This window comes from Arvicola amphibius, chromosome 11 (assembly GCF_903992535.2).
Source record: "Arvicola amphibius chromosome 11, mArvAmp1.2, whole genome shotgun sequence".
In the NCBI taxonomy this organism is placed as follows: domain Eukaryota; kingdom Metazoa; phylum Chordata; class Mammalia; order Rodentia; family Cricetidae; genus Arvicola; species Arvicola amphibius.
This window is the reverse complement of record NC_052057.2, coordinates 67,831,757-67,897,812: the sequence shown is the minus strand read 5'-3', so window position 1 is coordinate 67,897,812 and position 66,056 is coordinate 67,831,757. Positions and strand designations below refer to the sequence as shown.

The window sequence follows — 66,056 nt, the reverse complement described above, 5'->3', positions numbered from 1 at the left end:
AAAACCAAAACAAACAAACAAAAACAAAAACCATTACCAGAGATACCCAATTTTTCCCAGCAGAATTGAAATTTAGAGTGAATTTTCTATTAAAAAAAAAGGAGGGAGGCTGTTAGTGAATTACTAACATGAATAGTTATTCTTTGGGAGACTGGGAAATTAGGTTATTATGAAGGAATTAATCTCAAAACCAGGGCTTCTTGAATTAGTATGCTGTACTTGGGGGTAAATATAATTGTTTGCTTTGGACCGTTGAAAAAGAACAGTTTCTTAACCGCAAAGCAGAATTCACCATTCTTATTCTTCAGTTACTGTGCTTTTGCTTTCTAGGTGACAGGAGAACCTCTGTGCATTTCCAGAGGAAGGTGGCGGTCCTGGCACCTAGCACCCAAGAACTCTCACTGGTGCCTGTATACCAGGGACCTTTTCCTGTCTGTTTTGAAACCGTCCCAAATTATTGACTGTTACAGCTGGTATGAAGTCAGTCACTTGACTGTTACATGCTCTACAAGTTTTACTGATAAGACAGGAAGCTGAGAATTGCTGGTCAAAGATGCATTATGTAGACTGTTGTCAAATTTGGTGTTTATTGGAGAAACCTGGAGGTAGCTAAAGCACACATTGCTGGGTCTTGCTCCCAGAGATTAAGGCTCATTAAAATAACACATTCATTCCCAGGTAGTGATGAACAGCTCGTCAGAGGGACTGCTCTTTGAGAACTACTATGAGAAACTAACTATGTAGATCAGTCTACACGGAACACTTGAGTTCTTCATGAAATCAATATATTTAATAAGCTGTGTATTGTCTTACTCAGCTAATACTTAAGCAACTATAAAAGCAGATTCTCAAAAATTAAAAATCTCTTATGTACATAGACAATTAGAATTGGCTCCACTTTCTCTTGATGGTGGCAATATTAATATTAACTGGATACCCAAGTACTGGTTGCCTGCTCTACTTTAACCCATGCCAGTAATTTAGTCCATGTGAGTTATGTGAGATTTGTTACTGGGGGTCTCCAAACGATTTCCTCTGAACTTTTTCCCCTTCAAGAGCAAATACTATTCACTCCCCATTACAGTTTACTAGTTCAAGAGGCCCTAGTTTAAAGTTACTGTTGATACTTGTCATGATCTAATTAATTTTGTTATCCAGAAATGACTAATAATGTTAATATTAAACAAAATTCTTTATATTTTAGTAGAGATAGTAGAGTTTTGTAGACTGTCTAGTTGCGTTCTTCTTTTTTCCCAGGGCTATGCTCAGTGAACCTTTGTCCCCACTTGTTTAACTTCTACCTGTTGGTCACAGAATCCCTTTGGTATAGAGTAGCTTTGTCATGGCACTAACCCTTGGTTACTTTGTCCACAGTGTGTCTTTGGTCAGATCATGCCTTTAGCACATGGTACTTGGTTGTGCCTATGTCAATGTGAATGAATGCTCCCCTTGTTTTTATATGTGTACTTCACTTAAGAAAGCCTTCTCGGCCCCCGTGGTCTAAGTTCCTGACATGGCAACACAATGCCTGGGTGCCTGTTGTTTATAAGTGGTGCTGCCCTAAGAGAAAGTGGAAAGAATCTTATTTTCCTACATGTACAAAACAAGTTTTTTTTTTTTAATTTGGAAAATCTGCCTTTAATATTGTTTAATTAATTAAATATATTCTGTGGAAAATATCACTGTATCTGTTTTCTAATTTGGCCAGAAAGAAAAATAGCAAGGAATGTTGTTTTCTTAAAAGCTAGAGACCTCTTGTGGTCATTCATAATAGTACTTTAAAAACAGAATCATTCACTTTTGTCAGATTTCCAAATTTCTGGTTTAGGTAACATCCATTTAAAAATAGAGGTATTACCTAAAGCCTGCCAAAATACACCCCATCAGCAATAGTATTCTACACTCAGTAATGTATATGTGTGTATATATATATATATATATATATATATATATATATATATGTGTATATGTGGGGGTACACGCATATACTTGCTTATATACATATGTGTGAATGAAATATATAGATATTTCATTTGGTGAGAGGAATACTACCTAACAAATTATCAATTCACCAAACATAGGAAAGTGTAGAAATATATAGATATTTCAGTGAGAGGAATACTACCTAACAAATTATCAATTCATCAAACATAGGATGGTGTAGAAATATATAGATATTTCGGTTAGAGGAATACACCACCTAACAAATTATCGATTCATCAAACATAGGATGGTGTTGAAGTATTGACTTTTGTTAAGAACTTTTCCAAATCTGGTAATTTTTATTCTAATTTATATATTAGGTGACAAAAGCTCCAAGAAATTGTGTGATGTACATATTTACAATATCAAATACATCAGGACTTCACTCACTATGGATTACTTAAGTGGCTGGGAATTATAGACATAATTCACAAGAGACTGCCAAATTGCAGGATTACCATTCTTAATTCACTTTTAAAAATATTCAATTTTTCTGTATTTTTTATTATTTGTGATATTCATAATGCATGTAATTGTTTTATTTGTTTGTTTGGTTTTGTTGTTGTTGTTCTGACGTTTGAGACAGGGTCTTGCCACATAAGCCTAGCTGGCCGGGAAATTGCTCTGTAGACCAGGCTGGCCTCAAATTCATTGAGATCTTCCTACGTCTGCCTACCTGTGCACCACAACCACTTTTTTGTTTTAGATTTAATATTCCTCTACTTTGTCTGCAAGCCATGATCATGTCTCTTGCATTTGATCTGTTCTACTGATTTCCCTGGATCTGGCCTCTCTCCTCCGGCCACCACAGTAATGCAATGACGTGCACAGGTATGAAGGATGCTGATGGTTAATAAAACTCTGAATAAACATGTAGATGGAAAAGAGGTTTTGTTACTCTTAACAGGCCTTTATTGGTCTGGAGAAATGAAAGGAATTTTAGATCATAGAATTTAGAAACAGCAGTTCCTCCATGCCTGTTATGATTTAAAAAAAAAAAAACCAGGACAAAGCTCACCATTTTTCTTATCAGTTAATGATATTCTTGCGCTGTTTACATTTTAAGAGGTAAAAACAACATTCATGATAGGATATTCAGTATATCAAATGTTTAAAGAAGTAAGCAGGAGCTGAATGTGGTGGTGGATTAAACACTTGGGATTAAAGGTAGAGACAGTTAGATCCCCATGAGTTAAGGCCAGCCTGGTTGACATAGTGATTTCCAGGTCAGCCAAGGCTCCATAAACTAAAACACTGAAGGGAGGGGAGGGAGAGAAGGATAGAAGGAGAAAGGAAGGGAGGGAGGGAAGGAGAGGGAGAGAGGAGAGAGAGAGAGAGAGAGAGAGAGAGACAGAGACACAGAGACAGAGACAGACAGAGAGAGACAGAGACAGACAGACAGACAGAGACACAGACAGAGACAGACAGACAGAGACAGAGACAGAGATAGAGACAGAGACAGAGACAGATAGACAGACAGAGAGACAGAGACAGACAGACAGAGAGACAGAGACAGACAGACAGACAGACAGACAGACAGACAGACAGACAGAGAGACAGAGAAGCTATATTGTACATGCTTGATATGTAAGCGAGGACAGATAACACGACAGCATCTAGAAACACCAAATAAGCCTGCCTTAAAGACAGTGGTAGTCTGTTGTTGTTGTTGTTGTTGTTGGTAAGTAAAACTATGGTGGTTTAGGTCTGGAGAGTTGACTTGTCAGTTAAGAGCACTGACTGCTCTTCTAGAACATGGGTAGCTCACAACCATCTATAACTCAAGTTCCACAGGACAGCCCCGGGCATGGTCCTTTTCCTGAGTATATAAGTCAGCATCCTCTCCCAGGAGCAAGCCAACTAGGCAATGTCCCAGGTGCGTTAAGTATTTTATCTCATTAAATTTCCATACCACTTAGCGTAGGTGTGGTGGTTTGAAAGAAAATGGCCCCCAATGGGAGTGGCACTGTTAGGAGGTATGATCTTGTTGGAGTAAATGCAGCCTTGTTGGAGGAAGTGTGTCACTGTGGGTGGGATCTGAGGCCTCTTTTCTCAAGCTTCACTCAGTGTGACAGTCAGTTGACTTCCTGTTGCCTGCAAGCTGTAGCACTCTCAGCTCCAGCACCCCATCTGCCTGCACACCACCGTGCTCCCTGCCATGATGATAAGGGACTGAACCTCCGAATCTGTAAGCCAGTCACTCCAATTAAGTGCTATCTTTCTAAGAGTTGCCATGGTCATGGCGTCTCTTCACAGCACTAGGAAGCCCTATCTGAGACCGTAGGCTTATATTCTTACCATCTATATTTTAGCTACATAAAAGTAACGGCTGTAGAGGGCCCAAATTAGGAGTGGAGCTAGAATTTAACTCCACTCTACCTGATTTTAGAGTCTGGTTTCCTTTTCACTCTGCCAATGAGCTGATGGGAGGAATGAATGGCTCCACCCACTCAAATGACTAGATTAAAAAACTGTCAAGAAGCTCAGTTCTGCTATTTAAAGACATAAAATATGCTTAAAAACATTCAAATCATAGAAGAACTATGAGGAACAACAAAGGAAGAACTCTATATGGGAGAAGAAACTCTCTAAGCTTTTGGTTCCTTTGAGGGACCTTCTTACCGGGACTGCTGCCTGCCATGCTTTCCTTGTTCATAATTCCATGCCTTGGCCCCAAAACTACTCCTGTTTCTTGTGGCTGTTTATTCTGTTACATCTGCCGCCAGACTTCTCTCTGTGTGCCAGGCACTAGATCTTACCTAGCAAATCTTTGTAGTTCCAGGATGCAGCAGAAATGCCTAGAACAGAGCACTCGAGTATTATTTGGTAGTGAATCATACAGGAACGTATTTCATGGCAATATTTGTATAAATTTTCTGAAAGAGAAACTTTATTAGTCTGCTGTGATTATAGATTTTAAGAGCTATGCAGTTATAAGTAGAATTAGAATGTAGAGTCTGTAGGTATCTTGGCCATGGTTATAAAGAGAGTGTTTTAAGGAAACTGAGTTTGTGACTAGTATTGCTGTTGATTGGACTGTCTGATATATGTACTCAGTTTTCACAGAAACCTTATGAGTGGAATAAAATGATCTCTGTTTCAAAAATGGAAAAAGCAGGCCACAGTCCCAAGTTTTTCTGCTATAAATGTGCATACCTAACCAAAGGCAGTTTTACATTGCCGCTATTGATTTATTCATGTGATACAGACTCTGTGATTCCATAGTAATATCTTCATCGATTTTTAATCCAATTGCTTTGCCCACTAGAACTTTTTCACCAAAGTAAAAGCCCTGAATATCTTGAGAAATTGGCACTTTTATGCCCAAGTAATGTTCAAAGCCTATGAATAATTTGCTATCATAATTTTTCCTTGACCTCCAAACAAGACAGTCATATTTTAGAAATTTTACCTTCCTAAAAAAATTATTCCATTACATCTCACAGGTTAGTAACCTCTCAGACCAGGCTCTCAGATTCCTTGGGGCAAAACTACATTTCCCAGAAGCCATTTCGTCTGCGGAGAGCGTCCTTCCCGCACAGGGGGTCTTGGGAAACCAGAGGACGCCGCAGAGAGCTTCCTGGCAAGAGCGCCCACGGACGAGACTGCCTGATCCGTGCACCCCGAAATGGCTCGGAGGCAGGAAGAGGCGCGGGTGGGCGCGCCCCTAAGGGCGGAAGGCCGGCCGGACGCAGAGGTCAGGCTCATTCTGTACCACTGGACCCACTCCTTCAGCTCTCAAAAGGTAACGGCCCCAAGCCGCGGGCCGCGCTCGGGTTCAGCACCGGGACAGCTCCCTCGGCGTGGCGCGGGCCCTGACCCTGGGTGCCTGCACTGCTGGGGTGCCCTAAGTGTGGATCTGCAGAAGGATGAAGGCAGTGACGCAGGCACTATCATTCAGGAAGCGCCACTAAGAAGCATCACATTCAGCCTAGAGGTTTTGCCCTCTTGAGCTTTGGACCCTGGAGAGAGAGGCAGGAAAAAGTACCTCCCTGCAACCCTTTGATAAATAAATATTGTATATACATATATATATATATCATATATGATATACTGTATATCATAATATAATATTACACACACACACAGAGAAAGAGAGAGAGAATGAGTGTGTTTTTGAGACAGGATCTCTTGAACAACCTGGAACTTTTTATGTAGACCAAGATGTCTTCGAATCTGTGGCAATCTTTCACCTTGGCTCCTCTACTGTTGGGATTGCAGGGTTTTTTTTTTTTTTAATATTTTTTATTTTGTATTTTTTGGTTTTGGTTTTGATTTTTTCAAGACAGGGTTTCTCTGTGTAGCTTTGGAGCCTGTCCTGGAGCTGGCTTTAGTAGACCAGGCTGGCCTCGAACTCACAGAAATCTTCCAGCCTCTTCCTCCCGAGTGCTGGGATTAAAGGTGTGTACCACCACCGCCAGGCAGGGATTGCAGTCTTGAATTACCATGCTATCTCTTTGCTTACAAAAAATTTCAGAAATTAGGTATTTAGCTCAGAGACAGAATCCTTGCCTATCAAGCTCAAGGCCCTGGTTTGTCAGTCTTTAGCATCAGAAGAGAGAAAACAACAAAATCATGTAAAGACACTGCTCCACTCCGAGGGAATGAAACTGCTTTGATTTTCCCATGCTTGCATTCTTTAACAAAGGTCCAAACATATGTTTGTACTTAAGGTGGTCCTTTATGGTTTCCCGTGCGCTGGAGTTAAAGGCCCTTGCCAACCAGCCAACGTGGGTGCTAGGAATCAAATTTGGGTTATCTGCAAGATCCATACATGCCTGGCCATCTCTCCAGCCCTCTATTTCAAGGCTTTTGTCTGGGGAGGATACACAGTTTGGTTTAAGGCACAGGACCACTGTGGTGATGGAGAGAGAGTGGTTGTAAGGAAGACAGAGTCATTTTTCTTCCCCCTTCTGTAACCTATAGCAGTAAGCTGCCAAGGTGCTGCTCATCTTCCTTCCAGCAACAGGCGGCACTAAATGAACCTCTGAAATGCTGCTAGCTCGGGAAGCCAGCCGAGGTGGTGTAGCTGAATCCAGAGAAGACGTTTTAACTGAGAGCAGTAGTAACCCCTGTGAACTCTTCCAGGTGCGCTTGGTAATTGCTGAAAAGGCACTGAAGTGCGAGGAACACGATGTAAGTCTGCCCCTGAGTGAACACAATGAGCCTTGGTTTATGCGTTTGAACTCAACTGGAGAAGTGCCTGTCCTTATCCACGGGGAAAACATAATTTGTGAGGCCACTCAGATCATTGATTATCTTGAACAGACTTTCCTGGATGGTAATGTTAAGGCTCTTTGTGATTTCTTAGCTTTGTTTTCAACATACGCCCTTTCCTGTCTCCCTTCTCTCTTCCTCCCTCTCCCTCTCTTTTATGGTGGTGGTTTAGTGACTTAAAACCCTTTTCCATTTCCATAAGCACACAAATATATGCCTGTACCAATTTCAGAGAAGCCAGTGCAAATGTTAATGGCAAAACTTTCAAATTCACTTGCAGAAAACTGCAGGTGTGTGGTTCTGGTAATGATAATTTATTAGCCTTAAAGTCAAGTAAAATTTGTAATGTTGATTCTTAGTATTTATTGTGAAAATCAATTTAACTTTAAAAATAAGAGAAAAAAGGACTAAATAGTAGAGAGGGAATGGATTGTCACTACGCTAGGTTCTTTGTTCTAGTTACTTCTGCGTTGTTTGAATTTTTATCATTTCTAAGGAATTATAGGGCTTAAATATGTGTAATGTTTTAATAATGATCACTTATGATTGCTTTCATGTCAGGCAGTTTATATTTCAGTTTTAGTCAGTTGTCAAGAGAGCGCCTCAGAAACAGATGCAGAATCCGAAAGAAGTGTAGAGACAAGTCATTCCCATTTTGCATGTGAGGAAAGAGAAATAGAGGGCTTGCCTAAGGAAATGTAACCATTTTTTATGGCAGGGTCTTTGTTCTTCAAAGTCTTCAGCTGGCACTATTTCCTGGTTCCTTTGCCATATACAAATATTTCTGCTTGTTTCTAAGGACAGCCATTTCAGGTCGCTTGTTTCTAAGGGCAGCCATTTCAGGTCAACTGTAGTGTAATGTCAAGGCTATGCTGGCCGCAGACATGGCTGACCATGGGCAGAGCTGAGAGCAGAGCCTAAGGCTTCAGACTTCCCCTTCCGTTCTGTTCCAGACCAATCTCCGGGCAATCCAGCTGCTTGCTTGCTGCTCTGCTGATGCTAACTGAGCAGTTAAGGTCAGCATATGACCCTGAATTAAGAAAGGAAATTAATGAACCCAAAGCTGTCTAAGGTACCTAGAAGGAAAATGCTATTAGACCTAATAGGGGAACTAGATTAGAAACTCATAATCTTACCTGAGTGTAGTAGTGCCATCATTCTTAATGTAAGTGCTAATTACCCAGGACTCTATCAGAGGTTTTAACTAAAGGTGGCCTTGGCCTAAACCAAATGGTAGAAAGAACTATTTGCCTTTCACCATTACTGGCTATCCCTATATGTTTAGATGCTGGGCACTGTGCTGAAAATGGAGAATAATTGATTTAAGAAACATTTTCACATCCTTGAGCTTTTTGGAAATGGATAAGAGTATTAATAATATGTTTTTCTTAAAGAACTGACTAGAACAATAGAAAAAAACAAAAATAGTTGTGTAAGAATTCTATTTTAAATGACCAAAACTTTAAAAAGGTATCTTATTTTTCATTTATTTATATATGCAATATATAAAACTGTAAGTTACATGTATTATATAACAATATTATATATATATATATATATCACCTATATTATATAACACATGACCGTGCTTGAACTAATGCAATTTGTGTCATCATTATTTCAGTTCTTTCTTCACATTTGCCTATTCTTTTCCTTACCTCATTTGAAATAATGCCTTACAGTAAATGTTAATTATCGTTGGTTTCTTAAAATTTTCTTTAGTTTTGCTTTTTATATACTAGTAAAGCTGAAATATATTCTGACTTTTGCTAAGTTACATAAATCACAGCCAAATAGATTTTGTTGGCTTGTTTTTGAAGTAGACTTTAAGCTCAGGTTGGTCTCAGATTTGGTATGTGGAAGTAACTATTTCTTTTAACAACTTTGTTGACTTAGATAAAGCACTGACTTAATGGTAGGGTGGAAGGGTGGAAAGCATGGGATTTAATTCTGGTTGAGCTTCTCTGGTGAGGAAGCCATCAACGGCCTCACTGCGGGCCTGATGCTATTAACTTGTTGAATGTTTCTTTGTAACTTTTGGATGAGATGATGCACTTCTGTCTTTGTAAGACAAGACCAACCCAACTGACTCTTCATGTTCTTCTTTCCTAGGAGAGTAGTCACCCAACTGGGGAAGATTAGAAAAGACTAAGACTCCTATAGTTGAAGCAGATATGATGACAGCCAGACCAGTTTGCAGGTCAAGATAGAAGAATTTACCTCAGGAAATAGAGATTTAAATCAACAGCAGCCATAAGCATTGCTGCAGTTACCATCCAGACAGTTAGCATTCATCACTAAGAACTCAGGGGAACAGGAAAGGAGCCATCCCATTCTTCAAAGAACAGGACAGAGAACAGCCAGCCTTATCAAAGTCTGTTCCATCATCACCAGCAACATTGGCATCATCTGATAGGTTATTTACAGTGCAGAGTTTTAGACCTTCTAGCAAAGCTAGTGAGTTAGAATCTTGTTTGACCAGCACCCCAAGTGAATTATATGTGCATTAAGGCTTTAGACTAATGTTATAAATTACTGTGTTATGCTCAAAGCAGTCTACAAATTACTCTATCTGGCAAACTTTTAGAATGGATTTCCAACTTATTTTCTTTTTCATACTTTCCAATTTGCAAAACTAATTTCCTTGGAAGGAGGAAAGGGTGAAATAAGAGTTGGCTAGTCCTGTTTATCTCTGCCAGTGATAGCATTGCTGCAGTTTAAAAAAAACCTTTAAATTTTCGGATTTTATGTCTGTCAATAGAAGGAACTAATTTAAGTCTTACAATGTTGGAAAATGTTAGAAATATCTGTTAAAATGTGCCTGGAGTGTTCAAACCATGGCTTGAAATAGAATGTATCTTAATTCAAGTAGAGCATTTGAGATTGTATAATGTTTCTATGGAATAAAGACACAAATATGACTAGAGAATGGCAAATAAGACATGTCTGTAGATGAATTAATTACCACACAGAAGAATAATGATGCACAGATTTATTACACCAAATTGACCCTCCAGCTCTTATTTTACTTGTTAATATTTGGATTACGTTTAAATCACTGTAAGAGCCGTGAGGTCAGAAACTGTCTTATTAAGACCTGTGCCCTTATGCTTTCTGCAAGTAGATACTCTATAACAGATATTTAATAAATAATATTGAATGGATAAAATGAATGAGTTATCAAAATACCTATAGCCTGGATAGGGCTTTCTAGTAGTGTGTTATTGATTGATGGAAGTCCTAGGGATCAACTCATGGCTTTGTGCCTGCCAGGCAAGTGTTCTGTCACTAAGCTATGCTGTCAGTCCCCAGTGGTGTTTCTTTAAGTCTGACTTTCTTGATTTGAGTTTAATATACAAATGAATAAAGACATTAAAGAAATGGTATCATATTTATGAATGATGGAAGAGCTAAGATCGTTAGAATAATACCTATCTTATGAAATGCTTCTTGTGTAATAGGAATAAACCAGAAACTAAGATAAAGTTTAATAAGACAAATGTAACACATGAATTTTGGTTTTAAAATTTAGCTACAATTAGAATGGTTAGTAAGTTGCCAGGCTAGAGTGGTCTCAGGTTGTTTTTAAAAGTGTTGGTTCTATCCAGATGCACAAACTGCAGTGCTCTTCATCCAAAGGTGGTCTTAATATTTGCTATTTTATCGCTCTACAGATGGAATTTAGAGGAATGGTAGATGATAATTCTATGGAGTGTATAATAGGATCCCTTTAGGTATAGTTATTAACTAACGTCCAGGCTAGTGAACTGGTGTCTTAGCTGTTAGTTGCTATCCTTTGTTAGCCAGTCATTGAGGGTTATCCTCAAAACAGCATTTTGCTCAATCATTTTGTATCCATACTCAGATATTTGCATTCTGTGCCTTTGAGATATCTATTAAATAATTGGCAGTAGTACAGGAGAATTTGAGTCAGGGAACTTTTTAAAAGTCTTAATCTAAAATAGTGATTCTCTAAGCTGGATAATAGTAGATTTGGCTATTATTTCTATTATTACTTTTGAAAGCAGGCTCATGGAGATATGAGTGATATTCCCAAGGGCAAGACTTTGGTTAAGGAGGAATTTCTCTGTTATAATTGCTTATCTTAGGACTGGCTGAGAGCACTCTCTCGCAGGACCATTTAGCAGGCATTAATTGGGTGCAACTCTTGGGATATTCAGAGATAGTTCAGAGACCTCAAGTCTTTAGAAACTTGTTAGTCTCCAAAGATATTTTCTATCTATCAGTTTAACAAGAATCTGTCCTTAGCATATACATATACTGTTACTATTTAATTTCATAGAATGTTTTGTGTACATGATGCATTTTTCAATCAGGTGTATAATGGAGAAAATTATATTACAGGAACCTATTAATTAAGCTAGGTGAGATTTGGCAGTGAGCAAGTACAGGAATGGGGGATAGGACAAGGTGAATGAACATACTAATGTTTAAATTGAACTATTTCTTGTAATAACCTAAATCTTTCAGTAAAATTTAATTTGTCTACTAGGTAAAAACCAAATGAGAAGACAAAAAACCAAAAATGTCATTAAATAAGTAGAAAATACTAGAATATATGATATTTATTATTGCTAATTATCTCAGTGGTAACCCAGAATCCTGGGTGTTATATGGTATTTTAATAATTTGATACATAACAGTTATTTGAAAGTCATGTCTTGTGTCTTATGTCTATCATTTAACATATTGTTAAAAAGTAGGATTTGGGCCAGGTGATGCTGGCACACACCTTTAATCCCAACACTTGGAAGGCAGGGACAGGCAGATCTTTGTGAGTTTGAGGCCAGCTTGGTCTACAAAGCGAGTTTCAGGACAGGCTCCAAAAAGCTACAGAGAAACCCTGCCTCAAGAAATAAAAAAAAAGTAGGCTTTGCTTTGAAATTAAAGTGCAACATTAAAAGAATATCAACTTGAAGTCATCAATTTATTCTATCTAGTAGCATTTTATAGATTTATTTCTTTTATTTTTTATGTGTATTTTATATGTTTGAATGTTTCAGGTACTTGTGGTTTGATCCAGGGCCTGGTAAATGACTAGTATAAATTCTAATGGAGCCAATACCTCCAGCTCCTACTCACTGCTTGTCAAGTCACCAAACTTGGCTTTCCTTATTGCAACCGTATTTCTAATGCTTGCACCTCACCTGCTTTTAAAAACTCCCCTGGCTGCCTTTGCTGATCCATGTGCTTTATATTATATTCACACTCTTGATGGAGGCAGAACACCAAGAAAAAACATTTTTAAAATATCCTTATCATGACACTCTATGGGAGAGTTAGGAAGTAAAGTAAGATGAGATTGCAAGTGAGGATGTACATAATTCAAGAGAAAAGCAATTGTCTTGTGCATCTCTGAGTACTCACTATGTAGCCCACACTGGCCTAGAACTCACGGTCCTCCTGGATTAGCCTTCTAAGTGCTGGGAATGCAGGCATGTGCTACTTGCTGGACTTGATTGTCTTGAAAAAGTTTCCAGAGGTGGTGAACACTGTATGCCTTGGAGGTGGCCTATGCGACACTGGCCAGGGCACCCGTGAAGTACTTAGGAAAAGGGAGCTGGGAAGAGGATATGGGTGCAGCGGGCATCTTCTTTTGTGCCCGACAAAGAACTTCAGCAGAGAGCGGTATCAGTGGGGCACTGGATAGAACAGAAGAATGCTCATGCAGCAAGCATTTGTTCTCCTTTGAAGAAGTCAGCTTGAGCCAGATGGATCATACCCAGAAAAATTCCATGTTACCATTCTTCCTCTCGTTCACCTTTCTGGGAAGGACGTGCTATGTTCTTTTGGAGACAGCTCTACGCCCTGGCACTAAAAAGAAGCCTGACCCGGGAGCCAGTATCCCAAACTGGTCATTTGGGAAGCATTCAAAAATGCACTGTTTATGGTTATAACCTGAGGCTCCTGGACTGCCAAGGCAGTGAGTGCTGCTTCGGGCGTCCGGGTCCCTTTGTCTCTTTTTTTGGGCAGTTTTTTAAATTTTTAAAATTCATTTTACATACCAACATACAGTTCCCCTCCCTACCCTCCTCCTGCTCCCCCCACATCCCCCAGCCTCAGAAAGGGCAAGACTTCCCATGGGGAGTCAACAAAGCCTTTTAAGTTGAGGCAGGACCAAGCCCCTCTTGCCTGTATCAAGGCCTAGCAAGGCATTCACCATAGGGCATGGGCTCCAAAAAGCTAGAGCTTTGGTTTATGTGGGTCAATATTTACTATTTAGAGATGAGCCAGGGAAGTTTAAAGTCCTAGAACACTCGAGTGTCAGGATTACCACCATTCCAGCAGTTCAGCGGCAGAGCCCGTGGGTTTGTGTGGCTTCTGGAAAGCTCTGTGGCTACTGCAGAGGTAACTGAGTGAGAAGCCATCAGCAACATGGTGTTGCTGTAGAAAGTCTGGAGTTAGTGCATCCCCTAAAGTGTCTTTGGGCAGCCTATAGAGCATCAATCCACACGTTAAGAACTAAGTCTTTGGATCCATGAGTAGAGAGGGAAATGAGATCTTAGATGGGTGTAAAAATGTCATTAACTTTGCTTACTTCTTTTTCTGTGTTCATTAGAAATAATTTATTTTATAAAATTTATTTTAATTTTTTAAAAAAGAGAACCAACTATCTTTTTTCATTTTACATACCAATCCCAGTTCCCACTTCCTTCCCTCCTCCCATTTCCTTTTCCTACCCCCACCCCATCCCCCATACACTTCTCAGAGAGGGTAAGGCACAATGCTTTGGGGAAGCTCCAAGGCCCTCCCTACTATATCTAGAGCAAGGTATTCATCCAAAGAGAATAGGTTCCCCCAAAAACCCAGTACCAGCTTTTTCCATGATGTGGAAATGACTCAGTGTGGCATCTCCATCTATGAACCAGAAGGTAGTCTCTCTTCAGATTCTAGACTCACTGACAGCCTGATCTTAGATTGTCAGCCTCCCTCCAGATTTGTGAAAAGCACATTTCTGTTGTTTATGTGGCACATAGTGTACGGCTGCCAGAGACCCCACAGTCTGCCCCAGTCATACAACTGTCACCCACATCCAGAGGGTCTAGTTTGAACCCATGCTGCTTCCTTCATGTCTTGCTGGAGTAGTCTATTATTCTTTTATTATCAATGCAGATAATCCAAAACAGTCAGAAATGCAGTGACTTTGTCAGCAATAGAAATTGCAGATATGTTCCTAGCATATTAAATTATTATAGATATCTTCATACTTTTAAATTATGAAAGTTATCAGAGCTGATGCTGAATGTTAATAATGTTAAAGTATATATGTTAGTGTTTTACAAATTAGTATTATTTTGTTCATCTTATATTTTATGCACCTGAGGACATTATTATTTTGAGACAAGGGCAGTGGCACATACAAGGGTGAGAGTACCTCAGTATTTCAAAGCTTCTGGTTTGTCCTCATGGAATTGGATTTGTCGGAGAACTGGTAATATTGCTGAGATTCTGAAAAGTCTGGGAAAGGAGATAATTAAGGCACCTAGTGTGGAGAGGCTGGATGTGGTATAGGCCGATTCCTTGTCTTGTCTTCACATGGGGTCTACAATGAAGTGTGTGCTTGTCTGCGTCTGTAGAGGGAAATGTGATTCATCTTTGCCATTATTCCAAGGCAGCCTTTAACATTGTACTGTCTCTCTGTACATCAATCATTTGCCTGCATGCTGTTTTCTTAGAGTCAGAAATTGCCGTCTGGAACCCGAGCTAAGAAATGAGTGGATAAAGAATATCCAGGCTCTCCCTTGCACTAGTGGTAATAAGCTAGTTGGCATTTTTCAGAACTGTTTAAGAGCCAGATTAGGAAATAATTCTGAAGGGATTTAGCCCTGATTTTTGTGTTTTATTCTTCAGTTTTTTTCTTTGCGGATACTCTTTGAAATACAATTTCCTAGAAGATGTGATGTTGCAATAAGATATGAGCATTGTCTTAGTGGCCAGGAGACATTGTTTTTCTTTTGCCTTTAATAGCTGTGGGATCCTGGGCTAACTTTCCAGTATCCATATCCTTGTGTCTGTGATACCTACCACAGAATTTCCCCAGTACAACTGTTCAGAGTAATTGGGAACTTGGGGTGCGATTACTATAATTAATCATGCACTGACAATGTGCCAAGTATGTATTAGGCTTTAGGGGTTTGTCAGAGAATATGTGATCCCAGATCATACGAGGTTTACAATCTAGATTTTCACCAGCAAGTGAAGATTAGGCAGAATACATTTGCCAGGAGTAAATTGATAACAATTTAGGGAAAGCGAAAATTTTTTTTTAAAAATATTTTTATTTATTTATTATGTATACAATATTCTGTCTGTGTGTATGTCTTCAGGACAGAAGAGGGCACCAGACCTCATTACAGATGGTTGTGAGCCACCATGTGGTTGCTGGGAATTGAACTCAGGACCTTTGGAAGAGCAGGCAATGCTCTTAACCACTGAGCAATCTCTCCAGCCTGAAAATGGGGTTTTTGAGCAAAAGCCTTTCTACTTTATATAGATTGTTATTTCATAGCCATTTAGTACCAGTGGTGCCACTTTGGGTGTTGACACTAACTTCTAGGAAAGAGTGGTCCCTGGTTACTTTCTTGTAATAAACAGGAATTCACTCACACTTTACTGAATTCTTAAGCTTCTACAATTTAAGACATATACCATAATTCCTTGTCCTGAAGATATTCATAAAGTGAAAGGATACAATTATATAAAAAGTGGTAGGGGATATGCCAGAGTACATTCCGTGTTTGGGTGTCAGAGGTCAGGGCATGCTTCATGAGGAAGTATGCACTTGAGGGTTGATCAGGAGCTTAGAAGGTGGAGACATGAGAGGATGCTATCCGGCCACGGTTTGGAATCTGACCTGGTGCCCCAGGCTCTTTCAGATGTTGACTATCTGGGCTGGAAAGACCTCATTTTGAGAATGTGTAGCCACAGTGAGATGCTAATGAGAAGGCATTAGGACTCTTGCTTTTGGATGAAGTGTCTTATTTGTAGCGTTCCCTCCAGTGTTTGCATTTATATTTTTGATGTGTATTTTAGAAAGAACACCCAGGTTAATGCCTGATAAAGGAAGCATGTATTACCCACGGGTGCAGCATTACCGAGAACTTCTTGACTCCTTGCCAATGGATGCTTACACACATGGCTGCATTTTACATCCTGAACTCACTGTGGATTCCATGATCCCAGCTTATGCAACCACAAGGATTCGCAGTATGTAAAAAAATCTTATAAGCTGGGGGTTGATTCTGCCTGAAGTTTCTTATCATTTTGAGACTTGACATATCTTCTAGTCACTGAGAGAAGATTGGGAAATTGGGTGGTTGAGTTTGTTTCATGGACATGCAGGGGTATGCATCAATTCACTAACCTGCCAGACTAATCTGTTCCCCAGCCACCTCACTAGATATAGCATCTATAAGGCCTAATTTGTTGGTGTTTGGAAAAAATCTTAGAAAAGTGATTGATAGAAAGGTAGAGAATGTTCTCAACATGTTCTCAAACAGATTGACTGGTTGGCTTGCACCTTCTTGGGTGTATGGGCAACTGGGCTCACATTTCTGGTCCTTAATTGTCTTCTTGTGGGAGAAAGCTAGATTAGAAGCCATCTAGCCAGATTTTTTGAGATTGAGAAATCCTTCCTACTTCCTGTCAGGGGGATCTTTGGGGTCAGTGTGTTAGATGTGAAGCAGAAGAAAGTGTGCTCTGCAGTATAGTTGGCTATGGTTAGATAGGACAGAGGTTGCACTGGTCATAATCACGAGGTTTAGAGACACTCAAACCCAAATCTAAACCCAGAATCCATGGTTTTCTCTTACGTGATGTCACCTTGTTATTTTATTACCTTTTCCTCCTGTTTTTGGTTACCCTTTCTTCTCCTCTCTTTCCTTTCCTTTGTCTTCTTTTGTCTCTTCTCCCCTCCCCTATTCCCTCCCTTCTTTTTTCACCTGCCATCTCCCCTCTCCTCTCTTGCCTTGTGTTTTTTCTCTTCCTAAGTATTTATAATGTGGTTTGAAACACAGCCTCTGACTGCAGCCTTATCGCTTTAGCTAACATTATTTTCACAACAAGGCTTCCCCTTCCTTTCATCAGAGAAACTGGAAGAACTGGAAAGGTAAGGCAGTCCAGCGGCATCGTGCACAAAAGTGTCCAGCCTTGCTGTAGCTGCCCACAGAAGATCCTCAGACTGTGTGTTAGGTATCTTCTAGCTACATTTTAAATGGGGAAACAGAGGCACACAAAGTATGTCCAAGATAGCAGCAGGCTACCAGTCACAAAGCTCATACTCTCATCAAGGTGTGTCCCCACTCCTCCCCATGTCTGTGAGAGGATGGGGAAAGGCTTTTTCATTTCAAACATGTTTTTATTATCAGGCCAGATTGGTAACACAGAGTCTGAACTGAAGAAACTTGCTGAAGAAAACCCTGACTTACAAGAGGCATACATTGCCAAACAGAAGCGACTTAAGGTAAGTGACTAGGCTGGCTATATTGCACACCAGTGTATTCTCTCTGGGAAAAAAGCGTGTTGTTTCTAGACTATCTGTTTACTACTGTAGATCGTTGGTGCCTGTGATACCTTTGGCCTGTGCTCTGCTTTGGGAAGACTTCTGAATCAATTGTAACAGCACATGAGCCCTGAGGATCAATGAGTTCCAAGCCAGCCTGGGCTACAAAGTGAGATACTTCCAAACAAAAGCAAACTACCAAGGAAGGAAAAGAAGAATTTTTTATTATATATTTAATATTCAGACCTGGTGGTAGTTATCTGACCAGCAGATACTGAGCAAGCTGGTTGCTATGGACGGTGACGAATTAGTGTAAGTTCTAGTTAACATAATATAGGAATCTCTCATAACAGGAAGTTAGCCGCTTTCAGGCCTCCATGTGTTAGCTGACTTGGGCTAATCATCATAAGGAACATCAGCAATAGCCTTTCACATTCTGTTGGTTCTTTGCACATGCCCAGACAACACATGTTATCACATATGTAGCAAATGATACTTCCAACTCTTCTCAACTTCCTTCCTTTATCCTCTCTTAGCTGAGTAGTCTCAGAGTACATGATTCCATAGTTACTTTTCTTACCTTCCAAAATCACATTTAGACTTCTCTTATACTCTTCCTTTACCCTTTTGGTGTGTGTGTGTGTGTGTGTGTGTATACACATGTGCGTGCATGTATGTGTGTATGCATTTCTGCATGTAGAGGCTGGAGGGGAGCATTAGGACCCTCTCGCCATTATTTTTGAGACAAGATCTCCTACTGACTTGGGACTCACTGATTAGGCTAGGCAAACTGGACAGTAAGGTCCAGGGATGTGTCTGCCTCTGTCTTCCCAAGATGGGGTTAAAAATGTGTGCCACCACTCCTAGCTAAATTCTGGAACTCGAATCTGGTCATCACGCTTTCAAGACAAGCGGTTTATAGGCTGAGCTACCTCCTGCTCTTTTCTTGACTCGCTCACTAGTCCCCTAAGATTTACCAACTTCTGTTCTCGAGTTGAGTGCTAGAGGAGGATCTCCGTGTTTCCCATGTTGTTTGTTCTTACTTGTTAGCTAGAGTTGCCAGTCCGAGCTGGGTCTGCTCCTGAGATGACCTCACAGCTGTAGCAGTTCCTCAATTTGCTCTGGCTCTACAAAGTTATCCTATATCTCCCCATGGTCTAAAATGAACAGGTTTTAATTCTAAAAGTATACACACACACACACACACACACACACACACAAATCTACTTTGTGCTATATGGTTTTTTTTGCTGTTACTAGTAGGCATAAATAGTTTCTTTTTTTTGTTTGTTAATTAGTCGAAGCTGCTTGATCATGACAATGTCAAGTACTTGAAGAAAATTCTTGATGAACTGGAAAAGGTCTTGGACCAGGTGGAAACTGAGTTACAAAGGAGAAATGAAGAAACTCCGGGTAGGTTCTCATTGGCTTTGTTTTTACTGAAACACTAGAGGCATTTGTAGGAACATTCTTAAACCGCAGTAAACATGTTCTGTAATCTGTTCCTGTGGTTGTTGCTTCTCACAGGCGGGTTTAAATATGTTATTTCACTCAGAACTCTAGTGTCTAAATGTAATCCAGTCTATCAACGAGAACTATGACTCTGGAATGGTTTCTGCACCCTTTGAAGGATGTTTGGAGGGTGCCTACTTACCCAGCTCCACAATCAGCAATTATAGTAGTCTGGTTGGATAACCTGAGGAACTGCTTGACTGCCCACTCTGGGTTTTCCTTCAGTTAGGGAAATAGCTTGAATCTGAGGAGTGAAGGAGGAGTGAGCAAGTGAGTATCTAATGAGCTACTGAACATCGATAGATTGCATCTGTGCGCTTCAGCAGTCAGCCATTTTCCATGCTTATACGGGGCCATTTGTGCATTTTACCTGGACTGTTGAAGACGCTGTTACCTGAAACTTCTTTCACAACAGGGACACAGCTGGGTTTGATGGCTCCTCACCTTTCATCCCAGGATTTATGAGGCTGAGGCAGAGGCATTGCTAGCAGTTTAAGGCCTTCAAGGGCTAGAGAGTAATCCCTTGTCTCAAACAAATCAAAATAGCAAAATGAAAAACCAAACAAGAAACAACAACAAAAAATAAGTAAAAAGGAAGAATGACTCCTTTCTACTTCAAGGAAATGTGTCTATCCTTTTGTCTCTGCGAAGCTTGATTGGTTTCAGGAGCCACTGAGGATACCATAGTACGTGGATGGTCATGTCTTTTATATAAAATGACTTGGTATTTGCATGTTCTATATACTTGAAGTTATTCCTGATTACTTTTAATATGTAATATAATGTGAAGGGCATGCAAATAGCTTTTATATTGTGTTGTATAAGGGATAATAACAAGAAAGAAAGCTTGCTCAGTAAAATGTAGCGTTCTTAAGCATTTTTGATCCCGTGGATGCAGTTATTGGCATGGAAGGTGTATTGTAGACAGGAGTAGTGGCCTCTTAGTGAGGTTTTAAATATAACTTTATGAATCGTTCTAAAGCACTCTGGTTGATTTCCTAAGCCAGAGGGGAATAGCAGTCTGTCGATTCCTCTAGATTGCAGGCACTTACCATCTGAGCGCTATATAAAATGAAAGAAAGTCCTCAAGCTTGAGTAGTCCAAATTTACTGAGGGACTTTTCTGACTGATAGATGTCAAACAAGGTTCTGTTAGTTTGGGATAAATTTGCATGACTGTGATGGTCAAGACAACATGTGGTCATCTTTTCCCTTAGGGCTAAACCTGCAAATGGGAGCTGAGGTCTGTGGGTGTGGTGCTTGTCCCTAATCCTTAATTCCGTTTCTCTGATTAGAAGAGGGTCACCAGCCTTGGCTCTGTGGAGAATCCTTTACCCTGGCAGATGTCTCGCTGGCTGTCACATTGCATCGACTGAAGTTCCTGGGGTTTGCAAGGAGAAACTGGGGAAATGGAAAGAGACCGAACTTGGAAACCTATTATGAGCGTGTCTTGAAAAGAAAAACATTTAACAAGGTTTTAGGACATGTCAACAATATATTAATCTCTGCCGTGCTGCCAACAGCATTCCGGGTGGCCAAGAAAAGGGCCCCAAAAGTTCTTGGCACCACCCTTGTGGTTGGTTTGCTTGCAGGAATGGGATATTTTGCATTTATGCTTTTCAGAAGGAGACTTGGCAGCATGATATTAGCTCTTAGACCCAGACCAAATTATTTCTAGGTTTGCTGGGCTCTGGGGGAGCAACCCATCCAACCATTCCACTAGACCCTCATCCACTCTTCCAGACCCAGGGAAGGCTTATCCTGGGCAACCAGTAGAAAGCATCCTTTCCACCACTCTTCAGTGAGTTCCTGTGGGGAAAGGAGCTCATGGTGTGGTAAAGTCTTCCTTCCTCCCCTGCTTCCTTCCTTCCTTTCCTTTTTCTTTTATGAGATGATCTATTACTAATCTATCCATAAAGCAAGCACGTGAAAGGTCAAAATATGTAAACGCTAACAGGTGGGGAGCAGACCTTTAATGGAAATTGCCAGTTCATGCCCTTAGCTATTTTTTGAGTGGTTGTAATTAATAACAGACAATAATAGTAACCACTGACATAAGTTCATAGTGCTTCACCTGAGATTGGCCACTGTTCTGAGAGTTGAGCAGTTACAAGGTCCTCCCCTGGAACTCAAAAGTCGTCTGTGCTACACTGGACAGGGTTCAGACCTCAACATAGTACTCTTTCATCTTCCAGTACCAACTTCAAGCATAAATTAGGGAGAAAATGGGAAAGGGAAGAAAGAAAACGAGAGAATGAATTACATCTAAGATGGAGCAGTAGATTGTGACTTCCACTGGCCTCCATTGCTGCTCATGGCTGCCTGTCTCCTTGGTAAACTTCGTGTATAACTTCTTGTGTCCGTGCCCACTCCTTAACTGAAGACCCTTAGGAGGAGAGGTCTGGGAAGTTATTGGGGATAGTATACTGGGAAGAACCCTACACATTACATACAAAACACCTCGCTTGACCTTAATTATGAGCCACATATCTTGATTTGGTAAGATTAAGTAATTATGCACTTGACGATGGGATGCCCATTGAAACATATATGTTTAGCATATATATGAATAGCTAAAGGCATAGTAAGGTGGTCCTCATGGTTCCCATGATCTTGTGAGGTATGGTCCTGTGGACCTCTATGTTCACTCCTGGGAGCCTTGGCCTCGAAAGCCCTCTTTATACATGTAAGTAAGATGTAGATGAATGTCTCAGGTAAAAATCATGGCTTATCACTAGTGGTGAATAATTTAATGAGAGCCAAATATGACCATTTTTATTTGGGATACACAAATTTTTGGTCAGGCATTGTGTTTTTAAAATTCTATTAACAAAGCCTTAAAGAAAAAGAGGAAAGTCTAGCATTAGATGTTGTCAGTTGATCTGAGGGAGATTAAGTATACGGCTAGTGATGCCCATCCACACCCATCATGTATGTTCAAGTACTTGGGGCGTATCCCATTCCGTTTGGAGGAAGCAGTTCTAGTACGACCTAGGAGCAGCCATGCTACTATAAGGAATGATTAGTGCTCAGGAAAAGCCTCCTATTGAGACAAGGAGGCAGTTTGTGTGGAGCTGACTGTCAAGGCCTTAGAAGCAGCCTTAGAAGTCTGACGGGAAGCTTGTCCAGCGACGGTGAGCTCAGATTCCAGTGAGTAATGAAAGCCTGTTTCGATGGCCTCAGGTAGGCTATGCATACGACCAAAGAATGTACTGACTTTTTCACTAATAGAAAAATGTCTATTGAACAGTGACTTTCTGGTGGTAAAAACAATTCTGTAATTCCATTCTGATTCTATAATTCATTTTGTAATCTAGATGTACTAGGAAAATAGAAAACCCTCACAAACTGGTTGTCCCCTGTTTATGAAAGCACCTATAACCTTCCAGTGTGAATTAAAATAAATGGTGATGATTATGCTGGCAGCACGTTTTTTGTGCTGTTTCAGTTTGCCCATGTTGTTTGGAACTTGCTTGTTGTAGGGCAATGACGTCATTGTATTTGTAAAAGAGCCGTAGAATTAATTGAGCAGTAATTCAGAATTTCTTATGTCATTCTGCAGAAATAAAAAAATGAGGCACAAAGAAGGAACAATGGAAATTTTGTAAAAAACAGAAACAAATCTGCAGAAGGAATTTGCCTGTAAATAGTTTGTTAAAGACAGGCATTTCTTTTAGAACATATCATTATGGAATCAGGAAATCACTGGGAAACCTTTATAATTTTCTTATACAATCTATCTGGAGGAGGCAGATGTGTACCAATGTTAAGGGTGAAGCATCCCTTCAGTATTTTCTGGGTAGGTGTTCCTGACTCAATTGCTTTAAAAACACTCGTCTAGCGATAGCAGCATGGCCACTAGATGTCACTGTTTACCCAGCAGTCTAAGATTGTGTTCCACTAGGCTCTGCATGGCTTAGGTTTCAAGAGAAGATAAACATTAATGACCTTAGTTTCTGAAGTGAGGGCATCTTCATCAAGATTATTCATCTGTGAAAAAGCTTGAGGCAAATGTAGTATTGATTTCTTATGCTTTGTGAGTGATGGCAGCACGGTATGATGTCAAACTAAGGAGGTGTACAGCCGCTGATAGCCAGAGAGGCAACTTTAATGCATCTTCTTTTTCCGAGTCTTTGGTAACTGGCCAATGTGCTTCTCGTGTGAATGCCACACTTAGGAAGTGCCAGAGGCACTAAAGAATCATCTATTTCTGTCTTAACACACATGCATACTATTTTATTGTTACTGCCATTATATGCCTTTCAATTCTCAAAACTTGTGAACTGCTTGCTCAAGTTTTAATAATTATTGCTGTTGATGTCAAAGTTGTAGATGGTGTTGTTGACTGTCATGGGAAAATAAAGATGTTATTCTGTCTGTAAGATCAATAAAACAATTAGAAAATAAATGTTTTCTGAGACACAAAGAACTAATTAAAATACTTTAAAATTACATATTTTCACTTAAAAATGAAAACATCTGGACTGGGGATGTTGCTTGGGGTGGAGCACTTGTCAACATTTCCCAGAACTGAAAAAGAAAGAAAAAAAAAACCATTAAATAATTAGGTAATTAGAAGAAAATAAGCAGTGCAGTTTTGAAGACATAGTTATGGCATGCTTTTCTTCTAAGTCACTAGTCCATTTAATACACAGAATATGTCTAAACTGAGTGGCAGCCTGGAGAGTCATTAATCTTGGTTGTTAAAGTAGATCTTTTGCAGCTGGGAACTTAGATCACATCCATGATGAACATGGAGTCTTTAGTAGGTTTCGTGTATTGCTCTCAGGGTAATTTCGGTTTTTGACATAGCTACTTCTTTTCCTTTAATTGGGTATGGATTATGAATATACAAACTGGCACCTGCATTTCTAACTTCAGTAAGCCTAGTTATTGTTGTAAATACCAACTAGAAGTTGAATGTAGTGTTAGTGTTACCCTGACCTAAGCAAATCAAGCAGAGATCTCATTGTTCTCATCTTCCTTGAGTTCACAGACAAAGCAAAAGTCAATATCCAAGGAAAGCCGAGTGAACGTGTAACTCATCTCAGAGAAAAGAAGGGCACCGCCATAAAACACAAAAGGCTAATTAATGCAATACATATAGTGTTTAGACTTCAGCTGCATATTATCTGTATCAAATGCTGGCTCATTTATTTTATCTGCACTAACATCAGAATGTCTTGTTTCCCAAATTCTTCCAAACAGTGGTTTTAACAGGTAAGGCAGTGGATTTTAAAGCATTGAGAAAACGGAACCGAGTTCAAGGGTAGTAGTTTGTTTTAGTTGTTTGTTACGTCACAAAAATGAAAGAGGACGGAGGGCTGGGAAGGCAGCACGCCCAGGAACGATGTCTGCTTTGCCGCTGACATGAGCTGAAGCCGGATGCTGAGGATGGAGGACTGAAGAACAGCTAGGAAGGTAAAGGGGCTGAAGGAGATCAGACTCCTGCTAAGAGATGGCAAAGCCATGCGGGGCTGAGACAAAACACACGTGACGGGCAGTGATGGACCCCTGTGCAGTAGAGGGGTCGTCTCATCCACAGGTGCCTCGTCAGAAACCACATCGGAGAGCGTGTGCTTCGTCTTTAGACTTCTACTCATCCCTCATACCTCGGCTCCTCAATTTCAGCATTAGAGCGTTAATAAACATACGACATTTGCAGACACTCTGCATTTGTTGATTTTAACTCATAAAACATTTTTATGAAGATGACTAAACACTGCACTGTAAAAATGGCCTCAAAGTCTGTCATTGACATACTTCCTCCAGCAGTGCCACCTCCTGAGCCTACCTGACAGTGTTACCAACTGGGGACCCAGTCCCTGGATACCCGACAACACGGGATATCTCCCTTAGACCAGTGGGTCAGATTGCGGGCCTCCTCCTTGCTGGCCAGGCACACTACTGACTGGATTCTCCTCCAGCCCCTGCTACACGTTCTAGTTCCCATATTCCTTAGGATTTCTTCCCCTCTCAGGATCAATTTTCTAGTTCCGTGACCTAAAATCACATATATAAAAGTCACAAACCCCCAGTTTTTAACTTAGACTTTGATGTGTGACTTATTTAACAATTTTCAGTTGTATCCATTAAGAAATGTAATTGATAGTAATATTTTTTAGTAGTCAGTCATTGAGGATCTCTCCATATATTAAGTAATAAGTAATCAAAGCTCTACACATACTTTTCAGAAAACAGAATGGAAGGTCTCCAAAATTATTTTCTAAGACCATTGTAACCCTGGTGTCATAATCTAAGAGAGATGAAGAAGAGAAAAAAATAAGACCCTAAATATCCTTTACGAACTTTTTTTTGGGGGGGGAGCACTGACAGAAAGTAGTAGATAGCACTGAGAAAAAGAAAAGCCCACCACAAGAGGGGAGACAATATTTATAACATATGAATCCAGTCATAACTGTAGTTATAACATACACACTAACAATAAAAATGGATTCAAAACTTAAGACACTTTACAAAACATAGAAAGATGCTTGACCTTAATTCAGCAAACAAATGAGATAATTGGATCCAACTGGAAATCACGTGTATCAAAATCATACCAACATAGTAACTACTAATATGGCACTACAAGCCAAGTTCTGTTGTCATACAAAAGGGTTAAATTTGGATTCCAGTAATACTGATTATTGGCAAGGATACTGAACAACTGGAACTTATAGAATATTGGATGGAAGACAAAATTTACATCAATCTTGGAAAAGTTTTGCAGGTCCTTAGAAGGGTAAAGTATTCTTGATCTGACCTAAAAGCTTTACTCTTACTATTATTTATCCCACGGGAATGATATCTCTGTTTATAGCTAATAATTAGAAACCATTCAAATACACATCATAGATGAACAAATTGTTCTATTTATACAATGGGCCAATATCCTTCAGCAAAAATAAACTACTGATGTATGTATACATTACTATTGCTGAATTTAAATACAGTGTGTGAAAGAGGCAATGGGCTCACATGTGATACTTAAATCCAAGGGTAACCATTAGTGTTTCAGAATTCTGAACTCCGTTCTGTGTCTGATGAGTGAGAGTAATTCCCAGTAAGTATATCAACAATACCATTTTAGCAAACTGCTAAATGATGGTGAAAATTTGGGCTTGTCAGTGGGACAGAATTGACTGCCTAGCCATTTCCCTGGGAGACGTACCCACGGGAGTCCAGGGCATTCCCACAGGTGCAGCTTCTGGAGTTCCTACGGGCACCTGTTGGATCTACAGGAAAGCTCTGGAACTAGAGAATATCCAAAGTCAAAAACAAGGCCAGGGCCCATGCAGCTCTTGATCTGAGCTAAGGGCTCTCTCTGGATGCCATTACTGGCCCTGGCCAGTTCTAGTGCATGAGACAGAATTTTTTGAATACATTCTAAAATCCAGTGTCCTAGTTAGGGTTACTATGCTAAAACGCCATGACTAAAGCTACTTGGGGAAGGAAGGGCTCATTTGGTTTACACCCCCACAGCACTGTTCACCATCAAAGGAACTCAGGACAAGAATCTCACGCAGGGCAGGAGCTGATGCAGAGGCCACGGAGAAATGCTTCTTACTGGCGTGCTCCTTATGATTGCTCAGCCTGCTTTCTTATGGGACTCAGGACCACCAGTTCATATGACCCCTCCCCACAATGGGCTGGGCCCTCCCACATCAATCACTAAAAAATGCTTTACAGGATTGCCTCCAGCTATATCTTCTGGAGACATTTTCTAAATTCTGGTTCTCCGCCCCCAGGTGACTTTAGCTTGTGTCGGGTTAACAGAAAACCATCCAGCACAACCTACAAACCCTCTCCTTTCAGGAAAGACACCTTGCTTGCTTTCTTGGGTCCAAAACAATATCTGTAAAGGAAGGGTTGAGAAGTGTATATTCTGTTACGCCAGGTTCAACAGTGAAAGATACTGTTATCAAACTAGTGCTGGTATTATCATATTAGTATCAGTTCCAAAAGAGTCTGGACTCCATTTAGGCCAGGTGGCAACATTTCACTGATGGAAGAAAGCTGTAGATAATTAATAACATGAAGAGAAATGCAGGGATCCCGAAGTGTAACAGCTAATATATATCATGTGTTTTGGACGAGCAGTGTATATTGGTAGTCTGTCAGGGTATCTCGTGTAAACCTGGACAAAGAAAACCCAGAAAGCCAGAGCCCATAAGGAGAAACTGATAACAGCTATTATAATGGGAAATTATGATCTTCCATTTAATCTCTAGATTAAACACATTCTGAGACCAAGATTAAGTTACCTGAAGGAAGTCTATGTCTTTTAGAAAAACACAAAATTAAAACCCCAAACAAAACCAGCAAGCTCCTTGCAGTTTCAACACAAGGGTCTGTGACACATTTCTTCTTTTGTTTTCTCCAATGATTCCATGGGTAGGTCTACCCCTTACTTTACAATACTTGAGGTAAATATACAAATGGACACCCTGGCCTGGAGCTACCCTCCTTTTTCACATGGGGGCCTCAAAACTTCTGTGCATACACCTCAATGTGCCAGTCCAAACTCTGAACACATTGGTATAGCCAACTTCCTCTTGGATACTTTTGGATTTTAAGGCATGCACACTAGCAGCGTGCTCCACTCGGGAAAAGAAAGACTGGAAAGAATCATACAGGTTCTAGAACTGGGCTTAGGGCTAACAGTGTAGAGAATCACATACTTGTGCTACTTGGGTTATGGATTTGAAGTGGTAGCTTGGGTCCATGTCCTCCTCTCGGTTCTAGTGCCATGCACAGAGGTTGTGATTGGAAACCAGAGTGAGATTCCATTAAATTGAGGTTTCAAAGGGTTCCAAAGACAAGGGTGCCATTTGTCTCCCAGGGTAATAGTGTACATTGGAAAAAGAGTACTGATCAGAATTTTTGAGAAACAAAATTGCATCTCATGGTTTATGGTATAAGGGCCATTGTGTTATCGATGGCCAAGTAGAAGACACTGAAGTGGCTAAGGTGTCTCCCATGTCAGCGCCCAATTGGTAAGTTAGAAACCGTTTGCATCCTCAGAGGACTTTGAAAGATTAGTGTTCTCAAAACTGTGACAAACACAGAGGTGATGGTTCCCTGTTCACTTCACCTGTTGAGACTTTGCGAAAGTTGGTGGTTTGTGTAGACACTAACTGTAGTATTATGCCAAATTTAGCCATGTGACAGGCTAATCGTGCCTCTTATGCAAGTTGCAAGTTAGTGTCTTACTTGTCTCACTGTTGCTTCCAAATTTCTGACAAAAAGTAACTCAGGGAAAGGGAATGCTGGTTTTGCTTTATGTTTTCCAGGTATAGTCTGACCAGGGAGATGGCTCAGTGAACGAAGACACCTGCTTCCAGGCCTTATAATCTGAACCAGACCCTTGGTTTTCACCTAGCTTCCCCTACAAAATAAATACGTGCATTTAAAAAAGATGTACATTTGTTACAGAGGAGAGGCCCTGGGGTGTTTGCAGCAGGAGGGGCCTGCAGCTAGGACTCCTCTCATGTTTACAGGATTTAAACAATGCTGTTACTAATCAGGCCTTCTTTTCTCCCTTTTATTCAGTTCAGGTGGTTAACCCATGGGACACTGCCACCCACAATAGGGTGGGTCTCTCATCCTTAATTCAACCTCTTTAAACACTCTCAGAGGTATGTCTCCTAGGTGATTCAAAATCCAGTCAAGCTGCCAGCGAGGATTCTACAGCAAAAAGTATAGCATCTTGATTGAAACATATAAGAGCTTCTGGCATTTCAAATGCAGCCAATAACTTTTAACCATAATTAATCCATAATTAAAAATGATTGCCAGCAGTTTGTATTATTTTTATACAGAAAAGAAATTGCCTTAGGACTGTCTTAACATAGCAAGGACCTTGGTTAGTTTAACATTCTGTTGAATGCGTTTGTTATTTTGGTGACAGGCTAATTGGACCTGGAGAGAGAGAAGTGACATGTACTCACCTGAGAAGAGAAGATATGTCAGAGGAGAAGGTAGATTCTAAAGAGAAGTAGAGTTGCCTCAGTGGTAGGTTTAATGGTCAGGTGAAACAGATTATGACGGGCAACACCTCCAAAAGAATGGGCTGGTTGCTATGTCTTAGAACATTTATTTAAGAGGAGCCGGGTCTTCAGTGGCCAGTTTGGACTTTGAAGCTTGGAAGAGTGTTCAGATTTACCTGTGGTTGATGATCAATTTTGAATGGAGCCAGAGCAATAGTGAGAGCTTTGGGAGGATTGGACTTTGGTGGGAAAGGCCTTGCTGCAGATCTTGAAGACCTTGTTTGTGAGGCGAGGACATACATATTTTTTATATGTTATAAAACAAATGTAGGGTTACCTGAGGCAAAAGCCAACAAAGACACCAGCAGTTAGGTTAGATATTTTCCGAGAGCTCCATTTCATTTTCCAATCTTATTTTACAGATAGTTTGATGGTAATTCTTCATTAATATGATTGGGTTAAGAAACACCTAGAGCATTAGTGGTGCACCTTTAGGTCTATCAGCAAGGGTCTGGTTTCAGCAGGGAGTACTGAGTGGGTAAGATCCACCCTGAATGTGGATGTCATCAACTCGTAAGTTGGGATCTGTGATGATGAATAAAAAGGAAGGAAGAAATCCAGGTGAGTATGAGCACTCATGTGGCTTCGCTCCCCAACTGCAGATGCCATGTGATCGACTGCTCCGTTTGCCTTCCTCCGCACCTTTCCCTCGTGATGGACCCTGTCCCCTCAAACTTCGAGCAAAAGTAAACCCTTCTTTCCTTAAGTTCATTTTGTCCAGTGTTTTGTTATAGGCACAAGAAAGTAACTGATACTGACTATTATCTAAATCTACAGGTAAAGCAAAAAGCATGAGGAAACGATAAGACTTTCCTTTTCATTATATTCCTGTTTAAAACTATGAATTTTGCTGTTCATGAAAGAAATATTTTATGTTAATAGTTGTAAAACTGGATACCAAGTGGAGCTAATGGAAGAAAATGGAAAGGTAGTTTGACACTGAGCTCACTGCTGCTGGGAGGAGAAACTAAAACCATGCTCTCCGAGTTCTTGATAACATTGCTGCAAGCTTTATCTAGAAGGATTTACAATTATTCTTGTTTTCACATTTAAAGACATCATTTACCCTATAGTTATTTTATGAAAAGGTTTATATATAGTGCTTTTCCACTTTAAAATTCAACTTTAAAATATACAAAATAAGCTTCTACTTAGGAAAGTTGTTTAGGAGCAATTCTAAGAAAATATCTAGAAATCTTTCTGAACAAAATAACCATTTTTCTGGAATTAACATAATGTGAAAATAATTTGGTATATTTGCTTATTTCGGTAGTACAAGAAGGAAATCTGAGGACATTGTAAGCCATTTAAAAGACAAAAACACAAATGAGTTTTCATCCAGTATATTTAAGTCTCTAGCACTGAAATATTATAGTTAGACTAAGATAGAGATATATCTTATTTACTCAAGGTAAAATACACACTGTATCTCATTTACTCAAGGTAAAATACGCACTATATGGTACAGGATTCTGGAGCCCTTAGTGTGTGTGTGTGTGTGTTGTTATTGTTGTTGTTGTTAACATGGACACAGCTGTATCAAGGACCCCAAAGCCTCAGGTCCTTAGGAAAATGGCAAAGCCTACAATCACGTATAGAACAAGAGAACTTATGGTGTGCTGCCTGGTCCTTGCATGGCCTCAGGGATGGGCTTGACTGGGGAGGCGAGGAAATGAAGGAAAGACAAACACATGGATGCACAGACACATAAGGAAGCTGAAATCAGGTGGACTGGGCTCTCTGATGGAGAAAGACCAACACCCCAGAAGCTCAGTGCCTACTGCATGCATACAGCTGGACAAGGAGGCAGGGTTAGCTGATTTCTGTAGGTGCCGTGTCTGTAGAAGGAGTGGTTTGGAGGCTGTGAATATCCAGGAGAAAGCAATAGTGGGCATTTCTGTAGACACTGTTTCCATGTACCTATGAACCAAAGAATGCCTTTGCCATCCCCCCCCCCAGGCCCCCGCAGACCCCTCCCCAGGGGCGGAGGGATGGGCTTTGCCGTTTTCCAGGGTCCTGAGGTTATACTTTTTATGTAGTGTAACTTTTTTTGGTTGTTCTTTTGAGGTGTAGTCTTTCCAGGTAAGAAGCTGCAGTCTCAGGAATATTTTTCATGAAGACTGGGACTTCACATCTTTGAATGTAGTCATAAGGAAGGATAGAGGCTGGGGAGAAAGCTCGCTGGTAGAGTGTCTACTTAGCATGATTAGCCTCCAATCCCCAGCACTTCAAGGAGAGGGGGAGGGGAAGAGCATGAATGGGGTTGGGAGAGAAAGTTGTGGGCATGGTGACACACATCTATAATCCCATGAATCCCGGCATTCCGGAGGCTGAAGCAGGTACACTGGAAGTTCAAGACCAGCCCACGCTACATAGTTTTACATTTTTTTTTGAGAAAGATAGAGTGTATTTTCTTGGTAACACACTTGGATATTTTAGGTATAAAAAGAATATAGAAAATATTTTCACTCTTCTTTGGTAAATTTATAATTTTCATTAGAGTTTATTCTTTATGTAAGGACAAGAGTGAAATGTATTGAATCAATCCCTAAGTCTTTTGTTCCTACTGGCAGATGCTATAATATTTCTGAATTCTATGTTTTGTGCTGGATTCAGATGACTACACTGAGTAAATGATTCAGGAAAACAATGAGTGAGGCGTAGAGGGCAGGCTGGGGCTTCTGTTGTCCTCTATAACCTAGGGAACTTTGCAAGTTTCTTTTCTGGAATTTTGTTCCCTTTTCATGAGTTTCGATTATTCAAGAGGAGAATTTTTGAACAATTCTGTCTACCTTTTACTTCAGTTCTTCTCTGTTTGGAATCTTCTCAGGTGCTGTGAGCTTCTCACCCTTGCTAATTGAATTAACACCAGAGAGTTCATGGACTTGGAGCGACATTTTAAACTAAAAACAAAGCACAACAAACTTCTTCCTTAATTTACTTATGAATCAATCAGTTTGAAAAGGTTTGTGAACATTTCCCAACCCTTTTTATAGATGTGGGTCAAGTCTGGAACATTCAAGTTAACCTAAGTTCCAGGAAACATGACATTTTGTTTCCCTGAGTGTTTGCACAGAAATGTACTCAAAGAATTTCAAATGGAGAACAGCCTTTCAGGTCCTTGGCTGCCCCTCCAAACAGGGCTGGGGCATCTTAAAGAGCAGATTAAATTAGCTGGCTTCACTAAGGTTCACCTGCTGTCAGGATTTGTATGGCTTCCACCTCAACCTTTAACTCAGTCCATTTGTATTTGAAAACCAGATGCACTCGCTGGCTGTAGAACGCAGCTGGGCTGGCTCCAAATGCATCCTGTGGAACTGTGGCCCTCGTTAATCTAAAACTCATCTTTAGAAATGTCGTGTTTTCCACTCTGTCTCTTGCGAGAGAGGAATCTGGCTGTATTTTAGGTAGTAGGACTTATTTCAAAAGTTTAAGATTTAGTAATCTGTTTTTGAAGTTTTACACATATTTCTATCCTAAGCTTAAAAATCTATTTCTCTAGGAGGGAGAGGATATCCAAGTCTATACATAAGCCACGATGGAAATCTCATTTCTGAATCATTCTCTTTGTCCTTCCCCAGTCTGGTGTTTAACCACCTCATTAGCTGCATCCACCAGTACTCATAGCCCCACCTCTTTTCCATACTCTTAGTAGGACTGCAAGGTTTTTCCTTCTAATTTGCCAGTTAACACTTGTTTTAAAATTTGTACTTCTTTGAGATTTACTTCTTCCACGAAATATTCCAATCAAAATTTATGAAATGCCAGGAAGGAAAAACATAAGCTCAAACTAGAACCATCAGAGTCTCTTCATCCATGTGAATCAGCTCAGCTCGCAGTAGTCAAAGATGTCCGAGGGAAGACGGACTCTGGGTCTCACACTGCTGAATAGCATTCTCGGGTTCAGCTTTAATAGCTCATTGCACACTTGCTGCTTGTGAGCTGACAGAACTCTGATTATGTCACCTGTCTCACAGGAACGCTATACAAGGAATGTGCTCAGCCGAGTTTCCACAATGTTCTGATCACCAACTGCTTACGTTCGTAAGACATTCTGTGTTTGTTTTAAAAAATAAAGTTTGAATTCAGCCCAAAAACATATGATGGAGGTTAACATTTTCTTTCCCGCAAAGACTGCTTCCACTCTTCTCTATATTCTGATAGTTCTCTTCACAAGAGAGTGACAACCAGTCCTAAGATCCCATGTTCACAGTTTCTTCAGATTCTTCTCAGATGACTTCTTGGCCAGTGAATTTGGGTCCTAGAGCCCATGTATGAACCATTTTTGTATTTTTCCAAAGTAAAATTGTTTTCTTCAAGGGTTTTCCCCCCTCTTTCCATCAGCAAATCATGTTTTTCCTGTGAATGGAACTTAAACCCCAATTGTTCAGTTCTAAATTCAAAACCCACAGAGCTGGTCTAAAGTAAACAAAGCACGTTTATTCTCTTGTTCCTAATTGCTTGAAATTCTATCTAGGTTTTCTAAAGCTGATTGAATCATACCAACATTTTCTATGAACCACACATGGACTTGGAGTTTATAGAGAAACCTCAAGCCTCTAGAAATACACCCCACATCAAGAAAGCTTCATTTGGTCTTAGGTTTCACTACAAAAAAGTCAATATAACTTTGTTAAAAACTACTGAGTAACCCTGGAGAAAGATGGTGTGTTGCCAATAAAATGTCATGTCTGTATGCCACTGTAAAGCCATCCTAATCTGCACTTTGAGGTCTCAAATGTTTTACAGTCAGTAGAATTATGCATTTTAGTGTATAAGGTTCTAACTCTCAGGCTGGAGAGATGGCTTAGTTTTTAAAGTGCTTTCCTTGCATACCCAAGGACCTGAGTTGATTTCCACAGTCCAGATTAAAAAAATCATGGTCTGCTGGTGCCCACTCATGATTCCAGTTTAAGGGAGCCAGAGACAGGTGGGTCCCCGGGGCTCATTTGGAGCCAGACCAGCCTCATCAGTGATCTCTAGGCTAAGTGAGAGACCCTGTTCCAAAACATAAGGTGGATGGCTCCTGAAGAATCCCTGAAGACTGGTCTCTGACCTCCACATTTTTCCTGCTCGGACACACATGCCCGCCGACACACAGTGAACCCCTACAGTTCCTGCCCAGTACTGACTTTACGTCTGGAGAGCCCACATAATAGTGTACAAAGGAACACTGTTCTACAGATGTGAATCTATGTTAAGTCACAAGTGAATAACACAGCATTGAAAGGAGCAGCAGGAAGAGTTTAATGTACTTATCAGTGCCTTAGAGTTACACCCTACGAGGGTACAAGAAAGGATGTGGATGAGGCGCAGGCAAACACTGCTAATTTCTACCACACCTAGAATTACAGAACTTGAAGGGGATTTTAAGGGACTGTTTTTACTCTGATACTTCTGCATTAGAAATGGAAGAAATTTAAAGGCAGGTAGGCAAATAAGGAGCACTTGTTTTTAACCTGGACTTCTTTGTATCTGAGCTGCTGTTGGAAGATAAGAACCACTCTTGAGCAGAGTCTTCTTGGAATGCCCACAGAGCCTTGCCCAGACACATGCCTCTTAGTGGCTTCTAGGTCCAATCGAATTGACAATCAGGTTAATCATCACCCATCCATCCTATGTCATCTTGACCCCAATCACATTTTCTTATATCATGTTTCATTTCAAAATTAAAACAATAGCAAGGTCGTAGTTGTGTTTAACATGATATAACTTTCCATGTACAACTGAAAACATTCTATTTTTCTAGAAGAAATGGCAAAGTTCCTTGAGGAAGGTTTAATCTTTCAATATCCCATAACTTAAAAATGATCATATATATTTGTAACATTTAACACATACATTACCTCAATTGTTGTTATGTTACATGTTAAAGAAGTAGAGGAAAGAAATCAAATATCTGTTTAATATATGTGGATATTTATTTGAAAAAATTCTCTTTTTTCTTTTGTGTTTTTTGAGATGATGTTTCTCTATGCTGTACTGGAACTAGCTCTGTAGACCAGACTGGCCTGACCTGGATTTATAGAGATCTGCCTGCCTCTGCCTCCCGAGTGCTCTGTGCCACCACCACTGGCTTTACAAACATATTCTTAACAGAACAGCACAGAAATTCATATAAATTACAATCCTTGTTTTTGTAACTGGTCCCATGAACTTAGCTGGTAACTAACTATAACTTCCTTCCTCTGTTACCCATTCCCTCTGCTATCGCCACCAGATCCTATTATTTACATGAAGGGATGATTTATATCTTCACTTCTGAGGGGTCTAGGTCATTTATTATTCTTTCTGGATTGGGTTGTTGTAACCTCCCACTGACCTTAATCAAAGGACATGGCAACTTCAAGAGAGTTCTGGCTATATTTTACCAAGTATTGGTGACTTCTTCATATAACTTATCTGAGTTTTCAGGACCAGCTTGGGTTTATGCTTATATGTTGTTTTCATATGATGATGCATTTCTGCTGTGAAATCCAAGTTTATGGCTTGTTGGGTCATATGACACCCACCTCCTTATGGATAGATCAGGTCAGATGGCAACTTGATGGTCCATTGTCAAGTATTCCATTTCCTTTAAGACCCAATATAGCAGGCCAAGAATTATTATCTGCAGATAATAGCAGGGCCTTGTTCCAAAATCCTAAAGGCTTTGTCTTTAATCTACCTATGGGGATTTGCCAAAGTCTCAAAACAGTATATATATATTACACAGGTCCATTATTTTAATGACATTACCACTGATTGTAATAATTAATATATACCTGCTATTGACATCTCTAGTACCATTAAGGTTTATTGGAACATAAGACCCAAGTGGTAGAGCCCAGCAGCGTAGATATTCTGCCAACGTAGGAACTTTCCAAGTCATGTGGTATATAGGATGGTGTAATACTCCCACCTAAAAAAAGGTGCCAACAGTTTACTTGATGATTGATATATATATATATATTTTAGGGTTCTCTAGAGGAAAAGACCTAATAAAATGAATGTATATTACAGAGGGGGCTTATTGTATTGGTTTGTCTGATTTAGGGTGGGAAGTTCAATAATGGCTATCTGTACACTGGAGAAATTGAGAAGCCAGTACCTGCTCAGTGCATGAAGAGAAACAAGATGAAAATGCCATACTGAGAAAAGGTACCAAGCCACATGGCAATGTACAGCTAGAAATATGGGTTAATTTGAATGTAAGAGTTAGCTAATAACAAGCCTGAGCTAACCACCAACCATTTATAAGTAATATTCAGCCTCTGAGTTGGTTATTTGGGACTGGGTAGTTGGGAGAGAAACATCCAATTACAATTCAGTACAAATACCATAGAATGTTAGAGATCTCTGATTTGGGGCTGGAGAGATGACTCAGTAGTTTAGAAATCTCTGTTTTTAAAAAATAACAAGAGCTATTAATTTGTTATGTTACTACTAGTTGTTGTTTATTAGGTATTTATAATGTCAGGGAATATATTCAGGGGTATGTGTGTAGTCTCATTTGATTCTTTAATAAGCATCATTTATTTTATTAATTAACTAAAAATTATCTTAGGATTTTCAATAACATCCTTTTAGGAATACCAATAGCTGTTCTCTTTTGGATGAATAGTAGAAGCCAGGAAGTTTGCATGAGCTAGCATATTCAATAATTTCAAAAGTTTGATAAATTTTTATAGCATTTAAATACATAGTTAGTATACATAACTGATTAATTAAGACCCAAAGAGGTTAAGTTACTCACCTATGTGAGGGGAAGGCCCCACAGCTAGTCTGGCTTACGTAGTTCCATTTTTTTTTAAAAAAACTTTATGTGTGAGTGCTGTACCTGCATCATTTCTCCCCTTTTCTCTGTCTAACACTTCCTGCATCGTCTTGCCCCAACCTCACCCTGAACAGTATGTAATATTTGTTCAAATATACATATATATATGATATATACTCACATATGCATATATAATGTTCAAACATACACATATGTTCAAACACACACACACACACACACACACACACACACACACACACACACGTCTTATTAGAATGACTCACAGTTTGTGGTCCTGCTAGTCCAAAAATGGCTATCTGCAAAAGTCCAGGAATCCAGCACTCATTCAGTTCTCAAGGCCAGATTTCTCAGCTGGTCTTCAGTCTATGCTAGAATCCCAAAGAAGTGGGCTCTAATGCCAGCAGTGGACTTGCCAAATGAAGTGAAATGGAGTGAAGGCAAGTAGCAAAGAGAAAAAAGTTCCCTTCTTCTATGTCTTAATATATAAATAGGCTGCCCCCAGAAGGTGTGGCCCAAATTAAAGTGTATCTTCCCATCTCAAAATATCTATATAAAAGGTGGTTTTTCCCATTTCATTTCTCTTTTTTAAAATTAATTAAATCCACTTATTTTACATCCCACTCACAATTTTCTCTCCCCTTGGGGAGATTAGAACATAAGGGATCAGGTTGGGCTGATTGAAGGGGGAACAGAGAAGGAGAGTAATGAAAGATGTCTTGATAGGAAGGACATTCCTGAGTTAAAAAGGACCCTTGTGCCAGAAAAACTCCCAGAAATACACAAGATGACCCCAGCTAAGACTGGTAGCCTTAGTGGAGAGGGTGCTTGAACTGGCCTTCTCCTGTAATCAGACTGGTCAGTACCCTGATTGCCATCAGAGAGCCTTCATCCAGTAACTAATGAAAACAGATGCAGAGATCGACAAACAAGCACTGGGCCAAGCTCCAGGAATCCTGTTGAAGAGATGGAGAAGAGATTGTAGACACCAGGAGGGTCAAGGTTATGACTGGGGAACCCACAGAGACAGCTGACCTGGACTCGTGGGAGCACAGCTGACCTAGGCTTGGTGGGCGCTCACAGACTCTGGACTGACAGCTAGGGAGTCTGTCTGGTACTGTCCTAGGCCCTTTGAATGTGTGTGACAGTTGTGTAGCTTGGTCTGTCTGTATGTGGGACTCTTAGCAGTGGGATCAGGACCTGTCCCTGGTGCTTAAGCTGGCTTTTGGAAACCTATTCCCATGATGGGTTGCTTCACCAAACCTTGATGCAGGGGGAGGAGCTCGGTCTTGCCTCAAATTGATGATTCGTCCTTTGTTGATGCCCCTTTCTGAACAGGAGGGGCTCCCCATTTCAAATGATTTTTAAAGAAAAATCCCTCACAGATATACCCAGCTGTTTGTACCTTAATTAATTCCAGATGTAGTCATGTTGACACCAAGAACAGCCACCACGTGTATTTCCATATGATCTCTTCCCCTTTCCTTGGGTACCTTTATATTTGTATCAGAGCTGTCCTTTCTTCCCAGTACCTTCCTTCAGCCATTGAGAGTTTTCTTGGTTTGGAGGATACACCATGTTTGTTGAATTGAGTCAAACTCAAGTTTGTCGTCGTTGTCTTGACTGGCTCTGGTCTACCCAGGATACTTAGATAGTATCCTCTACTTGTCTTTATGGTCTAATTTACCCCAAATTTTATTGTTATGGTATATGAACTCATTTTTGGATTTATAAGTATTCTTTTCAGTGACTAGACATCAAAGTTTCTAAATTTATGTTGAAATAGCAGACTTGAAACATTACAGTAAGCCCTAACATGCAGCAATGTGGAGAAATTTAGGAACCTAAGCATGACTGAATGTCCTGAGAGTTAAGCCTGTTCAAAGGAGTGTAAATTCAATACCCCAGCACTGGAATCTCATCATTATGACTTCAAGAGCATTAAGGGGACCTGTTGGGATAGAAATGGGTGTGTTCTGGCAAATAAGAGATGTCTGAGGAGGCGATACACGTGAAAATTTCCACATGAGCTTTTCCAAGGAGCCCAAAATATCCTGGAATCAATAAATGTCAGTAGCTTGCATCGGCTTTTAAAACCATATTAATGTAGGGATATAAAGCCCTTGGCATAAACAAAGCTAACTGCTTGCCAGAACCGCATGCTCTGAATCATCCTACACACTCACCTGATTTATCTTAGTTGAAAAGCTGTTTTTAATCACTGCTGAGTTGTAATTCTAAGATGCCGAAAGGCAGACAAGGCAAAAATGTGTGGTACACATGTCCTTTCAGCAACATGGCACTATGTGAAAAATATTTGTGGCTAAGTTAAAGTTTAGGACAGTCAGTGCCATTTAATGAATTCTAGGTTAGCAATGATAAATAAACAGTTACTCAGAACACTGTTTATTTTCTGTGCTTGAGACTTTACTTTGGAGTGGGCCCTATAAACACACATGTCCTTCTCACAGGGCTGGCATTAACATACTCTGCTGAGATATACAGAAAACCTGGTCTGAAACCCGGGATTTGCCTGAATGAACAGCTTGTCACTTACAAGAAGCCACAGAAGACTGCTTTACAGCAGCAGGCGTGAAAAACCTTCGTATTGGCACAATTTTAGGGTCATTTAATAGAAAATTCGGCAATCAATGTTTGAGACCAAATGCTGAGTGACATTGTATGTTGCCTCTATTCTAACTGACGATGCTTAAAGATGGTGACAAAGTTTGTGTAAGAATTCAACACTGGTTGGTCTTGGAGTCTTGACTTTTATCTTGGATTTCCATAATAAAATGAGCCTTTTTCCAGACAGGGTATTGAGTACCACAGATTCCAGCAACCAAGTTATTATAATAGCTGAGGAAGACTTTGATCTCTTGATCTTCTACCTAGACTTCCCAAGTGATGGGATTGCAGTAGTACACCACTATGCCTTTTGTGAAATTGTGTCTTTTGACCAACAATTGACCAATGAAGTCCCAGATGATAATGTGCCATGATATGACTGATCTTCCACAGCTAAAGTAGAACTTTCATATAGTGCATTTGGTAGCACTGTGCAATTAACTCCCAAGAGAAATTAATTTAGGATATGGTTGTTGATATGTGAATATGTTGATAAGGAATATGTGCTTATTCTTACAACTACCATGGTGTAATTTTGTCTGTTGATATAATCATTATGATTGGCACACTTGGAAAATGCTATAAATTCTAGATGAGCAACAATAAGCAATTACTCTTATGGAATTTTTAAGTTTTGTTAGTAGAAAGTACCAAATAAAATATGTCTATTCCATGAATCAGCAAGAAATTACATTTCTCAGGGAGAAATAACAGTTTCTATAGCCTTTACCAAAGTGACACCTTGGCATTGTAACAGGTTCTCAGACCTTAATAGGCTCCAAGACCTTAGCACAATCGACTCCGTGATGAAAGTACCATGCAGGCCTTGGAACCTTAAACATAGGAAGCAATACCTGCCAAAATGAGAACAAAAACCTAATCCAATAAACCTCATAGTTCTTGGAAAGTTTCTAAATGTAATAACCTTGCTATTTGGCTTCTGTAGTTCTGCTTCTGGCTGCTTTTGGTTAACTGTCAACCAAGGAGATCTCTCTCTCTCTCTCTCTCTCTCTCTCTCTCTCTCTCTCTCTCTCTCTCTCTCTCTCTCTCTCTCTCTCTCTCTCTCTCTCTCTCTGTGTGTGTGTGTGTGTGTGTGTGTGTGTGTGTGTGTGTGCAAGCTTACATGTTCACCCTAAGGAAGGCTCATGGTTGCACTAGGGTTTTGAACTCTTTGTGTAGTCACTGGCTGGCTAATAGTTGGCTTAAGCCTGTATCTGAGTGGTCATCTCTGGTGGATAGGTCACAAGAACAGGTTTGGGTCTGAGTCCTAGGTAGGACTTCCAGTTTCGCTCCATCCACCGCATCCTCCTTGTCTTCTTCCTCCTTTTTATCCTCTTCCTCTTTCTTTTATGATAGCAAAGTGGCCTAGGAAACTTTTCTTAAAACCAGACCCAATTGTGAGTCTAAAATTCATTTCTTTCAAGTTTTGAAATATATCCTCTTGTCAACGTATCCAAGTTTAAGAGTTTCTTCAAACTGATAATACTCCCATCCAGACATGGCCTAGTTCTTCAGATTTTAAATCTTTACTTACTCCCGAGCAACTAAAATCTCCCAGGTTCAAATCTCATTTTTGAGGCCCACAGTATTTCCAGATAAAAAGGGAGAGAAATGTGTACATTCTTTTCTGAGGACCAGAGTAACACTATCCACCACACTTCAATAATATTATTCTTGTTTTTGTACAGTAGTTTGTGACCCTCTTTCTTCTCCCATATAGTGTCTTTCAGTAGAGTTGGGCTACTGTGGTTTAACCCATGCCTTTCCAACATTCACAGGCTGAACACAATCCCAATGGTAATAGAAGGTGATACATTAAGGAGATGATTAGGTCATTATAGTAGGAGCGGTGGGCTGCGTCCTGCCACCCGGCTTCTGGCTACCGGCCAGCTTTACCCAAAATAATTACATGGAAACTGTATTCATTTAAACACTGCTTGGCCCATTAGTTTCAGCCTCTTATTGGCTAATTCTCACATCTTGACTAACCCATATTTAGTAATCTGTGTAGCACCACGAGGTGATGGCTTACCAGGAAAGATCTTAACCTGTGTCCGACTCAGAGGAGAGGCATGGCGACTGCTTATGGCGACTGCCTGAAGCATCTGCCTGACTCTGCTTTCTTTCTCCCACAATTCTGTTCTCTCTACTCTGCCTATCTATGTTCTGACCTATCAGGCCAAGCAGTTTTCTTTATTAATTAACCAATGAAACAACAGATATACAGATGACCCTCTTCCATCAGGTCATGAGAGTGGAACTCCCATGAATGTGATTATAACTTCTATAAAAGAACTCAGAGAACTGCCTTGCTTTTTCCACCATATGGAAATGACTCAATGTGGCATCTCCATCTGTGAACAAGGATGTAGTTCCTCTTCAGAGTCTAGACTCACATAGCTTGATCTTAGACTGTCAACCTCCCTCCAGATTTGTGAAAAACACATTTCTGTTGTTTATGTGGCATATAATATATGACTTTTTTGGTAGCAGCCTATATTTCTTAGCTCTCCATCATAGTGACAAAAATACTAGAGGTAATCAACTTAAAACAAGGAACATTTATTTCAGCTGATAGATTTGGAAGTTTTAGTCCAAGTTGTTGACTCATTGGTTTTGGGCCTGTGGCAAGGCAGCAAATCCCAGTGGGAGTGTGTAGTGTATCATGTCATGGTTGCTGGGAATCTAAGAGAGACAGGAAGGGTCAACAGCGCTCCAGTGCCCTCTTCAAGGACACACCCTCAATGACATAACTTCCTCCCATTAGGCAGGCTACGATGTCTTAGCTAGGTTTTCTATTGCCACAATAAGCATCACAAACAAAACAAATTGGGGAAGAAAGGGTTAACTTCATTTTACAGCTTGCAGTCCAGGGAATTCAGGGCAGGAATTTGGAAGCAGAAACTGACGTAGAGGCCACGGAGGACTGCTGCTAACTGGCTTGCTTTCTCATGACTTGCTCAGTGTGCTTTTTTTTATATAACACTCAAGACCACTAGCCAAGGGTGGCACCACCCACAGTGAGCTAGGCTCTCCTATACCAGTCAGCATTCAAGAAAATGTGCCACCTGTTTATCCATAGGGCAATCCGGTAGGGATATTTTCCTAATTGAGGGTCCATCTTCTCAAATAAGTCTAGCTTGTGTTAGGATGACATAAAACTAGCACTGTACCATTTTTCTCTCTGTTCAAAAACTATTTATTTGTGTATGAGCGTTTTGCCTGCATGTTATTTATGTGTGCCAGGAAAGTGCCTAGTGTTCATAATGTCCAGAAGAGGACTTCAGGTTACCTAGAAGAGTAGATATAGATGGTGTGGGCCACCATGTGGAAGGTGGGGACCAAGCCTGAGTCCTTTGCAAGAGTAACAAGTGCTCTTAAATGCTGAGCCAACACTCCATTTTCAGGTACCATCTCTTAACCATGACCCCACTTCCCAACCATCCAGCCATCCACACATGTGACTTTGAAAGATATTACAGACCCAAAATGTGACACAGCTACAACAGAACTAAGACAAGGGTTAGCAGATGTAATGCTACCTCATTCCTCTAATAAACTGCCTGAGCTGCTGTCCTGTTTTCTAGACTTAATGGTGTAAACATGGCAATAATGGTATATCTAAAATGAAGTCAGTTTTGAGCTTCAATTTCTTAAATCTTTTTAGAGTGGCCATAGTTACTGCAATGAGAATTCCATAGCATACATATTCTTTGCTATGGACTGTAAATTATTTTACAATCTATTTCTGATTCTATTTCCAGGTTCAAAGGATTCTAATGAAGTCAAGTTAAAGCAAGCACAGAAGACACTGATAATGTGTTCAGGGGAGGTCCCGGAAGTTGGATAGGGCATTAGGGCAGCTCTAAGGTTAGCAGGCAGGGAGTCTTGTGTTCTTACCTTGAAGTGTGTGTTTGTGGCTCTCTGTTAGCAATGGTGTGTTATTCTTGCTAACAAAATAGCCACTAGTGCAAGTTAAGAAACCAAACACATGCTACCATTTACACAACTCTTATGACTGTGGCTCTAACAAATAACCCATTTTGAAGGCAAAATCAGTTCTCAAAATGGCAAGACAGACTCATGATTCTGTGTAGTGTTTAGTCTTGCCAGGTAAGATTGGATAATATTATTCAATGACATTTGACAGAATTTCTAATGTCTAAAAAGGATGATTTTCTTTAAGGGTAACACCAAAGTTAAATCAACATCAGATAAACAAGTTAGGTAGACTTATAACCCCTAAAGAAAAAGTCATTGTAAATCTCACAATCAAAAAGGGTGAGGGCCAGATGCTTTTAGTTCAGATTCTTTCAGCTTTCAAAGGAGAACTAATACTGATATGTCTCAAATTATTTCACAAAATAGAAATGGAAGGAACATTGATAAATACATGTTATGAGGTCACAATCACCCTCAGACATACCAAATCAAAGAAGATTTAAAAAAAGAAAGAGAATTATCAATTTTTATTATGAACAAAGATACAAAAATACTCAGGAAAGTACTACAAATCAAATCCAAGAACACATCAAAGAGATTATCCACTATGATTAAGTAGGTAGGCTTCATCCTAGAGATGCAGGGATGGTTCAACATACCAAAATCAGTCAACTTAATCCATCATATAAAGACATTAAAAGAAAAAAACCACATGATCACCTCATTAGATGCTAAAAAAACTTTGACAAAATCCAACACTCCTTCATGTGAGATTAGGGATAAAAAGGACATATCTAAACACAATAAAAGCAATATACAGCAAACCAATAGCCAATATCAAATTAAATAGAAACTCTAATCAATTCTACTAGAAACAGGAACAAGAAAAATTCACTCTCTCCAAATCTATTCAATACAGTACTTGAAGTTCTAGATAGACCAATGAGACAACTGAAGCAGTTAAAGGGGGTACAAATTGGAAAGAAATAAAAAGTATTGTAATTGGCATGTGATATGATAGTACACATAAGAAACCCAAAAATTCTACTAGGGAACTCCTATAGCTGATTAACACCTTCAGTGAAGTGTCTAGATACAAGATTAACTTAAAAAAATTAGTAGCCCTCCTATATATAAATGACAAACAGGCTAAAAAAAACTTAGAGAGGCAACACCCTTCACCATAACCACAAATAATATAAAGTATCTTTCAGTAACTAACCAAGCAAGTGAAAGACTTGTATGATAAAAACTTCAGGTATTTGAAGAAAGAAATTGGAGAAGCTATCAGAAAATGGAAAGATCTCCATGCTTATGGATAGACAAGATTAACAGTAACAATGGCCATTCTACTCAAACAGATTTAAAGCAATCGTCATCAAAATGCCACAAAGGGCCATGTCTAGGACTATAATCCTACTGCTGATAGGGTTTGTGTTGATGTCCATAGCCTGTGTTACCACCGAGGGCCATGCAGATATCCATAGTCCATGCTACAGCCTGAATCTATGTTAATGTCTGTGGGATATACTACCACCAGGAGCCGTATTGATTGATGTGAGTGGCCTATGTTGCTACTTGAGTGTGATTATTTTGGATGTGGCAGCCAGGAATGAACAAGCAGCTTCCACTTACAATTACAGTTATAGAAGATGAAACAAAGAAGTATAACATATACAAGTCAAAGAGTTCCATAAAATGCCCAGAGAAGATTTAATAAGTTGACATGTGAAAGAGATTGTCTTGGGATTCCCAGATATTGTTTAAGACGCAAGTTGTTAGATTAGTAAGTGTTAGAAGATTTTATAGGCATTAAGTAAAAGAGAGTAAAGTAAGTAAAAAAAACATTTTCTGATAAGATGCTGTGGGAGCACATTCTGCTCCTTCAGCCAAAAGCCTTTAAGATACCAGCCCACTTGGGCGTGGTCTCTTATACTGTAAAAGCAGTAGTAAATGTGCACCCACTCTCTTGCTTCTGGCTCCTGGCTCTGACTGCTAGCGACTCTGTTTCTTTGCACAGAGGACTGTTGTCTAGAGCAGTAATCTGTAAGTTTCCCCCTTAAATATGTAACCCTTTTATTAATCATAATTCTTAACTGGTGTGGGATTACTTTGTGACTTATGCCATCAATAAGAGAATTAGATTCTCTTTCTGTCCCTGTTGTCATATGCTCAGCAGATGACTGAGTCTGTAGATAGTGCCAACCCTCTAAGTCCTATGTTTTCCTCTGAGCAAACATATCTACACAAATCTTTATAATAATACTTAACTATTAAAATAAAACAGTTATAAAACATTATAATAAAACTTATGTAAATGTGTTCTCACTCTCTGAAAATAACTTCTTATATGGAGCTCTAGATTATAACAATACCCAGGTAATGAGAATGAGGTGGTCAGAGGGCAGTAGCTTTAGACTGTACACACATGTACAGTGATACCAAAACAGGTTAACTAAAAGTCAATAAAGCTTCCAAGTTGTTAATGGGCAGGTAACATATATAACATGGATACACTGCATGAAGAGGTGACTTGCATCTTAGGTAGAACACGATAGCCCCGGATTTCATCATACTGACTGAACAGTACACGGTTCAAGACTTATGCATTACTCTTAGAATTTTCCATTTAATGTTTCTGGATTGTGTTGATGACACATAACTCAAGCTGCAGATAGTGACAGAAATGTGATGGCTGAGTTTCTGATTTGTCCTCGTGTCCATGTAGAGGAATGTCAGACTAACACACTGTTCTCCAGGGTAAGGGATTGAACATATTTGAAACAAATTATAGTTTAGATTATTCAGCAGCAATTAAAGTATTTCTTTTTTACATTCACTTGTTTTTTTTTTCCTCATGAAGATTGCCGCATTTCTATGTTCCTGAACTTAAATTGAATAAATAGTTGGAAAATAAAAAAAAGCAACCAGAAAGCTTAGTACTGGCTTCCACACAAGCCCATGGAACAAAGAATGAACGTTTGCCACAAATATCAGAAAAGTCTCAGTTTCTCTTGTTTAAGCGAAAGAAAATCCAGTGCCTTAAAGGGGTAAGTATAATGACTGGGAGTAAGTGAACGTGATGGTGACCACACTGGCCAGATTTTACCCGGAGCCAGCTGCCCTGCTCAATGCCAGCCTCCAGTGAGTCAGTCTGTGGAGGTCGCTGTGTTAAATCCAGTGAGTGGGAAATGATGCTGTTTCTTAGCTCACTACTGGGACATTACAACATGGTGCTTGGTTCCTCCTATCAGTCATCCTGGCTGTGAGCTGTGACAACTGAAATGCTGTTTGGCAGCCACTTGGTGAAAACGGTTTGTTTTTCCATGACCTGACACTATGACTTTTTTGTCTAACATTCAACACTTTCCTTTGGGATAACTCATGACTCGTGAAATAAGACAACAGAAGATTAGGTTTTTATTATTAATACATTGATTTAAGCTACTGTTTCTAAGACTTGTCATTTTATTTGTGACCTTCCAGCATCTCGTCTCGCCTTAGTCCAGGTGCTTTGGGAAGGAAGGAGTGCACAAACTGAAAATAGAGCATCTGGCTAGAGACGCAGGTTAAGCACAGAGACGTTTGTAATATACAACGAAAAAACATAATTAGCCTTTTACTTCTTTGTCTTTTTTTTTTAACAAACAAGTTATCAGTTTGAACACAACCAATCTACACTAGGGTCCTTGTACCATTTTACCAAAAGACTCTCTCCCAAGGTCTCTGTTTGACTGAACCTTTTGTCTCATCATATTGAAAGGAAGATGCCTTTTTCACTCCCCATCCTGATGTGGGATTCCCTTCTGTATGCTGTGAATATGTTTTATTTCCATTGGTTAATAAAGAAGTTGCTTTGGCCCATGAATATAGGTAGGCAGGAAAACTGAACTGAATGCAGGGAGAAAGAAGATGGAATCAGGAGATGCCATGTTAATGCCAAAGGAGAAAGACGCTAGACCTTAACTGTAAGTCACAGTCTTGTGGCCATAAACAGATTAATAGAAATAGGTCAGTTTAAGATATAAGAGCTAGTTAGGAATACGTCTGAGCCATTGGCCAAAAAATGTTGTAATTAATATAGCTTTTGTGTGATTACTTGGGTCTGGATGGCTGGGAAATGAAAAGCATTCTCTGTTTATACCATCCAGCCAGGTTTTTACTCCAATCCTCATATTATCCACTTCATGAAAAATAAAGCACAATTTCTCTTTTTGGCACCTATTATGTTTTACAGCAGTTGACTTTTTTAAATTATTATTTTCTTCCCTCTTCTCTCTTTACTGAACACACAAAACTCATGCGTCAGTTTAGACCAGCTTGCCCTCGTTGAGACACAAATCACAGCAGGTATATGACTAGCATAGGAAACCCTCAGCTGAGCCTATCCTAGCTCAAGTTACTGACCTACAGAATGTGACACAATAAAATTTTGATTTTCAAGCTTAAAATTTTGTTATTCTTCATTATACAATTGCTAACTATTGGACCCTACAAAACGCATGATACATGGCTTGATAGCACATTCATAGGGCTCAGGATCTTTTACTTTTCCTTGGATAATATTACCCTTTTATTGAAATACTCTATTCATTCCATTCTAACTCAGGGCAATCCCCATATCTCAGCCTCACGAACAAATATCTTTAGAATATATTAAATGGAAGGAAGGAATATGAATAAAATGTTATAAAGAATTTTATCATATATAATAGATATAGATATATTCCTTCCTATGTGTGATGGGTAAGAAACCATAAAATAAATGTTACTTAAGAGGGGGCTAGAGAGACAACTTGGTGGTTAAGAACATTATCTGCTCTTTCAGAAGACAGGGGTGCAGTTTCCAGCACCCACATCAGACAGTTCACACCCACCCGCAACTCCGTGTCTAGAGGATCAATGCTTTCCTATAGGTAGATAATGCCTCTGCAGGTATGGTACATAAAAGATCTTTTAAAGATTTACTTAAAAAGGAGAGACTCCATCACTTGATGGTGAAGCCCAACTTCTGAAGAGACCAGGAGCTTATGTCATCAAATACAGAGAAACCAAGCCAATGCCCAATTAGAAGCTTCATTCCTACTGAATAGCATCCATGGTTTTGGAAGGCACTTTGCCCAGTACCAGAGAAGAAAGATAATCTATAAACCCTGCAACCTACAACAGTGACCCATTGCAAGATATAGTGGCACAATGTTATGGGAATAATCAACTGATTTTGATTGAAGTTAAGGCCCACTCCATGAGATGGAATCTCTGGCCAAGAACTGAGACTAAGTAGGCAAGAGGCCCTAGGGGAAAACCTACTACTATTATTCTGTTAAAGAAAGATTGAAATCAGGTCCCTTCCAATGGTCATTTGGTCAATTGCTGTATCATAGATCCGTGAGTGCATCACTTCAACACTCATTAGAGAAGCTTCCTCTTGCAAATTCATAGTAATTGCGATAATAGTCACAAGTCCTACACAAGTTAAAACTGGACAATATCCCGGAATTGAGAGGGGAAGTGGACACAAAACTTTTCACTAAGACGCTAATTGCAGTTGATACTTGCTAGGAAAGGAAAAATCAGTTTTTCCTAATCTATCTTTATCATTGGGTTATATCAACCACACTAAGCATGCCCAAGAGTATCTGGCCAATGAGAAAAGGGTTCTTTTTGTTTGTTGTACGTTTTGTGTTTTACTCTTTGCCTTATTTTTTGTTTGTTTTGATTTTCCTTTTCTGAGAGAGAGAGAGAGAGAGAGAGAGAGAGAGAGAGAGAGAATGCATAAAGGAGTTAGAGATGAAAAACATGATAAATATATTATATGAAAAAATTTAAATTAAAAAATAAATTTTAGCACACTACAACTAGATTCATATAGGTGAAGTTATTCTGTCAAACTTTGTGGATTATAGCAAGAAAACCTATGCAAAATAGTAGAGCAAAAAATAGGGTAAAGAAAGTCAGAGCAGAAAAGTTAGTCTTTTTGAACATGGATTGTAACATGGATTTTGACTTGCATAAATACTTTATATAATTGTCAAAACAAACAAAAAATATAAGACATATTACTACCAGCCCTTCTAGAGACATCACTACACAGAGAACTCTTCCGAGTGGCCTCAGGGCAAAGTAATTTTACTATCCATTCTTGGCACACAAAAAATAATTTTAAATTATTTTTAGAATTCAGAATCTAAGTTCAAATATGGTCTCTTAGAATACATTTGTTTCACCATTTTTTCTTTAATTTTTAAGAGTTTTATTCTGGTGCGAACTTGTTATCTGAAAGTTTTCCCACAGTCTGACATTTTCTGTTATGTTTCATAATATAAAAATAAAAGTGATTTATGGCATTGACAATTGAAAGTGGGAACATAGACTGATTATTTGATGATTTAAGGAATTACTATTTAGTTTTTAGGATGTGGGTGAAGAAGAAACACTGAAGTATTTGTAGATCCAATGCAAGTGACGTGATGTCTGGGGCATGCTGTACAATCATATGGAGTGGATTTGTTGTAGGCTGGCTTATGTAGTTAAGTGGTAAATTCAATGGACATCCATAATACTAGCCTGGGTAGATTTAATGTATTCAAAATTTTATAATTAAAGATATCAGAATGCTAGTTCTAGAATCTAACCACCTGGATTTGAACTCTGATAACAACACTCAGTACATAGGGGACCTGGGAAACTTTTTGTATTCTTAGGCTTCCCTGAGGAGTGGGTTGAAGACACAATGACCCAGTAAGAGTCTTACATCAGCTGAGTATGATGAAAGGAAATTTAATGCAACAAATTTTTGTGATCCCCATGTCTGATTCCATTTTCTTTAATCTTTTATATAAAGATATTTGTTGGGCATCGTAGCTCATGTCTGTAATCCCCTCACTTGGGAGACTTAGACAGAAAAAGTTTTATGTAGCCAGCCTGAGATACAGTGTAAGATCCTCTCTCAAAAATAAAACCCACTAACAAACAGGCAAATATCTAATAAAAAAAAGCAGCTTTAAGAACTATACTTTCCTCTATCCCTACCTGAGACTGTGTGCTGCATCAAGATGAACCTGGTGCTGCTGGTGCATTTTCCCACGGGAGGGAAGGACCACTCACAGGATGGCTTGAGTTCCTGTATTCAGCTGTACTGATGGTAATTTCTTGCTGAACCACCTTCCCACATACTGTGTCCATAATCTATAAGTTTTTAGAGCTGGATTTCCAACACTGGTAAATAAGAATGTTGTGATACTGTTTGGTTAATTATAATAAATATAGCACACTCATTTGGAGCATACTGCATAATTTTGAACTCTGGAGGAATTGGAGATTGAGGCTATTTGTACAAACATTGAAGAAGTTATGGTAAAGGCCAGTATGTTAGACTTTTTTTTTTTGCTGTGATAAATACCCCAGATAATAACTTAATGAGAGGATTCACTGCAAAGATGGTTGATTTTGTGTCTGGGTCTTTGATGATAGGGAAAGTCAGGGCAAAAGGGCACTGTGAAGACAACTCTCAGGATACAGACAAGAAGGAGCCAGGGACAAATGTATTCTTCCAAAGTCATCTGTGATCTACCTTCTCCAGCCAGGCCTTTCACTTATGACTTCTCACCTCTGCTTAATAATGCCATCAAATTATGAGTCCATCAGTGGATTAATCATTGACTAGGTCAGAGCCCTTGTGCTCATTTGCTTCCCCAAGGCCTGTCAGCTGACAAACAGGCTTTGACACATGCGCTTTTGCTGGTGATTGTCTCAAATTGACAGTGCTCCAAGGGTATTACCACACTTTGACACTGAGAGGCTGACTTCACGGAAAGAGGGTGACCAGATGCTCCTTTGAACCTCTCAGATTCTTCACAGTTCAGGTCTTCTTCTTGTTTTGTGCCTTTGTCTAAAGTCAAGGTGACAGAGAGTATAACAATTTTCAGAGAATTGTTCTAGCAAAGGGTTTAGCTTGAGGATGGTTGTCTTTATTTTTATTCATTTGGGCTGACATGATATCAGTTCTATGAATGCTTGTAGCTGTTGTGTGAAGTGAACTGAACCTTATGTTCAGTTTGCGTGGTTCATTTAAATTTAAATTGTTAAGTCAATAATAAAGGCTGTGTTTATTTTTATTTTTCCCCAGGGAAGGCTACAGTGGCAGCCCATTAAGGTCCTGAGACTTTTTCTGCTTGTGTTTGTATAAATGCTCATTTGAGGAGATTGCTAAATCCCTCTCAGGCAACATACATTCACATTTATGAATGATGACCATAGGCTCATGGGGAATGACATTATTTGAAAGGATTAAGACAGGTGGCCTTGTTGGAAGAAATGTGTCACTGGGGATGAGACTTGAGATTTCAAATGCTCTAACAAGGTCAACGGCTTACTCTCATCCTGCTGCCTGCAGAACTCGATATAGAACTTTTGGTTCCTTCCCTAGCACCACGTCTGCCTGTGGGCCACCATGCTTTCTGCCTTGGCAATCATTGACTAAACCTCCAAACTTGTGAGCCGGTCTCAAGTGCTTTCCTTTAAAAGAGTTCCCCATGGTCATGGTGTCTCTTCACAGCAATAGAAACTCTAACTAAGACAGGCTGGGGCATTTCTATGATAGGACTGGTCAAGCTTTTGTTTGAAGAAATGTGGACTTCTGAACTCTGAATTGGGAAAGCAGTTGAATGCCTTAAAAGCCAGGAATAATGGGCCATACTAGTAGGAGCATGGATGCTTCTAGATAATGGTGTTGAGGGTGATTTTAACTATGGGGGCTTGGCTCAAGGAGTTTCAGAGGAGAAGAATATTAGTATGTGATACTTTGGTGAAAAATGTCGCTGCTTTCTGTCCTTGTCCAAAATCTCTGCCTGAGACTAAACTGAAGAGTTATGGATTAACAGTTTTAGCAGAAGAGATTTACAGACAGCCTAGCATTGATTGTGTTGCTTAGTTATTAGTGGCCATGCTTATGTGGATTGATAATGAAAAGGATAAGTTGATTAAGGGAAAACAAAATGTACAGTCTGAGGAGTAAAGGGTCACTAGGGAGTATTAAGAAGCTAAATCCCATGTTCAAAGAGATAAACAGATTAAAGAAAAGTCTGAGACTAAATGAAATAGAGTAGTGACCTCAGGGCAAGACCCTGCCCAGCTGAGCTTCCAGTGTTTGGAAAAAAATTAGAGAAAGATTTCAGGCCAGGAGTGGTGTTGCAGGCACTTAATGCCAGCACTTGGGAAGCAGACAGGGGTGGCTCTCTGAGATTAAGGCCAGCCTAGTGTACATGTTCCGGAACAGTCAAGTGTAGGCAGTGAAGGAAACCATCAAAAGCAGAAAGCTGGTGAAAATTATTTAATGAAGGGGCCTTGTTCCAGTCCCAGAAAGCAGCAGAACTTGGCAGCTTTAGTCATGTGGCTCTGGTTTTAGAGTCAAGAATACAAGAAAAGGGTTATAGTATCTCCCTCTATGACTAAGTATAGCGGCTGAGGTCAGGTGTGTGGCAGAATTGTCCCTTTGTGGAGGTCCAGGGAGGCCACTGTGTGAAACTGTGAGGGTAAAGCCTGGGTTGCCTTGGCTACCCCAAAATGTTGGGGATGCCAGAGCCTTGGGATACTTGCCAAGGAAAGCTGCTAGCAGGCCATGGAATCAGCCCAAGAGAGAGAAGTGTGTTACATACAACAAAGCTGAATGGGGTTGGAGATCCGAAGACCACTTTGACATCAGACATGGAGACGCAGAGTTTGAAGTTCCCCCACCTCGATTTTGGTTTTTCTATATTTCTTTACTATGCCCCCTTTCCTCTCTTTTGGGACGGTAATGTGTATTCTGTGCCATTGTATGCTGGAAAAACGTGATTTGTTTTTTGATTTAATTTTACAGGGGGTTAAGTTTAATTGCCACAGTATGAGAAGAAACTTAACTTTTTAACTTTTAAACAGTGTTGCCACTGTGATATAGACTATGGGAATTTTTGAAATTGGACTAAATGCATTTTGCTACAAAGCTTACGGGGACCAGGGAGTGGTCTGAATGAAAATGATTTCCATAGGTTCAGCGGGAGTGGCATTATTTGAAAGGATTTTGACTTGAGGCCTTGATGGAGAAAGCGTGTCTGTTGTAGGATTTTTTTTTTTTTACTCTTGTTACTCTTTTGGGGGCCCATCATCCAGCTCCCAAATAAATACACACATGGAGGTTTATTATTACTTATGAATGCCCAGCCTTAGCTTGGCTTGTTTCTTGCCAGCTTTTCTTAAATGATCCCATCTACATTTTGCTTCTGGGCTTTTCCCTTTGCTTTCTTTCACTCTGACTCCATGGCCAGCTGGAGACTGACCTCTGATGTCCTCCTCTTCTTGTTCTAGCTTGTTCCTTCTTCTTCTCCCAGTTTTCTCTTTATACTCTCTGTCTGCCAGTCCTGCCTATCTTTTCTCCTGCCCCCCCTCCCCCCCCCATTGGCTGTTCAGCTCTTGATTAGTCTATCAGGTATTTCAGACAGGCAAAGAATCACAGCTTCACAGAATTAGACAAACACAGCATAAACAAAAGCAACACACCTTAAAAGTAATATTCTACAACACGTGTCACTGGGGGTGGGATTTGAGGTTCCAGAAGCTCAAGCCAGGCTAGTGATTCCCTCTATCTTCCTGCTGCCTTCTGATCCAGATGTAGAACTTTGGTTCTTTCTCTAGCACCATGTCTGCCAACATGCCACCATGCTTCCTGCCACGATGACAGTGAACTGAACGTCTGAACCTGTAAGAAAGCCCCAAATAAATGTTTTCCTTTATAAAAGTTGCCCATGGTCACAGTGTCTCTTCAAAGCAATAGAAACCATAAATATGGCAACTAAATCAAATGCCACTAAATTATAATATCTATTGCATAGAAAATTTGTATTAGGATTCATTTTTATAGTATATGAGCAATAAAAAGATAGGATCTGGAATGGTTTCAGTAAAAAAGATAGCTTGAGTTTTCATTTTATTTGTCTGTAGCAGATATGGCTATAATGCTCTAAACTCTTGAGTAAACCAGTCCTTGGTGAAATCAGATAATACACACACACACACACACACACACACACACACACACACACACACACACACATATATATATATATATATATATATATATATATATATATCACCCTGATCTCCGCTCTATGTGCTAGACCCCAGTTCGCGAGCTTAGGGCAAGGGGCTGGAGGTTGAGAATACACATGCAGAGACAGACTGACACGCAGACCTTCAAACACTGGTACCAAAAGCCCCTCTTTAATAGCACCATGGAGGCTTAAATACACTGCAGTCAATGGCCAACAGGTGAAAATCCCATCCTCTGATCCTCTAAGCTAGGCACAGCTTCTAGTAACTTCAATTAGAAGGTGCTAGGAGGGAAGAGCAGCTGAAGGCCAGGACTTAATTAGTCTCATCATATGTGTGTGTGTGTGTGTGTGTGTGTGTGTGTGTGTGTGTTATAATATATATTGTACCCCCAGGCTCAGCCTTCCATTGCAAGCATAGTTTTAGAAATAGCTCCTGTGAGTCCATACCTAAAGAATCTCCATCATCTATTGATAGATCTTCATGTAATAGCCGAGCCAGCAAGTGACTTCACATAGAAGTTGAAGATGACTTTACACCAAAGTCATTTCTTTATGTAGAGTTGTAAATAAAGGTGCATCTTACAAAATCTTATCCTTTTGCAATGGATCTGCAACTCCACTACATTGTCTTTGTCTACTTTTATTTACCAATTCATCTGCTTGGCAAACTCTCCTTTATTTGTTCTTCAAATGTATTAAAGAATGGTTAACTTGTGGCATGATACTATAAAGAATAGACTCGATCTGTGGGTGGAGACAAGCTCTCATCTGCTTCTTTAAGGGTTAATCAAGTATAGCAGGTTGGGTGCTCTCACGCCTTGGTGGGGGCAGGTGTACCTTAAGATGATGTGATTTTAGAAGTCTAGGCCTCTGCTGCAGTCCCATGTACCACTGTCAACTGAGTCTGCCCATCTTTCTGAGGCCTGAATTACAAAGGCATTAACTATTTTTTTCTTCTCTTCTATCTTTTTTTCCCCCAAATTCAGGCCAGAGCCTACATATGCCCTTAAAGTTCTTAAGTTGGACTTTCCTTAGTCTTTTTCTAAAGTTCATACGATTAGTGGTTGACCTCCACAATGCTCCAAGCAGTATGATTTTATTCCTTCCATTCTATATTCTCCTCATTTCCTTGTAGACAGCTGTGAGGTTTGTGGCTTGCCAGCCTTAATATTTTCCACTTTAAACTCTAATAATTCTCCTCAAGCTTCTGCTTTAGTCCACTCTTTGTCCTGGACTTTCCATTCTTGTGTGTTCTTGAATTCTTTTGTTAATGAGATTAAGGCCCCCAAAGAGGGCATGCTAACTTGCAAGGTATCATGTGATGGCTCTGCTGGAAATGCCCAATATTTCTAGTCACATTTTTCTGCCTTTTAATATTTTAATTGGAAAAGAAAATAAACCTATTCCTGCAGCCAGTACAATATTATTCTCATTCTACCAAGATGAAAGTAGTCTGTAAAAAAAAAATCAATGGACAAACTTCTTATTCCAAATGACTTCTCAGAAATTTGTTTTAAGAGATTGCGGTATAACAGAGAGCTCAAGGCATTGAGAAAGAAGTAGTGAGAAGCAGTCTACAGGGCTGAAGGGCTTACACTGCATGGGAGGTGAGCAGTGTATCATAAATATAAGTCCTGGCATAAGAGATGAGCACTCAGGAGCCACGCAGCTTGCTTTCAAGGATTCCTAGAAAACCAGACCATGGGAAAACACACGTGTGTCCATTCAGTGTGAATTCAGAGTTAGAGAGCAGGGAAGAGTCTGTAACTAGCATTACTTGTTACTCCAGCCATTTCAAATGAAAATCTCCAATCAGAAAGAGATGCTCTGTTCAGGTATAAAAAGCCCTGGAACACTTATTTTATATTTATTTATGTGTGTATGTGTGTATAGGTATGGGTGCCTACAGAGGGCAGATGAGGACATCAGATTTTCTGGAGCTGGAGTTACAGGTGTTATCTACCTGATGTGGATGCTGGGAACAGAAATACTTGGTTCCTCTGGACACTTTTAACCACCTCATCTTCCTAGGTTTTAAATAAGACAGCTAGAATGGGTTGTGCAGACAGAGCAATATGCTCTGTCTTTTTACCTACAAAAGTCAGCAAATTTATTGCCTTTCAAATCTTAAGAATGAGACTCTTCAGTGATATGTAAACATTGAATTTGGTTGTCAGGGTTTCCATGTTGGGCTTGAAAACCAGGCATTCAGAAATAGTTTTACTTTGTATCTCCCAAATATCCTAAGTCAATACTTTGAATTCTCTGCACATTTTCTTCAATTTGTTAGTCTATCACATAAAAAGTTTATTGTAATCTTTAAAAGTAGATTGAAATAAATATTTCTGGATATTGAAGGCTGCCAGTGGGTTATGAGACCAATGGGAGAAAATAGTCCAATTTGTGGCTCGACATTAGCACATAAATATTAATGAGTTCAAACCATCTCCAGGATGTTAAGAATAAGAAATATTTGGGATTGTTTTAAAAATACATCCTATTGTGAGGATTCCAGAACAAAACTCCCTGAACTGCTAATGAAAAGCAGGCAGGCAGTCTCCTCATGTGACCTATGTCATAGCATGGATTGCCTAGAGAAGACACTGCCATTTTGTTCCTAATGATTGCTTTCTGGAAATTGGACTTAAAGCTAGAGGTAGATCCCCAGTGATTTGGTTTTTATATACACAGACAAATGGACTAAAACTAGATATTGAATCCAATAGATGGCCCAAAGCTGTCCTAGTCATTACAAGATCAGTAAGTAGTGACCAGAACACTGAGAGTATTTGGAACTGAGTTTTGTAATTATCAGTGCTCTTGGAAGAAGGACAAGAAGATATTAATGCTGAAATCCTGAAATATTGCCTTCTTCATCTCTCTATTTACTTCCAAATGATTCAAGAATCCTTTCAGCAATTTCCTTTCTCCCAGCATGTACCCATCATAACAGAGAAAAAATGGCATTTGATTTCTTATAGTGACAGAACATGACTTAAACGATGACTAAATTAAGACTCACTATAAAGTTTTATGAAAAGTAAGAGATTTTCTAAGTATCCCTTACAAAGCTGTGGGAGGTGGAGCTGCCTGGGTCAGGAATAGTTGTTGCTGAAGATGGAGAGGTGACTTTCTGCTATCAGTTGGGGAAGGATGCAAGGGGGAGATGCCTGGAAAGAGAGAAAAATGGGGCATGACATAGAAATGGCTGCGTAGAGGTGAACTAAATGTGTGAGAAGGTGTGGGATAGCATCTGTCCTGGGTAGTTTTTTCTCAACTTGACACAAGCTATAGTCATTTGGAAAAACGGAACCTCAACTGAGAAAATGCCCCTACCGTACTGGCCTATGGAGAAGTCTGTGGGGCATTTTCTTGATTAATAGTTGATATAGGAGGGCCCATTGCAACAGGGACAGGGCCACCCCTGGGCTGGTGGTCCTGAGTTATATAGGAAAAGAGGCTGAGAAATTCATAAGGAGCAAGCCAGTAAACAGCACTCCTCTATGGGCCTCTGTTTTAGTTCCTACCTCCAAGTTCTTGCCTTGGGCTCTTGCTCTGACCTTTGTTCATGAGAGTCTGTAATTGGAACATGTACCTGAAATGAGCCTTTTCCTCAACCGTCTGCTTTTGATTATGTTGTTTCATCACAGCAGTGGAAACTGAAACCAATATGGAAATTAGTACCGGGAATTGGGTATTGTTGCGGCAGACCTGATCACGTTTTTGGTAGGATTGTGGAAGGACTTGGAGATATTGGGCTAGAAAACCCATTGTATGTTCATAGCTTAATGAGCCTTTTTGGGGACTTAGAAAATAATCTTGCAGATGATGGTAGCGTGGCTTTTGAAATTTCAGAGGGAAGTTTTAAAACTCCTTTAAAAACTTAATTGGGTTCATTCTATATTTTGAATTAAGAATCTGTGGTTCTGGTCAAGTAGAGGTGAAGAATTGGCTGTTATTAACAAATGCCCAGAGACACCAGAAATGAAACTTCTGCTTTGCTGGGGTAATCAATAATGATAAGTTGGGGCTTAAGAGCCAACTGTGATTAAGAAGAGACCAGCATTATGGAAGCAAAATATTCTAGGAAATGTTTCCTCAGAGTCATCACACAGAATCTATGGTCCAGAGGTGGTCAATGCTGTACCTTGTTCTGGCAGCTGAACTTGGCAATGTTTAAGAGTCGTCCAGGTGGGACTGGTTCTGAAGTATGACGTGGTCATGGAGAACAGGGAATCTTGGAACAAGGCAAGGCAATGAAATGGTATTGGTGAAGGTGCAGCTTCAGTTGCAGCAAAACCCTCAGGATTGAAGAGTCATGGCGAAAAGTTGGGGCTTGGAATGGTATGGCAGATCAGAGTCCCTGAAGAGAGCCCAGGAGAGGCTACTGGCATAGCTGTGTAGTGGAGCTGGTCTGAGCTTATGTGTCCTGTGGGTGGCAGGGTTGGAGAAGTGGAGTTGTCTACGCCTTTTGAAGCTCAGAGGATGAGTGGACCCCAAGTGTCAAGCACTGAACTTTTTACACTGTTGAATTTGCGTTTTACTTTGATTTGAATGTACTTGTGCCTTGGTTCTCCATTAGTGGAATGAGATAGTATTTAGTTTTCTTGTATATTTTATTTTATTTATTTTATTTTATTTTTTATTTTTTCGAGACAGGGTTTCCCTGTAGTTTCTAGAGCCTGTCCTGGAACTAGCTCTTGCAGACCAGGCTGGCCTTGAACTCAGAGATCCGCCTGCCTCTGCCTCCCGAGTGCTGGGATTAAAGGCGTGTGCCACCACCGCCCGGCGCTATATATTTTATTTTTATAGGTGCCGTCTTGTATCTCTTTGTGTCTTTTTCTTCTGGTGGCATTTTCTATTTTCCACTTTGTCTCACACACATTAAGAAAAGCAGGCCTACTCATTGTTTTCCAAAGCTTTCTTTCTTGTCCTTTCATAACATTGTGGTGATGGAGTCAGCATTCGTGCAGAGCTATCTGAGGAGGCTGCTTAGGGCTTTGCCTGTGGCCCTGTTAGCATGTAGGCTTTCTACTCTGCTTAGGGCTTTGCCTGTGGCCCTGTTAGCATGTAGGCTTTCTACTCTGCTTTGGTCAATGGTTTTCTTGCGCCATCGCTGAGTATTTTAAAGTGGGAACTAATTATGTCTGCCACCTCGCTGGCACAAATCTCCATATCAAACTTTTGCTCATGAATTGGACTTTTGGCGCAATTAGAGCTTCAGACAACTTACTTGCCTGTAGGAAGTTATCACCTGGCTCCCTTAAATGTCACCTGAGTATAACTTATGCCTTTAAGCAAAAGAAAAGCAGCCCTCTTTATTTCTTTACAAATACACATTATAATGATGTCAGTAATTGTTGCTTGGTTAAATCATTCTGAGATTTAAATATTTCCTTCTGAATAAACGAAACATTACTTACCACCACCCCCATGTGTGCATGCAGGTACACACATCACAGTGCACAGATTACAACCCCAAGTGTCATTTGGTCTACCCTTTCTGCTTTGTACAAGAGAGAGTCTTTCATTTTGACCCTGACCCAGGCTAACTGTTCCATGAGCTACAGATCAGAGGTTCCTATTTCTCCCTCTTATCTTGCTATAGGAGCACTGGGGTTATAGACATCCATGTTACCATGTCGAACTTCTTTTATGTAGGTTCTGGGGAATCTGAACTCGGGTCCTCATAAAGAACATATTGATGCCTTGCTCATTGACAAGCTGACTGAAATTTTGTACCTTTTTAGTTTTTGAAGCTCTAGAACTAAAAGAAAAAGATCGAGGGAAGGGAGCTGTTTGAGATATTTATGGACATGTAATCATGTATTGGAGTGATTTGTGAGGTTGAATGAGCTGGAAATATCCTTTTCAAGGGTTCCACCCTGAGTGTCCCACATTGAATGAGAGTGTTCACAGACTCTGCACTCTCTTATTGTAGCTCCAAGTTGACCAAATCCTTAACATCATAGTTTTTAGGTATTCATAATTAAAATTTAACATGTGAATTAATTTTATAGCCTAAAATAATGTATCTTGCCTCTCATAATTAAAGCGGGAGTGGCGAAGGAAGGCTATTACAGTGACACTCAGAACCTAAGATCCAAAATGAGTGATTCATTTTTTGAAAGTATTTAAAATTGGACATGATGATTTAACCGTTATCACAGCTGAGCTCCTTCTAACAATTCTTTATTTGTACTATTTCTCTAGTGCTATGTATTCAAAACCTTAACTGTTTATTTACCCTCTTTTTCTTTCTCTCATACACATGTGCATATGTGTGTGTGTATGAGTGCGCGAACACATGTTCGCGCGCGCGCACACACACACACACACACACACACACACAATCTTAATTTAATAGACCAAAATAAGAGTTGGTCAAATTATGATATTTTGCAATTCAGATTTTTTTAGTCTTATTATCTCTATTTGTTTTTCTCTATGCCCATGGCTTTTCTGCTTTCATTGACAGATTTTTTAAAGAAATGAGTAAGCTAAGCTAAATAAGTGTTTTTATAATAATGGCATAAATTCCTAAAATATTCATATTGTTAAAGAGTACATGATAATGACCACACTACTCTAGGAAGATTAAATCTGTAAATAGGTGTTGAAAGCGACAGGAAACCAGGTGGGAACATATGTTGGTATTTCAGATTCTCAGATGCTTCTTGTAGCATTCTATCAATACAGTTAGGTTTTCCCAAGACACTTGGAGATTGAGAAAAGTCTTTATCCAAGGGGTAAAGACTAAATATATAAAGACAGGGTTCAGAACTACTTAAAAGGCAGAGCAAAAAAGAGACTTACTATCTTACAGTCATCCACCACCCTGGATGTTAAATTCTTTCTACTCCATCTTCTGAAATGATCCCTGAGCCCTGGGAGTAGCAGGTCCAGTTTAGGGTTGAGCATTCCATAAACTCTTAGAGCCCTTGGCATTTGTTAGGTGCCAGGAGGGGGGAATAGATTTTCTCTAAGAGTGTAGTCCCTGGTAAGTCAACCACTCTCCAGTAGATGACTATAGATACAATAATATTTGGGTAGCCAAAATTGATCTTCGTGTGTTTAAAAAAAGACATAAAGTTGGGTGGGAGGGAATAGGAGGGGAAGAGTTGGGAGGAAGAGGAGTAAATAAGGTCAAAACACATACAAAACTTTCAAAATATATATAATTATGTAAACATGTAGAGTTCAAGCTTGAAAATGAGTTATTTTTCGCGTTGTCCAAGAAAAACTGAACGAAGTGTAGAGGTTTCTGGCCATGAGGCAATCATCATAAAACAGTGTCAAACTGGAGGCACTGTTGTTTCTTGAGATCAGGTATTTCCCATTTTCTTTAATGGTTGATGGTTAAAAATGTTTGTCAAGTGAAAAATGTTTGTCAAGTGGATACACTCTTTGAATCACCCAATGTTCTCTGATTTATGGTGGTCACCATCTAGGACCTGCTACATCAGCAGACCAGAAACAGGACTGTCAAAAGCAGACCGGCCTGCAATTGTGGATGCATCCTCGGGCATTATTAGCGTGTCTTGCCACATATAATGAATACCTTCAAATTTTTCTCCTTTTCAGTTTCTGTTTAGCTGTCTATCTTTCTTAACTTCCTATCCAGAACTTGTTCTTCCCATCTCTGGTTACAAGTTTTCATTTCCTATTCCAACTTTGCCTTTGTCACCACCATTATAGTCTTATTCACTGGAGTTGCTATACATATTTACATATAGCTAACTATTTTTCTCCTCTTTGGATTGCTTCCCCTCCTTGATTTGCACAATTCTGCACTTTATTTGATGGGAGATATTTCTGTTGACTTTCTGTCCCTTCCTTTGAACGCATGTCGAATAGTCATACTGCTGTGCGCATCTTTACAACGCTTTAATGGGATAATTTAAAACTGTAGTTCAAGATGGAGCTATAGGTCACACAGAAAGAGAAAAATGAGACAGTCTCACTCATTTGTGAAATCTAAAGAAGGTGACCTCATAGAAACCAAAAGTAGAAGAGTAATTATCAAGAACTGGGGAAGTAAGGAAGTGTTGATCAACGGATACAAGCTTCCAGGTTAATACTTTCTGAACCCATTGTAAACTATGTTAGCTGTGCTTCATGATGTATTACATACTTGCAATTTGCTAAGACAGTAGATCTTATGTGTTACCACACATAAGAAAACTAGCCTCGTGATGGGAAATGATTGATATGCTAATTATTACAAGTACAGAAGATTGGTCTAGAAGGCCCTTATTCTAGTGAGTTGACACTCTCACTTATCAAATGAAGAGATAAAAGTCCAAATTACTTAGTGATTTTTGAAGAGTCAGACTTGGAGTTGAGCAAGATTAAAAGTTCCTTTATCTGATGAAAGGAACCTTCCAATAGAAATAAAGTTAATTACAAATAAATAAGAAACAATTTGTACTTCTTGCATTTGGGGGGATTTATTTCTCCTGATGATACATGGGTATAATTGCCCAGGTGTAGGTAGCTTTAGAATGGAGAAACCACAGGGGGATTTTATCACAGTGTGGTTTTCCTATAAATATCCAGAAAGCCTGACAAAGTTAGGAATGACAGGTTCCTGGGAACTCAGTGTCATATGTTCACAGAGTTTCTACTTGTATTTCAGATTCAGAAGGTGTTAGTGAGCCAATAGGAACTGCTGTGGCCAACTAATGGGATACGAATTAAACAGAAGGATTTAGACCATGGTAATTTTACACCTAAGTAGCTTCAGAATTGCATTTTGGTCACATTTATTGGAATTAAATATCTACAAAATTTCCACTTCTATATAACATGAAAAGGGTTAGCTAAAATTGATGATCATGAAACAAGACTTATGGCTTATGATTCTGCACCAAATACTTTGAAAGTAAAAGTGTCAAGCAGTTAAACAAATTGCGTTTCTTCTTTAAAAGCTCAAGTAAGAGAACACCTACATGAGACTGCAAATTGGATTAACACATGACTTTGAGAACATCCTCAAATGATAAGTATATATTGTGTTATACACGCTTCTTTTTCACTTACAAGAAAGCAAAAAATTCAATTTCTAGTCAAAGAAAATTAAACCTATTAATTTGTTTCAGGCTTTCAAGATTTTATGGAGAAGTGAGAGGCTTTGGAAAATTTCTCCTTGGTGTCATAACAAATTTTCTTTGTTTTCCTTTGTGTGTTTTGGGGGTGTCGAGTTTAATATCATGGTCAACAAGGAAGTCTTCTGGGGATCTCTGCTAAGCTGCAGTGAGTCATAGGAACACAGACTGCAGGAGCATCCAAAGGTGATCTGCTTCTAGCTCTTGCTCCAACAGGACATCAGAACCATGTTTCCTTTGGTTGCTAAAATTTGAATGAAAGAAGAAATAATACACTCTAGAGTATTAAGAACTGAACATGTAGAAGGTTATGTGTTGAAACTAGCATATTTATGTTAACATTAGGTAAGATTGTTTACCTCAGTTTACACAATTAGTACAAGTTATGTAGCTTTACTTTAAAATAATTCATTTAGTCCAAGTAATCGTTTTGAGAACTTCTTTCTACAGTGTCTTAGTTTTTTGACACCCAATGACAGTACTGACAACCTAAGGAAACAGAACATCATTGCACCTGTTGAATAACAGGTGAAGGTCTTAGCAGTAGAATGCTTTCACTTGTTCCAGGGTCTGAGCCAGGGCATACACACTGAGGAGTCTACTGCTTAAAAACAGACTAACCAAAGGCTCTTGGTTATTATTGTGGATGGAGAACTCAAAATTACTTTTGCTTTTTAAGTAGCTCATAAAATAACCCAGGTGAAATTCCAACAAATAAAATCTTCTACAAGTAGATTATCACACTTTGTAGTTATTTCAGAATATGGCTTAAGAAGACATAGGATGAAACATGATTGTGAATCAAAAAGACGGTCCTGCATTACAAGGTAGTTCCCCACATGGCCCATCAGCATTTGGTATGGAACGGGGACCTGTGCACTGGTGCTGGGGTTTTTAAAAAGCAGATGTCCTTTGAAGGAAAGATATTCATCTTTAGGTTCTAGAAAACACCATATTTTGTTTAAATCTGCCTAACTAAATGGCAAACACTCCATGACCCAGCAGATTGGAAGAAAAGCCTCTCTTGTTTTCTACCCTGCATGACTTGGTTACTATTGTAAGACTGTGATCCAAGTTGTGGATTAAGTGAGATGATTGCAACATTAACATCCTGGAGTCTTTCAAGAGACTCATTTCTTTTTCCTTTGTACTCTAGCTTGCACACAGCACAGAAAAGAGCACTCATCAGCATTCCCTAAGGTAATCTGATCAGCAGGGAATAGAAAAGTAATGGAAAGCAAGTCTTTTCTATTTTAAATTGTGATGGTCATATTTGTTGCTCAGAAAGTCCAGAGATCTGGAGTTTGTAATGTGGACACACTGAATTATCTATGACAGGTTCTAGGCATATTGAACTATTTTTGATAGATTCTAGACATATTGAAGTCTCTGTGCTAGCTTCTGGAGATCATGACAAAGAATTAAGATCTATGAGAGATCATGAAAGAAAGTAGCAAGAGAAATCTTCTTTTAGAACAATTAATTGTATAACAAAAAATCTCCTGAAAATGCCATCACAGCACTTGATTACAGATTAAAGTCAAATTTGGCATGTTTTAAGGTATGGTTTTAGAAAAGCTTCAAAAATCACTTTCAGTTCCCAAACAAGGAGAAAAGTAATTGTTCATTTAGTTATTATTATATGCCAGGCTAGTATATTACTTATTATATAATTACATGTAATTATATATACTAGATGAAGTATGACATAAAAATAGTAGAGTCCTGATACATGCATTGGTACAAATGAACATTGACAATTTCACCCTGCTAAGTGAAAGAAGCCAGGCACAAAAGGCCACAGTATTATATGATCTAATTTATATGAAATGTCCAGAACAGATAAATCCATGGGAGAACATAGACTAGTGATTGAAAGACACTATGCAGGGGAGGAAAAGGTGAGAGGTGAGTACTGTTAGATACTCATTATTTTGAAAATAAAAATGTTTTGGAATTAGTGGTAATGGTAGCACATCCTTATGACATGACAAAAGCCCACTGATTCACACAGACAAAAGATTCCATCAGCTTCAGATATGACTCAGAGGGAGAATGGTATGGGATGTCTTTCTGTACATGTGTTGCTTTTATTGGTTAATGAATAAAGCTGCTTTTGGCCAATGGCTTAACAGAATAAAGCCAGGCAGGAAATCTGAACAGAGGTGTAGAGAGAGTAGGCAGAGTCAGTGAGATGCCATGTAGCTGCTGTAGGAGACAGACATGCTGGTGC

General features: G+C 39.6%; 1 protein-coding gene across 4 annotated transcripts; it reads left to right on the top strand.

Annotated features, from left to right (window-relative positions):
* The first annotated feature begins 5,611 nt into the window (after window positions 1-5,611).
* Gdap1 (ganglioside induced differentiation associated protein 1) lies at window positions 5,612-22,321 on the top strand. 4 transcript variants are annotated; one of them, XM_038347905.1, is made up of 6 exons: window positions 5,612-5,728; window positions 7,072-7,264; window positions 16,255-16,428; window positions 17,589-17,683; window positions 19,021-19,135; window positions 20,529-22,321. In XM_038347905.1, the coding sequence occupies exons 1-6, from the start codon at window positions 5,612-5,614 to the stop codon at window positions 20,909-20,911; spliced, it is 1,077 nt and encodes a 358-aa protein (XP_038203833.1). In that variant the 3' UTR covers window positions 20,912-22,321. The 4 variants fall into 4 exon arrangements, with proteins under 4 accessions (XP_038203833.1, XP_038203834.1, XP_038203835.1 ...); XM_038347906.1 differs by lacking the exon at window positions 16,255-16,428; XM_038347907.1 differs by lacking the exons at window positions 5,612-5,728; window positions 16,255-16,428 and having other exon boundaries at window positions 7,144-7,269; window positions 17,594-17,683.
* The last annotated feature ends 43,735 nt before the right edge of the window (window positions 22,322-66,056 follow it).

Excerpts from the sequence above, each read along its gene's own strand:
- Gdap1 (XM_038347905.1), top strand. The coding sequence starts at position 5,612 with ATGGCTCGGAGGCAGGAAGAGGCGCGGGTGGGCGCGCCCCTAAGGGCG. Across the intron at positions 7,265-16,254 it reads TGAACAGACTTTCCTGGATG|AAAGAACACCCAGGTTAATG; the intron begins GTAATGTTAAGG and ends TGTGTATTTTAG. Across the intron at positions 19,136-20,528 it reads GAGAAATGAAGAAACTCCGG|AAGAGGGTCACCAGCCTTGG; the intron begins GTAGGTTCTCAT and ends TTCTCTGATTAG.